The following is a 72,089-nucleotide window of genomic DNA, read 5'->3' as shown; positions in this document are numbered from 1 at the left end:
CCCGGCGACCGCTCCATACTCCCCGCAGTCAGTGCCCGGCGCCCACTCCAAACTCCCCGCAGTCAGTGCCCGTCACCCGCTCCATACTCCCTGCAGTCAGTGCCCGGTGCCCGCTCCATACTCCCCGCATTCAGTGCCCGGTGCCCGCTCCATACTCCCCGCATTCAGTGCCCGGTGCCCGCTCCATACTCCCCGCAGTCAGTGCCCGGCGCCCGCTCCATACTCCCCGCAGTCAGTGCCCGGCGCCCGCTCCATATTCCCCACAGTCAGTACCCGGCGCCCGCTCCATACTCCCCGCAGTCAGTGCCCGGCGCCCGCTCCATACTCCCCACAGTCAGTGCCCAGCGCCGGCTCCATACTCCCCATAGTCAGTGCCCGACGCCCACTCCATACTCCCCGCAGTCAGTGCCCAGCGCCCGCTCCATACTCCCCGCAGTCAGTGCCCGGCACCCGCTCCATACTCCCCAGTCAGTGCCCGGCGCCCGCTCCATACTCCCCTCCAGTCACCGCCCACACAGGGTTAATGCCAGCGGTAACGGACCGCGTTATGCCGAGATTAACTCACTCCGTTACCGCCGCTATTAACCCTGTGTGACCAAGTTTTTACTATTGATGCTGCCTAAGCAGCATCAATAGTAAAAAGATCTAATGTTAAAAATAAAAAAAAATAAAAAAACCTGCTATTCTCACCTTCCGTAGTACGATGATGCGCTCCCGCCTGCCGCCAGCTTCCGGTCCCAGAGATGCATTGCGAAATTACCCAGAAGACTTAGTGGTCTGGCTGCTATATACTACCTGGCCAGTGTTAGAAACTATGTGGGCTGTGTTCTATACTGTGTGGGCTGTGCTATATATTACGTGGTCAGTGTTATATACTGCGTGGGCTGCTTTATATACTACATGGCTGCTATATACTACGTGGGCAGTGTTATATACTACGTGGCTGTGTTCTATACAGCGTGCTACATACTACGCGGCCACTGTTAGATACTATGGGCAGCACGGTGGCGCAGTGGTTAGCACTGCAGCCTTGCAGCGCTGGAGTCCTGGGTTCGAATCCCACCAAGGACAACATCTGCAAAGAGTTTGTATGTTCTCTCCGTGTTTGCGTGGGTTTCCTCCGGGCACTCCGGTTTCCTCCCACATTCCAAAGACATACTGATAGGGAATTTAGATTGTGAGCCCCATTGGGGACATCGATGATAATGTCTGTAAAGCTCTGCGGAATATGTTAGCGCTATATAAAAATAAAGATTATTATATAAAAAATAAATATTACTATGTGGGCTGTTATATGCTGTGTTATATACTACGTGGGCTGTGTTATTTACTGCGTGGCCTATATTAACGCATTGGGTATTCTACAATATGTATGTATGTATATAGCAGCTACATGGTATATACCACAGGCCACATAGTACTCCTATATACTACGTGGCCTGTGCTATATACTATGGGGCTGCTATATACATACATACATATTCTAGAATACCCGATGCGTTAGAATAAGAAGCATCACAGGATAAACAAAAGAGATTATTAGGAAGGAATTCAATAAACGACCTCGTATTCCCTATTGAGGCCATATGGCTCCAGGGTTTGGAGAACATAGATCCAATACGCCTCTCTCTCTTTTAGTTTCTGTATTCTATTACCTCCTCCCCTAGCTAGAGGTATATTCTCAATTACCTGATAGCGTAACTGTGAAATATTATGATTGTGGGAAATAAAATGTGCAGGTACTTGTAGCATCATCATTTTACAACGAATTGTGGACTTGTGTTGTGATATACGGTCCCGGATATGTTGGGTGGTTTCACCAACATATCCGAGACCGCAAGGACACTTAATAAGAAATGTTACATAGGAATAATCACAGCTATAAAAGCCACGAATAGGGAAACGTTTACCCGAACTGGAGTGTGTAAATGTGTCCCCTTTTGTGATATTAGAGCACTGAATACAGTGCAAACAGGGAAATGTTCCTTTACGTTGGGAAGTGAGGAATGTTTGCGTATCCTTGACTCGTGAGCTACCTGTCACGCCGTTCTGTATCTGGTTTTCGGCGTGACAATGCATGTTTGCTTTAACCTTTTACTCTTTTCCCCCTAATTTGAGCTGTGATACTGTTGGCTGTTACCTGAAATGAGCCTTCTCAGTTCCCTGCTCTGCTGCGCAGTCGTACATGGGTTTTTAGGTATTTGCCCTGCTGCATACCTTCCTCATGTGCGGTCCCTGGTTGCTGCTGTGAAGCTGTCCATGGGTTGTGAGGTCATTTGCAGCTGGTGCATGACTTTCCATGTGGCTCACTGCATGCAGTTTCAGTCAGGTGTCCAGAGCCTCAGATCCTGCACTGTGGGTGCTGTAATGGTTTCTGGTTTCTGTTTGTGCTTAGGGCATGCGTGGCCACACCTCTCCTGCTTTTATCAGGGTTAGGGTGTGTACTTGAAATGCTGTCCCCAGCCAATTGCTGAGGGGCAGGTCATATATAAAGTTCCCCTGCCCTATGGGCGGGACCTGAGCTACACTCACAAAGCTCTTGAACTTTGTTATGTGTGTTTGTGTGCCTGCACCTCTCCTGTTTATGTTTTGGTACCAAAGTCCTTGCCTTGATTCCTGTTTTGTCACCTGTCCTGGAGGCGGTATATCCAGGCCTGAATCCTTGATCCTGTACCTGTCCTGTACCTGTCTGAACTGTGCCTGCTGTGATTATGTTCCTGGAATCCCTCTGCATCTGGAGCCTCACTCCCAGTGACTTTGAGTCTCTTGAAACCGGTGTTTCTGCTGAGCATCTACTACTCTGTGCTCCGACTACCATGTGGTGTTAACCCTATCTGGCTCATGTCCAGTACGGTGGTGTTTACACCATCACGCTTGAGTGCCTTCCTAGGTCCCATGCCCGGAGCCTGATGACCGCAGTCTGGAACCTGATGACCGCTGTCTGGAGCTTGGAGCCTGATGACTCTGGTGGTGCCTGTAGGTCGTGTCGGATGTCCGGAACCGAACATCTCCTGTTTGATGTCTGCCGGTGACCCTGGGTCCAGATGTCCTCTCTGTACCCTGATGTCCTGCCTGTGTCTTGATGACCTCATGGACCCTGATGTCCTCCCTGTGTCTCATATCCTGATGTAACTGATGCCCTGGGCTGCCACGTCAGTGTCCCAGCCGACGACCTGGGCTGCCACGTCAGTGTCCCAGATGTCGATCCCGTATTCCTGATGTAACCTGATTACCTGGGCTGCCACACCAGTGTCCCAGCTGATGACCTGGGTTGCCACGCCAGTGTCCCAGATGTCTGTCCAGTATTCCTGTGTCCTGATGCCCTGCCTGTGTCCTGAGGTCTTTCCTGAGTCCAGATGTCCTGTTTGTATCCTGATGTCTTACCTGCACCCTGATGTCTTTGTGTACCCTGATGTCCTGCCTGGGCCCTGATGTCCCGCCTATGTGTGCCTCGGTGATCCGTTGGTGCCTTGGGGTCCACTGGGTGGTGCCCTTCTGAGGTGTGGAATCGGGAGCCTAACATCATCATGTTTTGTTTATGTACTGTGTGACTTTACTTTAGTAAACTTTACTTTCTCTATACCTGAAGTATCGGTGTAATCAAGTCCTACGTGTTTCTTTCTTTGTCCACATGCTCAGCTGCCACAGAACCCCGTTCGCTGCCCTCCCCTAGTTTGGGTAGGCCGGGTCCCCCTCTGTGGTTTAAAGGGTCCGTATTGCGTCCACGGGGGGTGCGCACCCCATGCCCTCTGAGGTTTGTCGGCTTTGGGGCGTCTATGGGCTGGGCCGCATCTGCGGCTGCAGCTGACCGTGACACTACCAATGTCAGCTTGAGCCAAGAGGTTACGTAGACTAGGAGGTTTTTATGACAAATAAGTGGAGGGATCAGAAATTTAGGAATTTCTGGGTAGGAATTACCAAGAAGTAACCAATGCCTATAAATGATTTTATGAAATACCTTCATAAAAGGATGGTAAATATTAACAAAAAACATTTTTCGAGAGTTTGATCTTGGTGTAATCAAAGAGGATGTAACGGAAGAGGATGAAAGATATGAATCGGGATATCCACGATCACGAAATTTAGATGCAATGTCATTAAGACGTAAAGTGCGATTTGATTGGTCTGACACAATATGATTAATCCTATGGTATTATTCCTATTTTTTGCTCCCCTACTTCCCAGAGCCATAACTTTTTTATTCCGTCAATATGGCCATGTGAGGGCTTGTTGTTTGCAGGATGAGTTGTACTTTTGAACGACTCCATTGGTTTTACCATATAGTGTACTGGAAAATAGGAAAAAAAATTCCAAGTGCGATGAAATTGCAAAAAAATTGCAATTAGACAATTGTTTCTTGTTTTCTTTATACCATTAAATGTTAAAACTGACGTGGCATTATGATTCTACAGGTCAGTACGAGTTCGTAGACAAGCAAACATGTATAAGTTGTTTTTCATTTGAGGGGTTACAAAAATCCAAAGTTTGAACAAAAAAAAAATTGCGCCATTTTCCAAGATCCATAGCATCTCTATTTTTCGTGATCTGGAGCTGGGTAAGGGCTTATTTATTCAAACTCCCATGACAGCTCCTCGAGGGGATTTGCCCTTAAGGAACAGAAACCCTACAGATACAAAAGGGCGGCACCTCTCCCACGCATCAGTTGGTTTCCTGTTCCTGAAGGAACTCGGTTCCTACAGTTACCTGCGAGGAGACATCAGATCCTAGGCCCTGCCGGTCAGTTCAGGTAGCAGGGGGATCCCCTGCCTTGGTCGGTACGGGGTTCCAGGAAGCGACACAGTGGTCCTCGATGGATGGCACGGCAGTGAGGGAGCAGTATCTGGAGGTTTACCGTCTCCAAATGGGGCCTGCTCCAAAGGTACGTATGCTCCCGGGATCTCTGCTGCTTCCGGCTGGTGCGACAGGTGCAGGGCTCCCTGTTCTGTGTCCGGCGGCATCTGGGGCGTACCTGGCGATGCTGCCGGGGCCATGGGCATGCAGGAGGCTCATCCTCGAGCGTTCTTGGGTGGCCCTCTGACACGTTCTGGGTCCTCGAGGTCGCCATGGTGATGTCAGGGGGCGGGGCCGAAGAGTACATCCAGGTCACCGGTGCCGGAAGCGCTCAGCTGCGTGCACAGTGCGGCCCCTGATGGCAGCTGGGGTTAGGAGACTCCGAAGTCCTTGGCAGGTTTGGTCCCAGTGTTCTGGGACCACGGCACGAGTGCTGGCGGGATATCCTGGAAGAGGTGGTGCCCGGCCATGACCTGCTGACCCAGATACCGGGGGAGAGCACATATATGGTGGCTCCACAGGGAATCCACACTTCTAAATCATTTGTTCACAATGGAAGCTAGTGAGCAGCAGCAGCTACTGCAGCAGGAAAGTACCGCAGGTCAGCACACTGCTCAGTAACCTCGGGCCCGGCAAAAATCCGTGATTGTATAGGTCGTGGCCAGATGAATGATCAATCAAGCCACAGGAGCTCTTTCAGGTAAGAGTCAATAGCATCGCCTGAGAAATCCCCCCCCCCTCATGATCCGGTATCTATTTTCTGCAGACACTTGTAAGTGATCTTCATGAATGTTCACTCAGTGATGCAGTCTCCTCTTATATTACAATTTCCAGGGGAAGAAGTGCACAGTTAGGGCAAAGCACAGGGAATGCACCCTCTGTGTATGCCCCTTACCGGACTCTTGTCCGAGAAAGTTATGTTCCCCCTGTGTCCATCAGATGGTGAGGTCTTCGGGAAGGGGGGGCTGCACTAGTTTCTAGGATAGACTACATTGCCACTCACTTAAATCCCCCCTCAGGTTGCAGAAGAAACTCCCAACTTCGACGCAAGTTTAACCCCTTCCCGACATGTGCCGTACTAGTACTGCTCTGCGGGAACTGAGTTCCCGCAAACCGCAGTACTAGTATGGCAGCACGATCGCGCGGTCTCACAGTGAGCACCGCGGCGATCGTCTGCGGGTGTCAGCTGTATGTGACAGCTGACACCCCACAGCAATGGCCACGATCGGCGCTAGCGCCGATCATGGGCATTTAACCCCTTTGATGCTGCTGTCAGTAGTGACAGCGACATAGAGGGGCATTGCGCTGGGATGGGGCTCCCTGCGCTCTCCCACCGGAACAATGCAATGCGAACGCGTTGTTGCGGTGTTCTGGAAGGAGTCCCCGGATCCAAAATGGCCACGGGGCTCTTTCCGGGTCCTTCGCTGAGGTAGCTTGCCGGTGCCTGCTGAGAGCACCCTGGGACAATGTTATAATGTTAAAAAAAAAAATCCCCAAATAAAGAAAAATATTTTCCAATAAAGCCATTTATGTAAATAAAAAAAAAACAATAAAAGTACATATATTTGGAATCACCCGTAACGACCCGCTCTATAAAACTATCCCACTAGTTAACCCCATCAGTGAACACCTAAAAAAATAAATAAAAAATGAGGCAAAAACAATGCTTTATCATCATACTGCCAAACAAAAAGTGAAATAAAATGTGATCAAAAAGACAGATATAAATAAACATGGTACTGCTCAAAACGTCATCTTGTCCCGCAAAAAAAAAAAGCCGCCATACAGCATCATGAGCTGGAAAATAAAAAAGTTATAGCTCTCAGAATAAAGATATGCAAAAACAATTATTTTTTATATAAAATAGTTTTTATTGTGTAAAAGCACCAAAACATAAACAAAATGATATTAATGAGGTATCGCTATAATCGTACTAACCCGAAGAATAAAGCTGCTTTATCAATTTTACCAAACGTGGAACGGTATAAACGCCCCTCCTAAAAGAAATTCAGGAATTCATGGTATTTGTTCATTCTGCCTCCCAAAAATCGGAATAAAAAAGCACTTAAAAAATGTCATGTGCCCGAAAATAGTACCAATAAAAATAAAATAAAAAACTCGTCCCGCAAAAAACAAGATCTCACATGACTCTATGGCCAAAATATGGATAAATTATTGCTCTCAAAATGTGGTGATGCAAAAAACTATTGTTTTTAAATAAAAAGCGTCTCTTAGCGTTTGACAGCTGCCAAACAAAAACCCATTATGAAAACCCACTATAAAAACCCGCTATAAATAGTAAATCAAACCCCCCTTTATCACCCCCTTAGTTAGTGAAAAATAAAATAAAAAAAATGTATTTATTTCCATTTTCCCATTAGGGTTAGGGTTGGGGCAAACGTTAGAGTTTTGGCTAAAGTTAGGGTTGGGGATAAAGTTAGGGTTGGGGCTAAAGTTAGTGTTAGGGTTGGGGCTAAAGTTAGGGTTAGGGCTAAAATTAGGGTTTGGATTATGTTTACGGTTTGAGTTAGGTGTGTGTCAGGGTTAGGGGTGTGGTTAGGGTTATGGTTGAGATTAGGGCTGGTATTAGGGTTAGGGGTGTGTTGGGGTTAGGGGTGTGGTCAGCGTTATGGTTATGGTTGGGATTAGGGTTAGGGGTGTGTTTGGGTTAGGGGTGTGGTTAGGGTAATGGTTGGGATTAGGTTTAGGGGTGTGTTGGGTTTAGGGTTGGAGTTAGAATTGGGGGGTTTCCACTGTTTAGGCACATCAGGGGCTCTCCAAATGCGACATGGCATCCGATCTCATTTCCAGCCAATTCTGCGTTGAAAAAGTAAAATGGTGCTCCTTCCCTTCCGAGCTCTGTCGTGCGCCCAAACAGTGGTTCCCCACCACATATGGGGTATCAGCGTACTCAGGACAAATTGGACAACAACTTTTGGAGTCCAATTTCTCCTGTTACCATTGTGAAAATAAAAATTGTGGGGCTAAAATATCATTTTTGTGGAAAAAAATTTTTTTTTATTTTCACAGCTCTGCATTATAAACTTTAGCAAAACACTTGGGGGTTCAAAATTCTGACAACACATCTAGATAAGTTCCTTGGGGGGTCTAGTTTCCAATATGCGGTCACTTGTGGAGGTTTCTACTGTTTAGGTACATCAGGGGCTCTGCAAACGCAAAGTGACGCCCGCAGACCATTCCATCAAAGTCTGCATTCGAAAACAGCGTTCCTTCCCTTCCGAGTTCTGTCATGCGCCCAACCCGTGGTTCCCCCCACGTATGGGGTATCAGTGTACTCAGGACAAATTGGGCAACAACTTTTGCAGTCCTATTTCTCCTGTTACCCTTGTAAAAATAAAAATTTCCAATTTCTCCTGTTACCCTTGTGAAAATAAAAATTTGGGGGCTAAAATATCATTTTCGTGGAAAAAACATATTTTTTATTTTCACGGCTCTGCATTATAAACTTTAGCGAAACACTTGGGGGTTCAAAATTCTCACAACACATCTAGATAAGTTCCTTGGGGGTCTAGTTTCCAATATGGGGTCACTTGTGGGAGTTTTTACTGTTTAGGTACATCAGGGGCTATGCAAATGCAACGTGACACCCGCAGACCATTCCATCAAAGTCTGCATTCCAAAACAGCGCTCCTTCCCTTCCGAGCTCTGCCATGCGCCCAAACGGTGGTTCCCCCCATATGGGGTATCAGCGTACTCAGGACAATTTGGACAACAACTTTTGGGGTCCAATTTCTCCTAATACCCTTGGGAAAATAAAAAATTGCAGGCTAAAAAATCATTTTGTGGAAAAAAAATTCCAGACAATCTTGCATTGAAAAGTCAAAAGGTGCTCCTTCCCTTCCGAGCTCTGCCATGCGCCAAAACAGTGGTTTACCCCCACATACAGGGTATCAGCATACTCAGGACAAATTGCAAAACACCTTTTGGGGTCCAATTTGTCCTGTTACCCTTGGGAAAATAAAAAATTGGGGGCAAAAAGATTATTTTTGTGAAAAAAATGATTTTCTTTTTACGGCTCTACATGATAAACTTCTGTGAAACACTTGGAGGTTCAAAGTGCTCACCACACATCTAGATTAGTTCCTTAGGGGGTCTGCTTTCCAAAATGGTATCACTTGTGGGGGGTTTCCACTGTTTAGGCATATCAGAGGCTCTCCAAACGCGACATGGTGTCCGATCTCAATTCCAGCAAATTTTGCATTGAAAATTCAAATGGCGCTCCTTCTTTTCCGTGCTCTGCCATGTGCCCAAACAGGGGTTTACCCCACATATAGGGTATCGGCGTACTCAGGACAAATTGTACAACGACTTTTGTGGTCCAATTTCTCCTGTTACCCTTGGTAAAATTAAACAAATGGGATCTGAAGTAAACATTTTGTGAAAAAAAGTTAAATGTTCAATGGATCTATCTGTGGCAATACATTTTTGTCTCCCAAATCATAACATTATGGACATGAAATTACTTGTGTTAAAAGGTAGCTTCAAATCTCAGAGAGACAGAAGAGTATGGGAATATAAACTGATGACAACCTTTGACAGTCTTAATGCAGGAATGAATGTGTCGCACGGATTTATGTCTTTTTACATCAACTAAGGAACTTGCCCCTCAGACTATGAGGGGTCATCACAACAGAACCACACCCCAATAAAACAATCCTTATCTAAGAACTGGCCCAATATTTATGGACATAATTGTTTATCACTCATGGTAATTCTGCTTCATGTCACCTGTCTTATCCATGGTTTTTCCTTTTTTTTTTCTCTGTGCTATGTTGTGCATAAATATGTGATTCTTCAGAATTTATTTTAGTCTTTGCCTGATGAAGAGGCCTGTGTAGTCTCGAAAGCTTGCAATTTGTTACCATCTTTTCAGTTAGCCATTAAAAGGTATCAACCACTGAGGACTCTCAATTCTAAATATTTTTCTATCTACTGGTAACGGCACCAAGATATATATCATTCCTGTATCAATTTTTTTTAAACATTCCAAAAATTCCTGTAAAGCACCTGAAGAGTTAATAAACTTCTTGAATGTGGTTTTGAGTACCTTTAGAGGTGCATGCAGCGCCCCAGGGATCTGGTCGTTGCAGTAAGACACTCTGCCGCTAAGGGGAGTGATGGTACGTCTGATGGCACTAAAGGAGTTCTGACCAGGTATCACAAACACACATGACACTTCACACTCCGGCCACCAGGGGGAGTGGTTCTATCTAGTAGTCCACTCTTCACACTCTGGTAAAACTGGGGGTTGGACAGGAAGTTAGACAGAAAGAGCCCGGGAGAGTTCGGGAGAGGACCTGTCAGGGGTGGGATCCTGACAGCGGTCTAGAAAGAGAACAGATCGTTACGGAGCCGCGCCTGCACTACCTTGCGGCGGTATTCTAAGAAAGGACACAAAGCGAAGTTGATTGCGGAGAAGTGAGAAGCGGGATCACAGTGTAAAGGAGATAGAGCCAGTAGGAGTCGTGCCGTAAGACCGAGGCAACATCCTTCTGAGGCGCATAGCGGAGGCCAGAGCACCGAGAAAGTAAGAGACTTTACGCATTACTTCAACACGGCAGGACAGTTAATTATAGGTTGGCTGTCTCACCTAAATCACCTAAGCAGGCAAGGGAGGCAACTGTGGGAGAGGGGCGTCTCTAAGGTCCCAGAATAACTCCAGGCCTACCTGTCATACGGGTGCGTCCTAACCATATCATCTGGGGGACCAAGAGAGAGAGAAAGAACAACGAACACAGACACAACGGTTGTGAGGACTATCCCGTGGTGCTCAGCAGGGAAGGACTACAACACACAGGCGCTAGTGGGTAGGCACTGATTTCCACCTGCAAAGGAAACTCTGGATGTGCCTTCGGACCGGCCGGTCTCAGCCAGCCCTGTTAGCAGTGCTCTGGATTGCGGATCCCAAAGTCTTCAGTAAAGAGGTAAAGAGACTGCAACCCTGTGTCCTTGTTATTCATCGCGCCTCGCACCACGCATCACACCATCACCTTTCATTGGGCGCCCCTTAGCAGGGTCACGGACCGGGTCTAGCCACCGTGACGACCCCAATACAGAGACTGAGGGGCCGGGTATCGAGAACTCGTGGCCCTGTGTCTGGGGGCGCTCCAACTTGGCGTCACGAACAGGATCTACTTAAGCCTGAAAGAATCAGGTCATGTGTGCCTTGGAACTGTGTTGAATTGTACTTGAACTGTGATCCCTTGCAAAGACTGTGTATTGCTAATTGCCACCAAAATCTGCCATTGCCGCGCCGAGTGGGGCGCGAGGGGAGGAGCCATTGTTTCATGGGCGGAGCCGGCCGAAAAGAGTGCGGAACGAAAAGGCGCGGTGAAGTGCCGATTACGGAAGTGGAACTCCGACCCCGGGGGGGGTTAGCAGGGAGGAACGGCCATGTCAGATCCAGGAGAAGCGGCGGCCACAGCCGCGGGGGCACTTCCAGACCCCGTAGTAGATGCAGCCGCGAGCCTGGTACCACCGCCGGAAGCCGTGGGGCCTGCCGCTCCCATCGGCCAGCTGGACACTGCTGTAGCCACAACAGCCATAATGCCCTTCTCCATGCCGTACCTACCAGGAGCCACCTGGCTCCCGCGATACTCCAGAGAAGCCCACACGTTCACTGACTTTAAAGAGGGGATTTGCAGCCTGCTCGAGTTTTATCCCCTGACAGAGCCTCAGAAGGTTCATATGATAACTGGACAGCTCTTTGGCGTGGCTTTGAGAGAAGCGAAGTCCTGGCCCGCCGCGGATAAGAAAACTGCACAGCAGGTCCTTGCAAAGCTAAAAACCACCTTTGACACCCGCACCGCTATGGAAATTAAATTGACATTCTATGGGTGCAAGCAGAGGCCGCAGGATAGCTTACGGGACTATGCCCTCAATATTCAGGAGGCACTGCGGGCCATCAAGCAGAATGACCCCAGCAGCATGCAAGATGAAGATAAACTCCTGAAAGAGCGGTTCATCAAGGGGCTCCTGTGCAGTAACCAAAGAGCTCAGTTATATTTCTTAGCCATGCAGAACCCAGACCTGACCTTTGCGCAATTCAAAGATAAAGCCATCCAAGTGCTCCCAGAGCGACAGCCCAGCCGTGCTGTACTCCCCAGGCGTCAAGCCCTCACATACCACCAGGAGGTGGCGCCAGATACACCCGTCTCTGCTGAGGCCGATGCCCAGACTCTGGATGACGACTCCCCTGCAGGACTACGCCTCCAGATGCAAGAGCTGACCAAGAGCATTGCTGCCCTAGCCCTGACCGTCCAGTCCCTACAGGAGGCCCCCAAGGAGAAGATCCAGCTGGCTTCCAGACCGGAGGATGTCCCCTGGCAGCGACAGAGGAGGATCCCATCGACCAGAGGCCGAGACGACGATCGCTTCCATCGGGATGGACGACCGATTTGCCGCCGCTGCCACCAAGTGGGCCATCTTGCAAGGTATTCTCCTTTAAACGAGCAACCCCTGGGGCAAAGGGCCAACCCCCAGGAATAGGACGATCAGGCCCGCAACATTGGAGAGCCAAATACGTCTGAGGGCGACCAGTTCTCCCCATCGTGATCGACGGTATCCCCATGAACGCTCTGTTGGACACCGGTTCCCAGGTGACGACTATGCCCTACGTCCTCTATAAACGCTATTGGGAGGACACCGACATTACCCGTGGCCCCGATGACGATTTCACCATCATAGCTAGTAATGGTCAGCCACTACCACAAGTGGGGTATAAGGAGGTCACCATCAAAGTGGGACGGGTAGAATTGGAGGCCCAGGGCATTGTTATTGTTGATATTGATCGACGTGAATGTAACCCCATGATGACTATCGGTACTAATGTTATAGAAAATTGTCTTGCAGAAGTTATGGTCTTGTTGCAGCAGGTAGCCGAAACAGCTGGTTACAGCGAACAGCGTGCCTTGCAGAAAGAGATCAGAGCTGTGATGCAGAGACAGCAGGTGGAGTTGACTGGTGGTGAAATTGGCTGGGTCACAGTGAGTGATTCAAACCCCATTGCGATACCCCCCAGGAGTGAAATGTTAATATGGTGTCGGGCAGCCATAGGCCTTAGGGGTAAAAATTATCAGGCCCTGGTAGAGCCGATGTATTCAGATAACAGGCCTACTCTCCTGACAGCTAGAGGGGTGGTCGACGTCCCTCAAGGGAGGGTGCCAGTACGCGTCCTTAAGTGTGGGGAGGAAGAAGTCCACTTGACCAAATACGCCACACTTGCCAAGCTGTTCACTGTTAGTAATAATGTAATACAGGCACCTGGGCCCTTGGTTCCGTCCGAACCGGCGGAGGACAATGGCTCTGCAGGACAGTCAAAAGATTGGTGCCGGGAATTGCACGTGGGCATTAACTCTACCCCGTCTCACCAGAAACAGGGGGCCTACAGGGTGGTTCATGAGTATGAGCGGGTATTCAGCAAGCACCCTCTAGATTTCGGGCAGGTAAAAGGGATTCAACATCACATCCCCACAGGAGATCACCCGCCCATAAAAGAGAGGTACCGTCCTGTGCCCCCAGCTCATTATCAGTGCGCCAAGAACATGTTGCGAGAGATGAAAGAGGCTGGGGAAGTGAGGGACAGCTGTAGCCCCTGGGCAGCCCCATTAGTTCTCGTTAAGAAGATGGCACCATGAGGATGTGTGTGGATTATAGGCAACTAAACCGCATTACACATAAGGATGCAAATCCCCTACCCAGGATAGAGGAGTCCTTGGCTGCCTTAAAGTCCGCTAACTACTTTTCTACCTTAGATCTTACCAGTGGGTACTGGCAGGTTCCCGTGGCGGAGGCAGACAAGGAAAAGACGGCCTTCACGACACCGATGGGCGTCTGCGAGTTCAACTACATGCCTTTCGGATTGTGTAATGCTCCGGGAACGTTCCAGAGGATGATGGAGTGCTGTCTGGGGCATAAGAACTTTGAAACCATGTTGCTATATCTGGACGATGTCATTGTCTTCTCCAAGACCTATGAAGACCACTTGAAGCACCTGGCCGAGGTGTTTGAAGCTCTGTCCAATTCTGGCTTAAAGGTGAAACCGTCCAAATGCCATCTGCTAAAACCCAAAGTGCAGTACCTGGGCCATGTGGTGAGTGCCGAAGGAGTGGCCCCAGACCCTGACAAAGTCACGGTGATCAAGGACTGGCCGCAGCCCGGTAACCTCCATGAAGTCCGGCAATTCCTCGGGTTGATGGGTTACTACTGGAGGTTTATCAAGGACTTCACCAAGAAGGCTGCGCCATTGCAAGACCTGTTGGTGGGCCAGTCGAAAAAACCCAAAAATGCCCCATTCGACTGGAACGACGAACTGGAAGGATAGTTCACCTGCTTAAAGTCGGCGCTGATGGGAGAAGAGGTGCTGGCTTACCCTGAGTACGACCAGCCATTTGTATTGTATACGGATGCCAGCAATGTGGGACTGGAAGCCGTGCTATCCCAAGTCCAGAAGGGTAAGGAGAGAATAATTGCTTATGCCAGCAGGAAACTTCGCCCCACTGAAAGGAACCCTGACAACTACAGTTCCTTTAAGCTGGAGTTCCTCGCCGTCGTTTGGGCTGTGACAGAGAGGTCCAAGCACTACCTGGCCTCCGCGAAATTCACTGTCTTCACGGATAATAACCCATTAACGCACTTGGACACAGCAAAACTCGGTGCCCTGGAGCAGCGGTGGATGGCCCGGTTGTCCAACTACGACTTCACCATCAAATACCGGGTAGGGCACAAGAATGCGAATGCCGATGCATTGTCAAGCATGCCTCACTTGCCCGAAATGGAGGAAGACCCAGAAGCATTTGAAGAGGTGGAACTGCCCGCTTTCCATCGCCCCAAGGCGACTTAGTGTTCTCATCAGGTGGAGAATAGGCGCAAGAGAAAACAGGACGCCCCCTTGAACCTTTGCCCCATCATGGGTGGGCAGAGAACCAGGATGGTGACCCTGCGGTCCATCGGGTGAAAGAGCTCCTGACGCAGGCAGGATTGCATCCCGGCCCGGATGATCCACCGGAGACATTACAGCTGTGGAAGGAGAGGAGCAAGCTGTTTATTCACAATGGAAAGCTGTGCCGGAGGAACATCGACCCACGCACTCATGAATTGGTGTGGCAGATCGTGGTCCCAAGACAAGATGTGCCCATGGTCCTGGGGGCATACCACGATGGGACGGGGCACTTCGGATGGAAGAAGCTGGAGAGGCTAATCCGTGGGAGGTTCTACTGGATTGGCATGAAGAAAGCCATTGAGAAGTGGTGTCGAGAGTGTGGCCCCTGTAGCCTATGCAGGAAGGATCATGACAGCCAACGGGCGCCCTTTCAACCCATCATCACCAAACGACCGCTCGAGTTGGTTACGTTAGACCACGTGAAATTAACGCCCAGCCGGTCAGGCTATACCTACGCTCTCACCATCGTGGACCACTACTCCAGATTCCTGGTAGTCATGCCGGTCAAGGATCTAACGGCTAGGACAGCTGCCAAAACCTTCCAGCAGTACTTCTGTAGACCCCATGGGTACCCGAAGAAGGTACTAACCGATCAGGGGCCAGCATTTGAGGCGGAGGTGTTCCAGGAGTTCTGTGATCTATACGGGTGTAAGAAGATCAGAACCACGCCGTACCATCCACAAACCAACGGGATGTGTGAGAAGATGAACCAGATAGTGATCGACTTGCTGAAGACCTTACCTGTGGAGGAACGGAACTTGTGGCCCACAAAGTTGCCAGACCTGGTGGATATGTACAACCACATCCCAGTGAATTCCACCAATTGCACCCCAGCATACCTGATGCAAGGGAGGTCTAGTAAGTTACCTGTGGACCTGGACATGGGGGTCCTGACCTCCGAAGATATCTCTCCTGATGCGGATTGGGATACGGTACAGGAATGTGTGGAAAGAAGCCTTGCCCAAGCCAGACAGAAACAAGAAAGGGACTACAACCAGCATGCCCCTGCGGCTCCCTTGTCCCCTGGAGAGCAAGTACTCAAACGGAAGAGGAGGCTACACAAGCTGGATGACCAATGGGAAGCGAAACCATATACCATTCTGCCATCTGATTTCGACAATACAAAGGTCTGTCTCATCAGCAAAGATGGAGGGGAAACCTCAACGGCAATATCCAGGGACCACCTTAAGATATGCCCTGATAAACTGAGAGATGGGGAAGCCAACCCTGGGACGACTCCGGCCGCGGAAGGAGAAAAGATGATACACACTGTTCTTGGTGACTTTCCCCAGTCTTGGACGCAAATAAATCAGGCCATCGTGGTACCTGTCCTGACGTTTCGCCAACTGACCCCGCCAGAACTAGATGTGGAGCCAGGTCATCCCAATCTGCCATCACAACAGACCTCACCAGAAGATGCCATGCCAACTACTGAACCGGCAAGTCTTCCCTCCGCTAATGGTGAATCTGCCATGCCCATCGGTAGTATTAGCGGTTTTGAGAACTCCAACGTGCCAGTACTGCCCAGACTCACTAGGAGTGTAGCTAGAAGACAGTGCACTACACCAGCGATAGCAAACTTAGCGGGCCCTGTTAGGCCCATAACAGCCCCTGCACTGCGGAGGTCCACACGTAGCACCCAGAATCAGACTCCCCTTCGCTACAAAGCTTGGAGATACTAATGATAAGTGCTATTGTTTGTGTAAATATCTTTGTTACAAGGTTAAAAATGGACAACGGAGTAATGGACAGTGAATTGCTCCAAAAACTTCACAGGGGCCCCTTTGTTTACCCGGGGTCCCTGCTGCTTTAAAGTGGCACCCAACTGAACTGAGAGTCATAAACTGTGTGTGGCCAAACTTTTGCAACGTTCAAGCGTCTTCACCTCCCATAAAAGGAAGTACTGTTATGTTAATTTGTTCATAATGTTTCACAAATTTTATATGTTTTATGTTAACATGTATTGTTGTTCTTCTTCTTCCCAGTCCAGGAGTACTGGATTTAACCGGGGGGGAGTGCAGCGCCCCAGGGATCTGGTCGTTGCAGTATGACACTCTGCCGCTAAGGGGAGTGATGGTACGTCTGATGGCACTAAAGGAGTTCTGACCAGGTATCACAAACACACATGACACTTCACACTCCGGCCACCCGGGGGAGTGGTTCTATCTAGTAGGCCACTCTTCACACTCTGGTAAAACTGGGGGTTGGACAGGAAGTTAGACAGAAAGAGCCCGGAAGAGGACCTGTCAGGGGTGGGATCCTGACAGCGGTCTAGAAAGAGAACAGATCGTTACGGAGCCGCGCCTGCACTACCTTGCGGCGGTATTCTAAGAAAGGACACGAAGCGAAGTTGATTGTGGAGAAGTGAGAAGCGGGATTACAGTGTAAAGGAGATAAACCAGTAGGAGTCGTGCCGTAAGACCGAGGGAACATCCTTCTGAGGCGCATAGCGAAGGCTGGAGCACCGAGAAAATAAGAGACTTTACGCATTACTTCAACACGGCAGGACAGTTAATTATAGGTTGGCTGTCTCACCTAAATCACCTAAGCAGACAAGGGAGGCAACTGTGGGAGAGGGGCGTCTCTAGGTTCCCAGAATAACTCCAGGCCTACCCGTCATACGGGTGCGTCCTAACCATATCATCTGGGGGACCAAGAGAGAGAGAAAGAACAACGAACACAGACACAACAGTTGTGAGGACTATCCCGTGGTGCTCAGCAGGGAAGGACTACAACACACAGGCGCTAGTTGGTAGGCACTGATTTCCACCTGCAAAGGAAACTCTGGATGTGCCTTCGGACCGGCTGGTCTCAGCCAGCCCTGTTAGCAGTGCTCTGGATTGCGGATCCCAAAGTCTTCAGTAAAGAGGTAAAGAGACTGCAACCCAATACAGAGACTGAGGGGCCCGGTATCGAGAACTCGTGGCCCTGTGTCTGGGGGCGCTCCATGCAGTTTTTAGAATGGTGTAACTTTTGGGCATTTCCTGTAATATAGGCCCCTCAAAGTCACTTCAAGTGTGAGGTGGTCCCTAAAAAAAATGGTTTTGCAAATTTTGTTGTAAAAATGAGAAATCGCTGGTCAACTTTTAACCCTTATATGTTCCTAACAAAAAGACATAGGCTGGATATCAGGACACAGGCTGGACATCAGGACATCTGGGACACAGGCGTGGCACAGGACCAGGCAGCGATCATCAGGTTCCTAGCTACAGCCGTAAGGCTCTGGGCACGGATCTAGGAAGGAACTCAAGCGGGATGGTGCAAGAACCGCCGGATTGGACCTGGGCCGGATGGAGTTAGCTTCGCATGGCAGGCTGAGCACAGCATAGTAAACGCTCAGCAAAACTCCGGACTCCATCTTTAAAAGATGAACCCAGGGAATTCACACTCACTGGGTATGGGGTGCCAGACACAAAACTTCAGGAACATAAATCAGAGGACATAGTTCAGACAAAGTAAAGGAAAACAACACTTAGCTCACTGCTGGAAAGCACAGCACAAATGAAACACCAGACTCAGCTGACGAACAACTGCTCACAGCAAGCTTCTTTTCACAGCTCGGTTGCTGCAGAATGAACTCTAACATCAACAGTCAGCTAATGCATCAGGTTACCTCTTGAAGGATGGTGGGAGTGGTCACCACCCACATCAGCTGATCCAGCAGCAATGCAATTACCCCAGCAGGCCACCGGGGAAATTGCATTAACCCCCCATGACATGAAAGGAAAAAAAGTTTTAATCTGATGGATCGTGACAAAACCATTTTGGTTCAGATACGATCTTTTGATTGCCTATTATTGCATTTTACTGCAATGTTGCGGCAACCAAAAAAACCTAATTATGGCGTTTTGACTTTTTCTCCTCACTACGTTGTTTACTGATTGGATTATTTTTATATCTTGATAGATCAGGTGATTTTGAACATGGTGATACCAAATATGTGTATTTCTTAATTGTTTTATTTTGAATGGGGCAAATGGGGGGGTGATTTGAACGTTTATATTTTTTTATTTTTAAAAACATTTTTTTTTTACTTTTCACTTGCTTCAATAGTCTCCATGGCAGACTAGAAGCTGTGATCATCCGATCACTTGTGCTACATAGAGCAGGGTTTCAGCACCCTTCCTTTAGCAAGTGTCATTCAGGATCGATCTGTGAGTAAAGGTACCGTCACACTCAGCAACTTTGCAACGAGAATGACAACGATCCGTGACGTTGCAGCGTCCTGGATAGCGATCTCGTTGTGTTTGACACAACAACACTTAGTTGAGCGGGCACCATCCGATAAATGATGAAAAGAAGGGGATCACCATATGCATACCCAACATAGGTAACAATGGATAAGTTCAGTTCGTCCAGTCACCATGGGAACCACAAGCGCTACCCCTAATCGCGGCGTTTGAGGGTAACTTTTCAGCACCTACCAGGTGCATAGAAGCCTGGCAGCGCCGGTACATCATTCTGGCAGGGTGGTAGCCTGACTATACAGGCGTGGGGGAGTTTTACATAGCCTTAATCGTGGCAAACCGCTCATGCGCCCGATACCAATACAGCTCCCCCCGTTCCTAAGGGACATTCAAGCTCCGCCCATAGTTACGGCATTTAACCCAGTTTGTTCCAACTGCCACACGCATCGGCAGCAGGAGGGATGTGATATCCAAACAAGAACAGGCAATCATATGCAAACATCCATCAACAACCCCTGGCCAGGGTACATACACTTCAACCTACACGTTTATGCTGTTGAAATATATTTGATGCAACGGTACATTAAATCCCCTTACCACCACCGACTACTATGTGAACATGGGGTTGGGGCATAGGTATCCCCACAGGGATGTCCTACCATAAAGCAGTAGTGTAATTCAAAAGCCCCCCGCCCACAACTGAAAGTATAACACATCCCCCCACAAAAAATATAAGGGTGACACAAGATATCTACCCAATGTATGACTAAAACAGCCAGGCAAACCCTAATCCTGGCAATATCTAGGGCAACATTATAACAAACCCTAAAGAAGGGGAAAATATATACAATGTGTCTATTCGACAAAAGTCCTTAGGGATAAATATTTTGGCAAGTATGGTTTCAAGATATGTTGAAAATACCAATATCCCGGATAGTCCCAGATAATCATAGTGACACTTAAGTGTCACATATGATTGCCTGTTCTTGTTTGGATATCACATCCCTCCTGCTGCCGATGCGTGTGGCAGTTGGAACAAACTGGGTTAAGTGCCGTAACTACGGGCGGAGCTTGAGTGTCCCTTAGAAACCGGGGGAGCTGTATTGGTATCGGGCGCATGCGCGGTTTGCCGCGATTAAGGCTATGTAAAACTCCCCCACGCCTGTATAGTCAGGCTACCACCACGCCGGAATGATGTACCGGCGCTGCCAGGCTTCTATGCACCTGGTAGGTGCTGAAAAGTTACCCTCAAACGCCGCGATTAGGGGTAGCGGTTGTGGTTCCCATGGTGACTGGACGAACTGCACTGACGCTCGGCGCATGCGCGGACTACCGCGATCAGTTGCATGTAAAACTTTCCAGCGCCTGCGCAGTTAACCCACCACCACGCCGAGACGAGACACCGGCGCTGCCATGCTCCTACACACCTGGTAGGCGCTTTGATATTATCTGCTACTACAAATATCTGGGAGCAATATGATTAGTATCACATTGACCTTGAGAAAGACGCCATGAGCGTCAATACGCGTGGGTCTTGGCACCCACACAGCTCCACTGATCTGATGAGCCTGTCAGCTTAGGACCTTTGAATAGGCTTTGTGCGCTAGGTTGGGTAAGAGTGGCCCTAGGATTTAGGGGGGTTAATCAGTGTTATCTATGAGTTATGGTTGTTTATTTTGCTATGCCCCCCCCTGGGGATTATCTGTATGTGAGACCACGGAATTTAGCGGTTCACATGCACCAACCAGACTGCCCGGTTTTTGAGCAGTAATCTTTACAGCGCGTCTACATGTACACTGTGGGTCATCATGATCTGTCTCTGTTTATGTCAAATTATGTCTTACTATTGGAATTAGCTGTGTGATGTGCATATTTTTGCCGGTATTTACCTGATATTGTTGTGGACCCATTACCCTAATTCATGTTATGGGTTTTTAGTTGTTTTTAATGTTTTTTTGTATGTTGTTCCCAAATAAAGACTTTTGATATTTTTGATATAATCATTGTGGTGATCCCAATTTCTATGCATACGCTTTTTCTTGTCCATTGTTACTCGTTGTGTTTGACATACAGCAGCAATCTGGATCCCGCTATTATATCGCTGGTCGGAGCTAGAAGTCCAGAACTTTATTTGGTCGCTAGATCGGCGTGTATCGTCATATTTGACATCAAAAGCAACGACGCCAGCAACGTTTTTACATGGAGTGAGAATGATAAGTGAGTCGCCGTTACGTCACTGGATCGCTCCTGCATCATTCTGGAGTTGATGTGTTTGACGTCTCTACAACGACCTAAACAGCAACGCTCCAGCGATCTAGTTTAGGTCGGATCGTTGTCTATATCGCTGCAGCGTCGCTGAGTGTGACGGTACCTTAACTGTATGCATTTTCCATTTAAATCAACATGGGTCATGTTTGCCTAGTGTACAGTGTGCCCTGACAATCTCCAGCTCCTTATCAATAGGATCAACAAGGATATTATTGAATAATGTCTGCTGTGTTGGCATAATCGCTAGTGTATTGAAACTTTCAGGTATACCCCTTATATGGATAATTTTGTAATTTTCTTGGTCATCAACTATATTAAGCACAATGTTTATTTGCTGGCTGTGAAGATCCAGTGTTTGTTTATTAGCAATGTAATGGCCCACATATTGTATGGCATCATCCCCTAATCTCTGTACCTTGTCAGTAAAGGTACCTTCACACATAACGATATCGTTAACGATATCATTGCAACGTCACACTTTTTGTGACGTAGCAACGATCTCGCTAACGATCTCCTTTATGTGTGACAGCGACCAACGATCAGGCCCCTGACGTCACCGCTGTGCTCTGCTTTACGGCCGGCGCCGCTGACACAGTCAGTGCGGGAAGCTGACGGTGGGGGACGTGACAGACATTGGAATGTAAGTATGTACTGGTTTTTTTTTTTTTTAACTTTTACAATGGTAACCAGAATAAATATCGGGTTACTAAGCACGGCACTGCACTTAGTAACCCGATGTTTACCCTGGTTACCTGGGGACTTCGGCATAGTTGAAGACAGGTTCAACGATGCCGAAGTCTTTCCCCTGATTGTTGGTCACTGGAGAGAGCTGTCTGTGTGACAGCTCCCCAGCGATCACACAACGACTTACCAACGATCACGGCCAGGTCGTATCGCTGGTCGTGATCGTTGGTAAGTCGATTAGTGTAAGGGAACCTTAAGCTGTGACACAGAATGCGAGTCCCGACATCGCTGGAGCAGAGCCATAATGGAACGCGAGAACAAGTGTTTTTATTTTAACGAGTCCAAACATGAGGAATGACAAAGGGTTGTTCTAGTAGTGGATAATCCCTTACAATACAATACAATTTTCCGATAAAACATTTCCAACATTCTGAACATGAAAAAGGCTTCCTGTGTGTGACCTTTTGGACGTTTATTAAGAATTGATTTCCGTGTAAAACATTTCCCCCATTAAGAATATGAATAAGCCTTTTCCCCTTTGTAAACTCTTTAGTGACTACGAAGAGATGATTTCTTAACGAAACATTTCTCACATTATGAACAATAAAAAGGCTTCTACACTGTGTGGGGTCTCTCGTGCCTATCAAGGTCCGCTTTTCGGTTAAAACATTTCCACATTGTGAACATTAAAAAGGCTTCTCCCCTGTGTGAGTTCGCAGGTGGCTATCAAGATGCTCTTTGCGGTTAAAACATTTCCCACATTCTGAACATGAAAAGGGCCTCTCCCCTGTGTGAATTTTCTGGTGCTTATCAATATCTGATTTCTGGTTAAAACGTTTCCCACATTCTGAACATGAAAAAGGCTTCTTCCCTGTGTGAGTTATTTGGTGAATAACAAGACCCTGTTTATGGTTAAAACATTTCCCACATTCTGAACAGCAAAAAGGCTTCTCCCCTGTGTGAGTCCTCTGATGTATAACAACATTTGATTTCCGTTTAAAACATTTCCCACATTCTGAACATGAAAAAGGCTTCTCCCCTGTGTGAATTCTTTGGTGTATAACACATTCTGATTTCTGCTTAAAACATTTGCCACATTCTGAACATGAAAAAGGCTTCTCCCCTGTGTGAGTTCTCCAGTGCCTATCAAAATGCGCTTTCCTGTTAAAACATTTCCCACATTCTGAACATGAGAAAGGTTTCTCCTCTGTGTGAGTTCTCTGGTGGCTATCAAGATGCGCTTTACTGTTAAAACATTTCCCACATTCAGAACATAAAAAAGGTTTCTCCCCTGTGTGAGTTCTTTGATGTCTAACAAGAATCCATTTCCGGTTAAAAGATTTTCTACATTCTGAACATGAAAAAGGCTTCTCCCCTGTGTGAGTTCTTTGATGAGAAAAAAGAGTTGATTTATCTCGAAAACATTTTAAACATTCTGAACATGAAAAGAGCTTCTCCTCTGTGTGAGTTCTCTGGTGTTTAAGAAGAGTTGATTTAGTCAAAAAACCTTTCCCACATTCTGAACATGAAAAAGACTTCTCCTCTGTGTGAGTTCTCCGGTGGCTATCAAGATGCGCTTTCTGGTTAAAACATTTCCCACACTTGGAACAAAACAACTTATTCTTCCCTGTGTGAATTTTTTGATGTTTAGGAAAAGACTTTTCAAGGGGAAAATTATTTCCATATTCTGAACGTGAGATTGACTTCTTTGCTTTATTTGCTTTAGAAGCAATGCATTTTTTAATGCTTATTTTATGACTTTGATTTTCCTTAGTAGTTGGTAATGAATCAGAAGACAGGACTTGTTTCAAAGGATTAGATGACAGATCTTTGTTGCGAAGGGACGATGGTATATCTGGAGTAATGACATTCACTTCAATTGTATCCTGTGGTATCTCAAGATCATCTGACTTAAAAACTAAAGATTTCAGCTGTCCCTCTGATTTCCTGGTACAGTCATCTGCCAAGAATAAAGCCAATATTTATTTTTGAATAAAATATCTTTAAAATTATATATTTTTTAACATTTCTTCTTAAACTGTCAGTAAAAATAGCAAGTTATGTAAAAATCTTAAATTATTCACCAAGACAATGACAGTTCTCAGTCTAATAGAAAACCTCATAGGATGAACCAGTGGAGTGTGAGGAGAAATCCAACACTAAAACGTAGTTGCGCTCATTTATGGTGGACCATTGGAGCTACTGTGAGTCCTGTCCAGAAAAGTGGAGAAATTATTAGCGCCCCTCATTTCAGGAGACATTGCGCAGTAATCTTAATTTTTTAGGATTGAAAACAATGGAATTTATGACGTGGAGTGAATCTATGAAACCAGGGCTCAAGCGATACCAACACATCTCCTGCAGGTGTGAATAAATGTATATTACATCCATCAGCCACGCACAGCTTAGAGATATATCAATATATATGTAATTTACCACAGTACTCCTTGAAGTTAGTTGCTTTTAAAAGAAATTGGAAAGTCGGGATAAAGGGAAACTCTGTTGTTATTGTACAGAAATTCACACTTGGCCTCACTGCACCTTCAATGTTGTCAGTCATAAAAGTGAAGTTTGTCCAGAAAGACTGGACCTGGTCTTGTAGGGACCATATGAGAACATTCAGCAGCACAGAAGGGAGAGAAGGTAGATTCATCCAATAAGATATCAGGGTTCTAGGAAGCCAACAGCATCATTACCCTCCACTTTCTCTTAGAGGCCCATCATTATATTTTTCTTCAAGTGATTTTCTAACTTGTCAGCACATTCTATGTACGCTGTCATTTGGCTTTGTAGTTTACAGATCTGGGCAGGTAACAGCGTCTCCTAATCCCAGAGGGTAGGTGGATCCTCCAAGTTGTAAGTTCTATAGAAAAGGGCTTTCAATGTCAAAAGTAATTTGTGCAGTTTGGGGTGAAGGAGAATATTGTGGTCTAGAGGCAAAATGGTGATCACACGATTGTGATACGGCCGGACTACACCACATTTAAAGCAGCCACAGCCGGTGACTGAGAAGAATCTGTGACTTCCCTGCATTTAGTGGTTACTACTCACCTGGGTAGTCATATGTAGGAATCTCCTCTTTACACCGCTCTTCACCCCTCACATATGTCTCTGTAGTATTAATATGGGTCAGATCTTCACCCTGAAACAAATATTGTAAAAGTCACAGACAGATGGAGAAGTCACATCTATGATCAGCTCTAATCCTGCCATCTCCACCGATCTCATTACACAAGTATAAAACATATAATACTGGTGGATAAAACAAGACTGAGCACAAGACCTTCACAGCTATCTACACATCATAGGGAAGATCTCATGACACCTTCTCTCCATCTACCTGATGATCTTGAGAAACAATGGGTTCTTCTTGTTTACAGTCCTGTGGAAGAAGAGGACGGGGACATCCCTCTGGTATTGTCCTCGTACTGGATAGAACTGGAAGAAACACATACATGGACTAAATTCATTATTTACATACAGATAATTATAGGCCGTGTGTATTTAGTCCTATCTATTACCTGGTGATGTGAGGGGCTGGGGAACCTCCATCATGACGTCCTTGTACAGATCTTTGTGTCCTTCTAAAAACTCCCACTCCTCCATGGAGAAATAGACAGCGATTTCCTGACATCTTATAGGAACCTGACACATACAATGATACCGTCATCCCCCTGATCCCTTCATGGCATTACTGTATAATGTCCCAGCATTCCCAGCAGTGTCACCTCTCCAGTCAACAGCTCAATCATCTTGTAGGTGAGTTCTAGGATCTTCTGGTCATTAATGTTCTCATGTATCAGGGGGTAAGGTGGAGGTCCAGTGATTGAGCTCAGGGGTCTTCCCCATCCCTCATACACAGAGTCCTGATCATGCTCACTAGAGGTCTTCTTCACTACTGTGTAATTCTGGTAATGGAGAGACACAATAATAAATCTCACTACAGACATTTCCAGACTCCTCACCTCTCCAGTTCTGTCCGTTATTCCCATAAATAAGAATGATGTAATATGACATCATAAGAATCTCTCACCTCTCCAGTAAGACAGAAGACGATCTCTAGGGTGAGGTGTAATATCCTATCCGCCATCTTGTCTCTGTCCATAGCCATCTTTGATGGGTAAATCAGGAAAAATCTCTTATATAGAAGATCTTCACTGAAAAGATCTGATATCGTAGAGACCTGACTGAGAAGAAGATGAGCAGATGTAACATCATAAAAATCCTGTGTAATAATACAATTACTGGAAATAATAAGGGAAACATATAAGGAAATAGAACGTGTAGATGTTGTAGTCTCTAGTCTTGTATGGATTGGAACATAAGTTGAATTACTGACTAACACATTTTCTCCATGCTCCCAGTCACTGGCTATGTTACTCACTGCTTCGAGAGCTGATTAGCTGTAGGAATTACAAGTTCATTAGGACTGACTAGGAAATGCAAAGACTGGCGGGGACCCAAGCAGCAATGGTATTTTTATTGCTTTGCAACATTCAGCTATGCCATAAGTTGCCATGGCGACGATGATGTCAGAATGGTTGCCATGGCGAAGATTATGTCATAATGGCACGGAACTATGGGATGGAGGATATGTATGATGGGTATATGGGCAAGGGACTATGGGATGGAGGATGTGTATGATGGGTATATGGGCACGGGACTATGGGATGGAGGATGTGTATGATGGGTATAGGGGCACAGGACTATGGGATGAGGATATGTATGATAGGTATATGGGCACGGGACTATGGGATGGAGGATAATGATTATTATTTGTTATAACTAACCACAGTTAGTTACTATGCCCGGGCAACGCCAGGCTCTTCAGCTAGTCTACTAATAAAACCTATATATTTAGGACACAGACAACAAGCAGCTTCTTCCTCAGAGTTGGCAGCTGAATACGTTTCTCATAGACTCATCTTCCATAACGCTAATTCTCATCTCATTTACAGACACTGGAATCGGAATTAGCAATACTGCAGGAGATATTCATTACACATGACATGAGAAATACCTACTTCATGATGAGGACAACATCATCTTCCACTACGGCTCTAGAAACATATTTGTCCAAAGTCCGTCACTAAGGCTACTTTCACACTGGGGTTTTTTGCCAGACGTTGCAATGCGTCGTTTATGGCAAAAAACGCATCCTGCAAAGTTGTTTGCAGGATGCGTTTTTGCCCCATAGATTAACATTGGCGACGCATTGCGACGCTTTGCCACACTTCGCAACCGTCGTGCGACGGTTGCGCCGTATTGTGGCGGACCACCCGGAGCAAAAAACGTTAAATGTAACGTTTTTTGCTCCTGACGGACCGTGGTCGGAACTCCGCCCCCACCTCCCCGCACCTCACAATGAGGCAGCGGATGCGCCGGAGAAATGCATCCGCTGCACCCGTTGTGCAGTGCGTCAAACGCTAGCGTCGGAATCTCTGCCCGACGCATTGCGACGGGGAGATTCCGACGCTAGTGTGAAAGTAGCCTAATTATCACCACCGGCCGTCTACATGAATGTTTCCCGTCTTCCCCACACTATAATCTTCGATCACGTTAGATCTCATGTCTGACTCACACACAGAAGTTTGAGGCTTTTATAAAAGCTTTTTTGTAAGAACAACAAGACAGGAGTTAATTGATGCCAATGTCTCCATCTAGGCTTCCATATATTACATGAAAAACACCCAAAAAAAAACAGGTGTGAATATATTACAAAAATAGTTATAGTGAAGTGTTGAGGCACCAAACAGAAAGTTTTTACCCAGTATATGGACACCTTGAACCAATGTTACAACCTCCACTATAATAAATCTTCAGGGTATTGCATAGACATGAGACTATTTATAATCAAGACAACAGAATGATGAAAGTCAGCACTCACCCCTTTTAGAAAATACTTCAGTCTTTTTTAATTTTCATTTGATTCAGGCACTTACAGAAAGTGCAAAAGTGCTAGCAGTGTGGCAGCAGGTGCAGTGATTTCCCAAATAAACTGTAGAGAAAGAATCATTTCTAATTCTTCTTGTGGGAATTGGCTGCAATTTCCCCCTGTGCAATATATTTCTAGTATTAATAAGTAACAATCTTGTCACTCTATGGACATGCAGTGGTTGTTTGTTTCTTTCCTTTTTTCCTTGTTGTTTCTTGTGTCATTTATTATCTTTGTGTCACATATATGTTGTGACAGAGTCACTGGTTAAGTGATGGAGGGGAGATACTTGTCACTGCACATGATGGCGTCAGTGATGTAAAACCATAATAGTTTCCTCCAGCACACTTGTGGGGTTGAACACTTGTCATCATACAGGGGGCCCATGACAGGGCATCCGCATTTCCCTGCGATTTCCCCGCCCGATGTTAAACGGTGAAATTAAAATTTTGCAGAGAAAGAAACCATCTGGTGACCCGAGTGTTCCTCTCCTTGGCATTCCTCATCCATACCAAGGGTGAATGATCTGTCACCAAGCGAAACAGTGGACTGAGCAAATAATGGCAAGGTCCACATAAAGGTGAGGCACTCTTTCTCCACTATGCTATTTTCCTCGGCCGGGGTGAGTTTCCTACCTAGGTAAGTAACCGGATGCTCCTCTCCGTTAACCTCCTGCGACCGCTCCAAGGCCCTTGTTAGAGGCATCCGTCTGTATGGTGAAGTGTTTGTGGAAGTTTGGGCTAATGAGGACAGGCTGTCCACACAGCACCACCTTCCTGGATTGGCATGCTTCCTCCACCTGGGGGTTCCACCGAACCATGACAGACTTTTTTTTCTTTGAGAAGATCAGTTAAGGATGTTGTTCTCCCTGAAAAATTAGGTATGAACCTCCGGTAATACCCGATAATTACGAGAAACGCTCTCACCTGTTTGGTGGTAACAGGTTGGGACCAGTTCTGAATTGCCTCGATTTCATTTATTTGTGGCTTGATAACCCCATGGCCGATCACGTATCCCAAGTACTGGGCTTCCTTGAACCCTACCACACATTTCTTCGGATTCGCCGTCAAACCCGCGGCTCTGAGCGAATCTACTACTGCTTGTGCAGCGCCCCAGAGATCTGGTCGTTGCAGTAACGTCGCTCTGCCACTAAGGGGAGTGATGGTACGTCTGACTGCACTAACGGAGTTCTACTGACCAGGTATCACCAAGCACACACTACACTTCACACTCCAGCCACTAGGGGGAGTAAAAGGCTTTATTTATTGGGCCACTCCTCACATTGGTAAAACTAGGGGTTGGACAGGAAGTTAGGCAGAACGAAGCCTGGGAGAGCTCCAGGGAGGACCTGTCAGAACTGGGAAATCTGGCAGGTACCTAGCGAAAGGACAGATTGTTATGGAACCGCGCCTGCACTACCTTGCGGCGGTATCCTAAGAAAGAGACACGAAGCGAAGGATATTGTGGAACAGTGAGAAACGAGATCAGCACAAAGGAGATCCAGTAGGAGTCGTGCCCCGAGAACGGCAACATCCTACTGAGGCGCATAGCCGGTGGCTGTTATGATAGGCAATTCAGTACCACAATGGACATAGCGGTCAGAGCACATACAGTGATCTGACAAAAACCCAAAATCATAGAATGAGCTCTGAGACGTGGGAACTCTGCAGACCGCAATCCCTAATCCTCTCCAAACAACACTAGAGGCAGCCGTGGATTGCGCCTAACTCTGCCTATGCAACTCGGCACAGCCTGAGAAACTAACTAGCCTGAAGATAGAAAATAAGCCTACCTTGCCTCAGAGAAATACCCCAAAGGAAAAGGCAGCCCCCCACATATAATGACTGTGAGTTAAGATGAAAAGACAAACGTAGAGATGAAATAGATTCAGCAAAGTGAGGCCCGACTTTCTTAACAGAGCGAGGATAGAAAAGGTAACTTTGCGGTCTACACAAAACCCTAAAGAAAACCACGCAAAGGGGGCAAAAAGACCCTCCGTACCGAACTAAAGGCACGGAGGTACACCCTTTGCGTCCCAGAGCTTCCAGCAACAAAATAGACAAGCTGGACAGAAAAAATAGCAAACAAATAGCAATGAAGAACTTAGCTATGCAGAGCAGCAGGCCACAGGAATGATCCAGGGAAAAGCAAGTCCAACTCTGGAACATTGACAGGAAGCCAGGATCAAAGCATTAGGTGGAGTTAAGTAGAGAAGCACCTAACGACCTCACCAGATCACCTGAGGGAGGAAACTCAGAAGCCGCAGTACCACTTCCCTCCACCAACAGAAGCTCACAGAGAGAATCAGCCGAAGTACCACTTGTGACCACAGGAGGGAGCTCTGCCACAGAATTCACAACAGTACCCCCCCCTTGAGGAGGGGTCACCGAACCCTCACCAGAGCCCCCAGGCCGACCAGGATGAGCCACATGAAAGGCACGAACAAGATCTGGAGCATGGACAGCAGAGGCAAAAACCCAGAAATTATCTTCCTGAGCATAACCCTTCCATTTAACCAGATACTGGAGTTTCCGTCTAGAAACACGAGAATCCAAAATCTTCTCCACAATATACTCCAATTCCCCCTCCACCAAAACGGGGCAGGAGGATCAACAGAAGGAACCATAGGTGCCACGTATCTCCGCAACAATGACCTATGGAATACGTTATGTATGGAAAAAGAATCTGGAAGGGTCAGACGAAAAGACACAGGATTAAGAACCTCAGAAATCCTATACGGACCAATGAAACGAGGTTTAAACTTAGGAGAGGAAACCTTCATAGGAATATGACGAGAAGATAACCAAACCAGATCCCCAACACGAAGTCGGGGACCCACACGGCGTCTGCGATTAGCGAAACGTTGAGCCTTCTCCTGGGACAAGGTCAAATTGTCCACTACATGAGTCCAAATCTGCTGCAACCCGTCCACCACAGTATCCACACCAGGACAGTCCGAAGACTCAACCTGTCCTGAAGAGAAACGAGGATGGAACCCAGAATTGCAGAAAAATGGCGAAACCAAGGTAGCCGAGCTGGCCCGATTATTAAGGGCGAACTCAGCCAAAGGCAAAAAGGATACCCAGTCATCCTGATCGGCAGAAACAAAGCATCTCAGATATGTTTCCAAGGTCTGATTGGTTCGTTCGGTCTGGCCATTAGTCTGAGGATGGAAAGCCGAGGAAAAAGACAAGTCAATGCCCATCCTACCACAAAAGGCTCGCCAAAACCTTGAAACAAACTGGGAACCTCTGTCAGAAACGATATTCTCTGGAATGCCATGTAAACGAACCACATGCTGGAAGAACAATGGCACCAAATCAGAGGAGGAAGGCAATTTAGACAAGGGTACCAGATGGACCATCTTAGAAAAGCGATCACAGACCACCCAAATGACTGACATCTTTTGAGAAACGGGAAGATCAGAAATAAAATCCATAGAGATGTGTGTCCAAGGCCTCTTCGGGACCGGCAAGGGCAAAAGCAACCCACTGGCACGAGAACAGCAGGGCTTAGCCCGAGCACAAATCCCACAGGACTGCACAAAAGCACGCACATCCCGCGACAGAGACGGCCACCAAAAGGATCTAGCCACTAACTCTCTGGTACCAAAGATTCCAGGATGACCAGCCAACACCGAACAATGAACCTCAGAGATAACTTTATTGGTCCACCTATCAGGGACAAACAGTCTCTCCGCTGGACAACGATCAGGTTTATTAGCCTGAAATTTTTGCAGCACCCGCCGCAAATCAGGGGAGATGGCAGACACAATTACTCCTTCCTTGAGGATACCCGCTGGCTCAGACAAACCCGGAGAGTCGGGCACAAAACTCCTAGACAGAGCATCCGCCTTCACATTTTTAGAGCCCGGAAGGTACGAAATCACAAAGTCAAAACGGGCAAAAAACAGCGACCAACGAGCCTGTCTAGGATTCAACCGTTTAGCAGATTCAAGATAAGCCAAGTTCTTATGATCAGTCAATACCACCACGCGATGCTTAGCTCCTTCAAGCCAATGACGCCACTCCTCAAATGCCCACTTCATGGCCAGCAACTCTCGGTTGCCCACATCAGTTTCGCTCAGCAGGCGAAAACTTCCTGGAAAAAGAAGCGCATGGTTTCATCACTGAGCAATCAGAACCTCTCTGCGACAAAACAGCCCCTGCTCCAATCTCAGAAGCATCAACCTCGACCTGGAACGGAAGAGAAACATCTGGTTGACACAACACAGGGGCAGAAGAAAAACGACGCTTCAACTCTTGAAAAGCTTCCACAGCAGCAGAAGACCAATTGACCAAATCAGCACCCTTCTTGGTCAAATCGGTCAATGGTTTGGCAATACTAGAAAAATTGCAGATGAAGCGACGATAAAAATTAGCAAAGCCCAGGAACTTTTGCAGACTTTTCAGAGATGTCGGCTGAGTCCAATCATGGATGGCTTGGACCTTAACAGGATCCATCTCGATAGTAGAAGGGGAAAAGATGAACCCCAAAAATGAAACCTTCTGCACACCAAAGAGACACTTTGATCCCTTCACAAACAAAGAATTAGCACGCAGGACCTGAAAAACTGTTCTGACCTGCTTCACATGAGACTCCCAATCATCCGAGAAGATCAAAATGTCATCCAAGTACACAATCAGGAATTTATCCAGGTACTCTCGGAAGATGTCATGCATAAAGGACTGAAACACTGATGGAGCATTGGCAAGTCCGAATGGCATCACTAGATACTCAAAATGACCCTCGGGCGTATTAAATGCAGTTTTCCATTCATCTCCTCGCCTGATTCGCACCAGATTATACGCACCACGAAGATCTATCTTGGTGAACCAACTAGCCCCCTTAATCCGAGCAAACAAATCAGATAACAATGGCAAGGGGTACTGAAATTTAACCGTGATCTTATTTAGAAGGCGGTAATCTATACAAGGTCTCAGCGAACCATCCTTCTTGGCTACAAAAAAGAACCCTGCTCCTAATGGTGACGATGACGGGCGAATATGCCCCTTCTCCAGGGATTCCTTCACATAACTGCGCATAGCGGCGTGCTCAGGCACGGATAAATTAAACAGTCGACCTTTTGGGAATTTACTACCAGGAATCAAATTGATAGCACAATCACAATCCCTATGCGGAGGTAGGGCATCGGACTTGGGCTCATCAAATACATCCCGGTAATCAGACAAGAACTCTGGAACCTCAGAAGGGGTGGATGACGAAATTGACAGAAATGGAACATCACCATGTACCCCCTGACAACCCCAGCTGGACACCGACATGGATTTCCAATCTAATACTGGATTATGGGCTTGTAGCCATGGCAACCCCAACACGACCACATCATGCAGATTATGCAACACCAGAAAGCGAATAACCTCCTGATGTGCAGGAGCCATGCACATGGTCAGCTGGGTCCAGTATTGAGGCTTATTTCTTGGCCAAAGGCGTGGCATCAATTCCTCTCAATGGAATAGGACACTGCAAGGGCTCTAAGAGAAACCCACAACGCTTAGCATACTCCAAGTCCATCAAATTCAGGGCAGCGCCTGAATCCACAAATGCCATGACAGAATACGATGACAAAGAGCAGATCAAGGTAACGGACAGAAGAAATTTTGACTGTACCGTACCAATCAATGGTGGCAGACCTAGTGAACCGCTTAGTGCGCTTAGGACAATCAGAGATAGCATGAGTGGAATCACCACAGTAGAAACACAGCCCATTCAGACGTCTGTGTTCTTGCCGTTCAACTCTGGTCAAAGTCCTATCGCACTGCATAGGCTCAGGTTTAAGCTCAGGTAATACCGCCAAATGGTGCACAGATTTACGCTCACGCAAGCGTCGACCGATCTGAATGGCCAAAGACATAGACTCATTCAAACCAGCAGGCATTGGAAATCCCACCATGACATCCTTAAGGGCTTCAGAGAGACCCTTTCTGAACATAGCTGCCAGCGCAGATTCATTCCATTGAGTGAGCACGGACCACTTTCTAAATTTCTGACAATATACCTCTATCTCATCCTGACCCTGACAAAGAGCCAGCAAATTTTTCTCTGCCTGATCCACTGAATTAGGTTCATCGTACAGCAATCCGAGTGCCAGGAAAAACGCATCGATATTACTCAATGCAGGATCTCCTGGCGCAAGAGAAAATGCCCAGTCCTGAGGGTCGCCGCGCAAAAAAGAAATAACAATCAAAACCTGTTGAACTGGATCACCAGAGGAGCGAGGTTTCAAGGCCAGAAATAATTTACAATTATTTTTGAAACTCAGAAACTTAGTTCTATCTCCAAAAAACAAATCAGGAATAGGAATTCTTGGTTCTAACATAGCTTTCTGATCAATAGTGTCTTGAATCTTTTGTACTCTTGCCGAGAGCTGATCCACAAATGAAGACAGACTTCTAATGTCCATCGCTACACCTGTGTACTGAACCACCCAAATGTCTAGGGGAAAAAAAAGGCAAAACACAGTGCAAAGAAAAAAAAATGGTCTCAGAACTTCTTTTTTCCCTCTATTGAGAATCATTAGTACTTTTGGCTTCCTGTACTGTTATGATAGGCAATTCAGTACCACAATGGACATAGCGGTCAGAGCACATACAGTGATCTGACAAAAACCCAAAATCATAGAACGAGCTCTGAGACGTGGGAACTCTGCAGACCGCAATCCCTAATCCTCTCCAAACAACACTAGAGGCAGCCGTGGATTGTGCCTAACTCTGCCTATGCAACTCGGCACAGCCTGAGAAACTAACTAGCCTGAAGATAGAAAATAAGCCTACCTTGCCTCAGAGAAATACCCCAAAGGAAAAGGCAGCCCCCCACATATAATGACTGTGAGTTAAGATGAAAAGACAAACGTAGAGATGAAATAGATTCAGCAAAGTGAGGCCCGACTTTCTTAACAGAGCGAGGATAGAAAAGGTAACTTTGCGGTCTACACAAAACCCTAAAGAAAACCACGCAAAGGGGGCAAAAAGACCCTCCGTACCGAACTAACGGCACGGAGGTACACCCTTTGCGTCCCAGAGCTTCCAGCAACAAAATAGACAAGCTGGACAGAAAAAATAGCAAACAAATAGCAATGAAGAACTTAGCTATGCAGAGCAGCAGGCCACAGGAATGATCCAGGGAAAAGCAAGTCCAACACTGGAACATTGACAGGAAGCCAGGATCAAAGCATTAGGTGGAGTTAAGTAGAGAAGCACCTAACGACCTCACCAGATCACCTGAGGGAGGAAACTCAGAAGCCGCAGTACCACTTCCCTCCACCAACAGAAGCTCACAGAGAGAATCAGCCGAAGTACCACTTGTGACCACAGGAGGGAGCTCTGCCACAGAATTCACAACAGGTGGCCGGAGCACCGAGAAAGTAACAGTCTCCATGCATTACTTCAAACAGCGGCAGGACAGTTCATTACAGGTTGGCTGTCTACCATACAACACCTAAGAAGGACATAGGAGGCAATCGTAGGAGAGGGGCGACACTAGGGTTCCAGAATAACTCCAGGCCTACCTGTCATAAAGGTGCATCCTAGCCATAACATACCTGGGGGACGGAGAAGAGAAAGATCTAGAATGAACGAGAACAGAAGTTGTGAGGACTATCCTGAATGCTCAGCAGGGAAGCACTACAACACACCCGCGCTAGTGGGTAGACACTGATTTCCACCTGCAAAGGGAACTCTGGATGTGCCTTGGGACCGGCCGGTCTCAAGCAGCCCTGTTTACAGTGCCCTGGATTGAGGATCCTGAAACTTTCAGTAAAAGGTAAAGAAACTGAACCCTGTGTCCTCGTTATTCCTCGCACTACGCACCATCACCCTTTATTGGACGCCCCTTACCAGGGTCACGGACCGGGTCCAGCCGTGACATCCCCAGAACTGAGCCAGCAGAGGACCGGTACCGAGTAACCCGTGGCCCTGCGTCTGGGGGCGATCCACATGCACCTGGGAAAGGTGGGCATGCCAGTCAGTAATAAAGATGATAATGTCATCCAAGTAAGCTGACGCATACTTCCGATGGGGTTCCAGCACTATGTCCATTAACCTCTGGAACATGGCTGGGGCCCCATGTAGTCCAAAGGGCAGGATGACATAGTGGTACAGACCCTCCGGTGTTACGAAGGTGGTCTTTTCCTTTGCCGACTCTGTAAGAGGCACCTGCCAATAACTTTGGTCAGATCGAGCGTGGTAAAGTAATGGGCCTGACCCAGGTGCTCAGCTCGTCCACCCGGGGCATTGGGAAAATGTCAAACTTTGACACCTTTTTTAACTTACAGAAGTCATTACAGAACAGTAATGGCCCATCCGGCTTCGGGATTAGCACAATCGGGCTAGCCCAGTCACTTCGGGATTCCTCAATTACTCCCAGCTGAAGCATTTGTTTCACCTCACTAGCAATGGATTGTCTCTGGGCCTCGGGCACATGGGTATGGTTTCATTCGTACCTTCATGTGAGGCTCAGTGACAATGTCATGCTGGATGACAGAGGTACAACTGGATAAACCCAAGAATACATCAGTATTCCCTTGTACCAATTTCCATACCTCTCGCCGCTGCTGTTGAGAGGGTGTCTCTATCTTTACCTTTCCCTCAGCCTCTGTCCGGGCCGATATCGGAGGTTCCCCAGATGATATTTCGGGAGTCACCTCCATAAGCATACACTCCTGGTTCTTCCACACTTCCAACAGATTAACGTGATACAACTGTTTGGGTTTTCTTTTCAGTTGGTAAACTTGGTAGTATACTTCGCCCACTTTTTCCAGAACTTCATACGGCCCTTGCCGCTTATCCATAAGCTTGCTTTTGGTGTTGGGCACCAAAACCAACACCCGATCGCCAACATTAAAGGAGCGGACCGTGGCCGTTTTGTTATATACGCGGCTTGTTATATAAGCTGCCTGAGCATCCACCAAATGCTCCTTTACTATATGCATGACTGCTGCAATTCGGTCCCGCATGTTGGCCACGTGCTCAATGACACTCTTAGTGTAGGTTCCTGCTCCCAAGTCTCTTTGGCTATGTCCAGCAGACCCCAAGGATGCCTGCCATACAGCAGCTCAAAATGTGAAAATCCCATGGAAGCCTGCGGTACCTCCCGAATGGCAAACATCAAGTAGGGCAACAACATGTCAAAATCCCTTCCATCCTCAAAGACTACTTTCTTCAACATGGATTTGAGAGTTTTGTTGAGGCACTCGACTAACCCGTCAGTAATGGCCACTGTGGACGGGATCCTGGAGAGCCTGAGGGCTGCAGCAGCAGCGCACCCTCCGGGCTGGCTTGAGCAGCAGGTGGCTGGGATCATCGGGAGTGGTGGGACGGCAGCGGCGGCGGAGGTGTCTCCGGTGAGGCGTGCACGTCGGACCAGGCCTCCAGATCGCCTGTCGCCCGATTCAGCTCCCCGGGCCGCCTGTCGGCGCAGGAGCCCCTCTAGGGACCCTCCAGGCCGGGCGCCTTTAAGTCGCGGTGCCAGCAGGCCTCGGCCTGGGAGGAATCCTACTGCCAGGCGGGGTCCGTCGGCGGCTGCAAGGCCTTCACCTCGCAGCAATGTGGGGGCGGAGCCAGTGCGAGCCGGGCAGCGCTTGAGGCCTAACATGTCGGGGGGCCGCGGCGGTGATGCTCCTGCCGCGCGGCCTGCCTCTGCCTCACCTACATCCGGACGGGGGAGCAGTATGGTTGCGGGTGGCCCTGCAGGTCCGAGAGCGGGGCTGGCCCCTGTTGCTACAGCGGGGTCTACCCCTGCAGCTGGGCGGGTGGACACAGCGGCGGCCTCACTCCGCGTGGACGGGGGTTCGGCCGTTTGGGCAGCAGCAGCAGCAGATCAGCGGCAGCCATCAGGGACACAGCAGGCGGCGTTTCCCTCTCCTCGGGCTTCGTCATCACAGCAGGACGCAGCTCAGACCCCCCCTTTGGCAGTCGGCTTCGGATGGGATGGACCTTCACGGACAGGTCTGGATCCTGGGACTCCGGCTGGGGGGATCACAGCTCCTTCGCAGCCTGGTGAGTGTGTGTCCATGTCTTTAATACCTTTACAGCGTTTGCCCTCTCCTGCGCATGTGGGGTCTCAGGGGGGTTCTGTGATGGGTTTTGGGGTTGGGTGTATGGATGGGTCTGACGTGGGGGGTGTCGGGGCGGTGTTAGCGAACGTGAGGGATTTGTTGGTGCGGTTGGAGAGGGGAATGAGTGATCAACGGCACTTAGTGGCGTGGATGGGGTCGCAGAGGGTCACGGGTGTAAGCGAGGTGTCGTCGGGCCCCTGGGCGCCTGTTTCGGTTCAAACGTAGAAAGAGAAGGAGTGTCGTATTCATTTAGATGATAGGGCTCATGGGGAGGTTTATGTATGTTTTGAGGGCCCTTTGGGGGTGCATCTTAAGAAGGAGGTAAAGGAAAAAATCCTAAAGGATGAGTATGTGGAAATTTTTTCGCTGCTCTCGTTAGAGAAATTTAACTTGGACAAGGGGAAGAAAGAGGACAGCAAAAAGGAGGAGGAGGAGGATAAACGGAGGTGGCGGTTGATTCCTCAGACTTTCATAAATTGGCTGCAGGCGTTTGCTATTTTGGTGAGCGTGATTGGGGAGAAGGCGCCGGAGAATTGTTCGGGCCTGTTTTGCTACATGGACTCTATTGGGGAGGCACATAGGGTTTATGGCGGGCAGACGTGGTTGAGATACGACGAGCAATTCCGGCAGCGGAAGGCTATACGTCCAACTCTTCGCTGGGACCAGAAGGATATCGGGCTTTGGCTGTGCGTGATGGCGCAGTATAAGTTTGGTCACTCCTTTCAAGGAGGGGCCGGTAGTTCCGGTCAGAGTAGTCAGTCCAGTTCGGCGGGGGCGTCAGGAAAGCCCGGTCAGGCGGGGGGTCACAAAGCGGGTTTGTGTTGGCAATTCAACGACGGGCAGTGCAAGTTCGGGGTTAATTGCAAATTCAAGCACCTGTGTTCACACTGCAGTGGCTCTTCCCATGGGGCCTCAAAATGCTTCAAGAAAGCTAAGTCCAAGTCAGGGGTTGGGAATTCTCATGGGGGTGACGCCAGTGAGGCTGGAAAGGATGGTCCCCTTTCTAAATAGGTACCCTCAGAAGGAAGCGGCGGTTTTGTTACATCAGGGTTTTCGGGATGGTTTCGTTATTCCGGCCCCTCCGTTTGTGGTTCCTTGGACGCTTAAAAATTTGCGGTCGGCAGTGTTACACGGGGAGGTGGTGTCAGAGAAGTTGGGGAAGGAGGTCGCGTTGGGTCGGATGGCTGGCCCCTTTTTGTCCCCTCCGTTTGAGGATCTTGTGGTTTCCCTGCTAGGTGTGGTTCCCAAGAAGGAAGCGGGTAAATTCCACATGGGTTGTCGGTTAACGACGGTATTGCGCCTGAGCTTTGCTCGGTGGTTTACGCGTCATTTGATGAGGCTGTTGATTGGGTTTGTAAGTTCGGATGTGGGGCCCTGTTGGCCAAAATGGATATTGAGGTGGCGTTCTGGTTGCTACTGGTCCATCCTGATAGTGTTAAGCTTTTAGGTTGTTTTTGGGATGGGGGGTTTTACGTGGATAAGTGTTTACCTATGGGTTGTTCCCTATCATGCGCTTTGTTAGAGACGTTCAGTTCTTTTTTGGAGTGGGCGGTTAAGAATGTTTCAGATTGTGATTCGGTTATACACTATCTGGACGATTTCCTGTGTGTAGGCCCGGCTGGGTCAGATCGTTGTTATCGGCTCTTGCGGGCTGTCGAATGGGTGTGTGAACGTTTTGGGGTTCCCCTGGCCCCTGGTAAGACTGAAGGGCCGTGTACGTGTTTGAGTTTCTTGGGTATTGTCATCGATACGGTCGGATGGGAGTTTAGGCTTCCCGTGGACAAGATTGAGGGGTTGCGGGATGATTTGGCCCGGGCGCAGCGTTTGAAGAAATTGACTTGAGAATTGCAATCGTTGCTTGGGAAACTTAACTTCGCTTGCCGGGTGATGCCGATGGGGAGAGTGTTTTCCAGGAGGTTGGCGAGTGCTACGGCCGGAGTTCGTGCACCACATCACTTTATTCGTTTGTCAGCTGAGCTGAAAGAAGATTTGGCGGTTTGGAGTTCTTTTTTGGGATCCTACAATTGTCGTTCCTTGTTTATGGAGGAGGCGGTCGACAATGACTCTTTGGATTTGTTTACGGACGCGGCGGGTGGCAGTGGTTTTGGGGCACACTTCAGGGGGCAATGGTGTGCGGCACCCTAGCCTGCGGAGTGGATTTCATCAGGGCTGGTCCGTAATATTGCGTTATTGGAAATTTTTCCTATCCTGGTGGCGGTTCATTTGTGGAAGCAGCAATTTCGCAACAGGCGCATTCGCTTCAACTGTGATAACATGGGGGTGGTGTGTGCAGTGAATGGACTTACGGCTTCATCACCGCCTGTGGTTCGGGTTCTCAGGCGATTGGTCCTATCTTGTCTGGAGTTGAATTCTCAGGTCACGGCGACGCATGTGCCTGGGGCGAGGAATTCAATAGCTGACTCTCTTTCTCGTTTCCAGTTCGAGCGTTTCCGGTCCTTGGCTCTGGAGGCAGAGACCATCAGTTTGGATTGCCCTGCGGACCTTTGGCTCGTGGCATCCGGGACGCTGAAGATCTGATAAGGTCGTCGTTGGCTCCCAAAACATGGGTGGCTTATCAGGCGGTTTGGTCATCTTGGGAAGGGGTGTTGGCATCTTGCCCGGGTGGAGGCAGTGCCGATGATCAGGTGGGGATTTTGTTGTCTTGGATTAGCCGTGGTTTTTCAGAGGGTTGGTCATGGGCGAAGGTATCACGCTTGCTGGCTGCTTTGGCATTTGGCTTTAAATTGAGGGGGCAGTGTGATTTGTCTAAAGCGTTTTTGGTGAGGCAGGCGGTAAAAGGTTTCCGTAGACAATATGGTAGGTTGGATTCACGGCGTCCCGTGTCTTTCGTGATGTTGGAGCGCTTGGGTGAGGTTTTGGGGGAGTGTTGTGGGTCATTGTTTGAACAACGTCTTTTCAGTTTGGCTTTTTCGTTTGCATTTTTTGGTGCAATGAGAATCGGTGAACTGGTGTCCCCTAATAAGAATGCAACGGGGGGAATTTTGGCGCGGGATGTTCTCTTGTCTGAAGGGCGTGTGGAGTTTTGGTTGCGTCGCTCGAAGACTGACCAGGTGGGGCGTGTTAGGAAGGTTGAGCTGGGTGCGGTCGCCGGTTCACTGATGTGCCCAGTTGGTTGTTTGAAAGGTTTTTGGGGGCTAGGGCCTCGCAGGGAGGGATCGTTACTTTGTCATGAAGATGGTTCTTCGTTGTCAAGGTATCAGTTTCACACGATTTTTAAGAGAGCGCTTGATGTGGTGGGGTTGGATGATTCGCGTTTTACTCCTCATTTATTTCGGATTGGGGCGGCAACGGATGCGGCTGCTGGAGGTTTGGATTCGGAGGCTATCAAGCGTATTGGTAGATGGAAGTCGAATAGATATCGCAGTTATGTTAGGTGTTAAACGGGGGTGAGCGGGTCAGTCTTGAAGAAGTTCGTTTTAATACCTTGCGGTTTTTAGCTGCTGGATTTGACCATTTGTGTTTGTATTTTTTCAGGTTCCTTACCGTTTTTGGTGTGGATTTTCGGCCATTCCTATGTGCATTGGGGAGCCCAGCGTGCTGACGTACGGTCGGATGGTAGACAACTTGGTTTCGATCGGTCAGTAGCAGTGGTCCGGTGGATTGGTTTTAGGGGTTTGGCCTGGAACAGGGTGTTGAAAGAAATCAATGCTGCGGAAGTTTTGGATAGGTCACCGGATATTTTGGTGCTACACGTGGGAGGTAATGAATTGGGGATGCGCTCATTCAGAGAACTGTTGTGAATTCTGTGGCCAAGCTCCCTCCTGTGGTCGTGAGTGGTACTTCGGCTGGTTCTGTCTATGAGCTTCCTTTGGTGGATGAGAGTGGTACTGCGGCTTCTGAGTTTCCTTCCTCAGGTGATGTGGTGAAGTCGTTAGGTGCTGCTCTATTTAACTCCACCTAGTGCTTTGATCCTGGCCTCCAGTCAATGTTCTAGTATTGGTCTTGCTTTCTCCTGGATCGTTCCTGTGGCCTGGCTATCCTGCATAAGCTAAGTTTTGCTTGTGTTATTTTTGTTTGCTATTTTTTCTGTCCAGCTTGCTATATTGGTTTTTCTTGCTTGCTGGAAGCTCTGGGACGCAGAGGGAGCACCTCCGTACCGTTAGTCGGTGCGGAGGGTCTTTTTGCCCCCTCTGCGTGGTTGTTTGTAGGGTTTTGTGTTGACCGCAAAGCAATCTTTCCTATCTTCGGTCTGTTCAGTAAGTTGGGCCTCACTTTGCTAAATCTATTTCATCTCTGCGTTTGTATTTTCATCTCAACTCACAGTCATTATATGTGGGGGGCTTCCTTTTCCTTTGGGGTATTTCTCTGAGGCAAGGTAGGCTTATTTTTCTTTCTTAGGGCTAGCTAGTTTCTCAGGCTGTGCTCGAGGCGCATAGGACTGGTCAGGAGCGCTCCACGGCTACCTTTAGTGTGGTTGGATAGGATTAGGGATTGCGGTCAGAGTTCCCACGTCTCAGAGCTCGTCCTATGTTTTTGGTAATTGTCAGGTCACTTTGTGTGCTCTGAACTTCAAGGTCCATTGTGGTTCTGAATTACCTGTTCATAACAGAGAACTATTTAAGGACATCGAGCAGGACTTGTTGCGGTTGTGGCATCTATATCCTGGGTTATCGGTGGTTTGGTCGGAGATTGTACCGTGAAAATGGTGGAGGAATATGCGGTCCTTGGACAAAATCAATAAGGCCAGGATCAAGGTCAACAGAGCCGTGTCTGCGTTCGTGGCCAGGAATGGTGGCGTAGCCGGGAGGCATTTTGAGCTGGAAAAAGGTGACGGGGCGTTCTGGCTGGCAGACGGGGTGCATCTGAATGCTGTTGGGATTGATTTTTGGGCGCTTGGGCTGCAGGAAGGTGTGGAGAAGGCCATAGCGTTTCGTTGTGGTGGGGTCTCGGGTCTTTGAGGTATTCAAAGTCCCTCGTTGTGGTGGCTGGGGGGAGTCCTTGGAGTTGATGGAAATTGGGTTGGGGGGATTCATTGGCGTATGGCTCCCCGGTATTTAGTGTTAAAACTTGTTTTGGATCTGGTGACTTGGGGGGTTCCGGCAGGGGTGGTCGGTTCCCCGGGAATTTTAGCGTGAACAGGGAACCCGCTGGGGTTTTTGGTGCTCCTGAGCCAGGAAGTAACAGCTGGGAGTAATTTGGTTTTTGGTAATGTTCACGCTATGCTGTGTTTTTGATCACCAGATTCATGGGAGCTCCAAGGACCCCTCCTAGTTTAAAGTTATTGGATGTTTATAATTCATTTATGTCTGTATTTAAATAAAAAGGCTGCAGTGGCCGATATTATTCCAAAAGAATATGTAGTCGTAGTCTTTATTTGGGGTAAAAGGGCATGGGGCATGGGGGTGTCATCGATGGGTGAGGGGTGGTTACGTTTCCTTACCCCAACTGCTCGACATTACCAGGGTCAACTAATGGCCGGAGCAGAAGCCGCCCCTCCCCCCGCGGCATAAGGGTAGGCCCATCATGACCATGGGATGGAGGGAGGGGTTAAAGTTAAGAGGTGGGGGTTAAGGGGATTTTGAGCTTAAACTGGGAGTGGGGGTTGTGGCCTGGTCAGTTCCCGCTCTCTGGGCAACAAGTGTCCCGCCCTCCCGCCCTAATTGTTTAGTTTTTAAGAAGGTGGTGTTTCTTTTAGTCTTCGGGGTGTTTTTTAGGTAACATGGGTCATTGTGGCCGTGGTGGCTGGGGGGAGTCCTTGGAGTTGATGGAAATTGGGTTGGGGGGATTCATTGGCGTATGGCTCCCCGGTATTTAGTGTTAAAACTTGTTTTGGATCTGGTGACTTGGGGGGTTCCGGCAGGGGTGGTCGATTCCCCGGGAATTTTAGCGTGAACAGGGAACCCGCTGGGGTTTTTGGTGCTCCTGAGCCAGGTGGTAACGGCTGGGAGTAATTTGGTTTTTGGTAACGTTCACGCTATGCTGTGTTTTTGATCACCAGATTCATGGGAGCTCCAAGGACCCCTCCTAGTTTAAAGTTATTGGATGTTTATAATTCATTTATGTCTGTTTGTATTTAAATAAAAAGGCTGCTGTGGCCGATATTATTTCAAAAGAATATGTAGTCGTAGTCTTTATTTGGGGTAAAAGGGGGTGGGGCATGGGGGGTGTCATCGATGGGTGAGGGGTGGTTACGTTTCCTTACCCCAACTGCTCGACATTACCAGGGTCATGGGAGTGATACACCGACATGCTCAACTGTTTTATTTTTAGAAGGTTGCACAGTTTTTTTTGTTAGCCTGGACATATGATCACCCTCCCTGCCTCACTATATATACTGTATATATCTATATATATATATCTATATATATATAATTGCCTAAGGGTTTTTCCGTCTGTCTGTCTGTCTTTCTGTCTGTCTGTCCTGGAAATCCCGCGTCTCTGATTGCCTGGCGGCCTCGACCAATCAGCGACGGGCACAGTATCGACGTAGAAATCCCGCGTCTCTGATTGGTCGAGGCCGCCATGATGATGTCATAAAGGTTGCCTTGACCAATCAGCGGCGGGCACAGTCTGCTGCGAATTCTGGAATCATCATTGTCCATATACTACGGGGACATGTATATTCTAGAATACCCGATGCGTTAGAATCGGGCCACAATCTAGTATATATATATATATATATATACAGTGGGGCAAAAAAGTATTTAGTCAGTCAGCAATAGTGCAAGTTCCACCACTTAAAAAGATGAGAGGCGTCTGTAATTTACATCATAGGTAGACCTCAACTATGGGAGACAAACTGAGAAAAAAAAATCCAGAAAATCACATTGTCTGTTTTTTTAACATTTTATTTGCATATTATGGTGGAAAATAAGTATTTGGTCAGAAACAAACAATCAAGATTTCTGGCTCTCACAGACCTGTAACTTCTTCTTTAAGAGTCTCCTCTTTCCTCCACTCATTACCTGTAGTAATGGCACCTGTTTAAACTTGTTATCAGTATAAAAAGACACCTGTGTACACCCTCAAACAGTCTGACTCCAAACTCCACTATGGTGAAGACCAAAGAGCTGTCAAAGGACACCAGAAACAAAATTGTAGCCCTGCACCAGGCTGGGAAGACTGAATCTGCAATAGCCAACCAGCTTGGAGTGAAGAAATCAACAGTGGGAGCAATAATTAGAAAATGGAAGACATACAAGACCACTGGTAATCTCCCTCGATCTGGGGCTCCACGCAAAATCCCACCCCGTGGGGTCAGAATGATCACAAGAACGGTGAGCAAAAATCCCAGAACCACGCGGGGGGACCTAGTGAATGAACTGCAGAGAGCTGGGACCAATGTAACAAGGCCTACCATAAGTAACACACTACGCCACCATGGACTCAGATACTGCAGTGCCAGACGTGTCCCACTGCTTAAGCCAGTACATGTCCGGGCCCGTCTGAAGTTTGCTGGAGAGCATTTGGATGATCCAGAGGAGTTTTGGGAGAATGTCCTATGGTCTGATGAATCCAAACTGGAACTGTTTGGTAGAAACACAACTTGTCGTGTTTGGAGGAAAAAGAATACTGAGTTGCATGCATCAAACACCATACCTACTGTAAAGCATGGTGGTGGAAACATCATGCTTTGGGGCTGTTTCTCTGCAAAGGGGCTAGGACGACTGATCCAGGTACATGATAGAATGAATGGGGCCATGTATCGTGAGATTTTGAGTGCAAACCTCCTTCCATCAGCAAGGGCATTGAAGATGGAACGTGGCTGGGTCTTTCAACATGACAATGATCCAAAGCACACCGCCAGGGCAACGAAGGAGTGGCTTCGTAAGAAGCATTTCAAGGTCCTGGAGTGGCCTAGCCAGTCTCCAGATCTCAACCCTATAGAAAACCTTTGGAGGGAGTTGAAAGTCCGTGTTGCCAAGCGAAAAGCCAAAAACATCACTGCTCTAGAGGAGATCTGCATGGAGGAATGGGCCAACATACCAACAACAGTGTGTGGCAACCTTGTGAAGACTTACAGAAAACGTTTTACCTCTGTCATTGCCAACAAAGGATATATTACAAAGTATTGAGATGAAATTTTGTTTCTGACCAAATACTTATTTTCCACCATAATATGCAAATAAAATGTTAAAAAAACAGACAATGTGATTTTCTGGATTTTTTTTTCTCAGTTTGTCTCCCATAGTTGAGGTCTACCTATGATGTAAATTACAGATGCCTCTCATCTTTTTAAGTGGTGGAACTTGCACTATTGCTGACTGACTAAATACTTTTTTGCCCCACTGTATATATATATATACACACACACACGCACACATTTATACAGCTCTGGCAAAAATTAAGAGACCACGTCAAAACAATGTCATTGGCAGCCCAGTCTCCAGACCTGAACCCCATTGAAAGCCTATGTAATGTAATCTAGAGGAAGACAGATAATCACAAGCCATCAAACAAATAAGAACTGCTTAAATTTTTGTACCAGTAGTGGCATAAGGTCACCCAAAAGCAGTGTGAAAGACTGGTGGAAAGCATGCCAAGACGCATGAAAGCTGTGATTAAAAATCATGGTTATTCCACAAAATATTGATTTCTGAACTCTTCCTGAGTTAAAAAAAAATTAGTATAGTTGTTTCTAAATGATTATGAACTTGTTTTCTTTGCATTATTTGAGGTCTGAAAGCACTGTTTTTTTATTTTGAACATTTCTACTTTTCAGGAAAGAAAAATACAAAATTTATTGCTTGGAAATTTGGAGACATGTTGTCAGAAGTTTATAGAAGAAATTTCATTTTACCAAAAAATATACCGTATATACTCGAGTATATGCCGACCCGAGTATAAGCCGAGTATATGGGAAAACTTATTGACTCGAGTATAAGCCTAGGGTGGGAAATGCAGCAGCTACCGGTGAATTTCAAAAATAAAAATAGATGCTCCATACCATTCATTATTGCCCCATAGATGCTCCATATAAAGCTGTGTCACATATAATGCTCTGCACCGTTCATTATGGCTCCATAGATGCTCCATATAAAGCTGTGCCATATATAATGCTCTGCACCGTTCATTATGGCCCCATAGATGCTCCGTATAATGCTGTGCCACATATAATGCTCTATACCGTTCATTATTGCCCAATAGATGCTCCATATAAAACTGTGCCACATATAATGCTCTGCACCGTTCATTATGGCCCCATAGATGCTCCGTATAATGCTGTGCCACATATAATGCTCTATACCGTTCATTATTGCCCAATAGATGCTCCATATAAAACTGTGCCACATATAATGCTCTGCACCGTTCATTATGGCCCCATAGATGCTCCATATAAAGCTGTGCCATATAGAATGCTCTGCACCGTTCATTATTGCCCCATAGATGTGCCATATAAAGCTGTGCCATATAGAATGCTCTGCACCGTTCATTATTGCCCCATAGATGTGCCATATAGTGCTCTGCACCGTTCATTATTGCCCCATAGATGTGCCATAGAAAGCTGTGCCATATAGTGCTCTGCACCGTTCATTATTGCCCCATAGATGTGCCATAGAAAGCTGTGCCATATAGTGCTCTGCACCGTTCATTATTGCCCCATAGATGTGCCATATAAAGCTGTGCCATATAGTGCTCTGCACCGTTCATTATTGCCCCATAGATGTGCCATATAAAGCTGTGCCATATAGTGCTCTGCACCGTTCATTATTGCCCCATAGATGTGCCATAGAAAGCTCTGCCATATAGTGCTCTGCACCGTTCATTATTGCCCCACAGATGTGCCATATAAAGCTGTGCTATATAGTGCTCTGCACCGTTCATCATTGCCCCATAGATGTGCCAAATAAAGCTGTGCCATATAGTGCTCTGCACCGTTCATTATTGCCCCATAGTTGTGCCATAGAAAGCTGTGCCATATAGTGCTCTGCCATATAGAATGCTCTGCACCGTTGATTATTGCCCCATAGATGTGCCATATAAAACTATGCCATATATAATGCTGCTGCTGCAATAAAGAAAAACAACGACATACTCACCTCTCTTGCTTGCAGCTCCTCAGCGTCCCATCTCGGCGTCTCTCTGCACTGACTGATCAGGCAGAGGGCGGCGCACACTATACGTCATCGCGCCCTCTGACCTGAACAGTCACCGCAAGAGGACACGGAAGACGGAGCGGCGCCCGGCGTGTGGAACGCGGACCGGTAACTATGAGATACTTACCTGCTCCCGGCGTCCCTGGCTCCTTCTCCCGGACAGCTGGTCTCCGGGTGCCGCAGCCTCTTCCTCTGTCAGCGGTCACTGGCACCGCTCATTAGAGAAATGAATATGCGGCTCCACCCCTATGGGAGTGGAGTCCATATTCATAACTTTAATGAGCGGTCCCATTTGGGCTGAAAATCTCGGCTTATACTCGAGTATATACGGTACCTATGAAGAGAAAAATGAGACAAACTGAAATTTTGCAATGGTCTCTTAATTTTTGCCAGAGCTGTATAAACCGTATATTCTCGAGTATAAACTGAGATTTTCAGCCCATTTTTTTGGGCTGAAAGTCCCCCTCTCGGCTTATACTCAAGTCATACCCGGGGGTCGGCAGGGGAGGGGGAGCGGGGTCTGTCTGCTCCCGGCGCGGTCCCTGCTTCTTCCAGTGCTGCATCTTCTTCCTGTATTGAACCGTCACATGGTACCGCTCATTACAGTCATGAATATGCGGCTCCACCTCCCATAGAGGCACAGCTTTATGTGGAGCATCTATGGGGCCATAATGAACGGTGCAGAGCATTCTATATGGCACAGCGTCATTATGGCCCCATAGATGCTCCATATAAACGGTGCAGAGCATTCTATATGGCACAGTTTTATATGGAGCATCTATGGGGCCATAATGAATGGTGCAGAGCTGTTATGAAAGGTAATTCAGTACCACAATGGACATAGAGGTCAGCGCACATACAGTGACCTGGCAATAACCCAAAAAACAAGAACGAGCTCTGAGACGTGGGAACTCTGTTGACCGCAATCCCTAATCCTCTCCAACCACACTAAAGGCAGCCGTGGATTGCGCCTAACGCTGCCTATGCAACTCGGCACGGCCTGAGAAACTAGCTAGCCTGAAGATAGAAAATAAGCCTACCTTGCCTCAGAGAAATACCCCAAAGGAAAAGGCAGCCCCCACATATAATGACTGTGAGTTAAGATGAAAAGACAAACGTAGAGATGAAATAGATTTAGCAAAGTGAGGCCCAACTTTCTGAACAGAGCGAGGATAGGAAAGGTAACTTTGCGGTCAACACAAAACCCTACAAAAACCACGCAAAGGGGGCAAAAAGACCCTCTGTACCGAACTAACGGCACGGAGGTACACCCTCTGCATCCCAGAGCTTCCAGCAAGCAGAAAAAAACAAATTGACAAGCTGGACAGAAAAAAACAGCAAACAAATAGCAAAGAGGAACTTAGCTATGCAGAGCAGCAGGCCACAGGAATGATCCAGGAGGAAACAGGTCCAATACTAGAACATTGACTGGAAGCCAGGATCAAAGCACTAGGTGGAGTTAAATAGAGAAGCACCTAACGACTTCACCACATCACCTGAGGAAGGAAACTCAGAAGCCGCAGTACCACTTTCCTCCACCAACGGAAGCTCACAGAGAGAACCAGCCGAAGTACCACTTGTGACCACAAGAGGGAGCTCTGCCACAGAATTCACAACACAGAGCATTATATGTGGCACAGCTTTATATGGAGCATCTATGGGGCAATAATGAACAGTGCAGAGCATTCTATATGGCACAGCTTTCTATGGAACATCTATGGGGCCATAATGAGCGGTGCAGAGCATTCTATATGGCACAGCTTTATGTGGAGCATCTATGGGGCCATAATGAACGGTGCAGAGCACTCTATATGGCACAGCTTCATTATGGCCCCATAGATGCTCCATATAAACGGTGAAGAGCATTCTATATGGCACAGTTTTATATGGAGCATCTACGGGGCCATAATGAATGGTGCAGAGCATTATATGTGGCACAGCTTTATATGGAGCATCTATGGGGCAATAATGAACTATGCAGAGCATTCTATATGGCACAGCTTTCTATGGAACATCTATGGGGACATAATGAACGCTGCAGAGCATTATATGTGGCACAGCTTTATATGGAGCATCTATGGGGCAATAATGAACGGTATGGAGCATCTATTTTTATTTTTGAAATTCACCGGTAGCTGCTGCATTTCCTACCCTAGGCTTATACTCGAGTCAATAAGTTTTCCCAGTTTTTTGTGGCAAAATTAGGGGGGTCGGCTTATACTCGGGTCGGTTTGTACTCGAGTATATACGGTATATTTATATTTGGTGGAGTCATATCTCCTGACTATGCAGATCGCATGCTACTGTCGTACTTGGCAGGCCCGGCCCAGATGGTATGAAGATGAATGAGGGATAATAAAAGTTTAAAAATAAACTTTCCTTTACTTAACAAGAACTTGATGAGAAGTATATACATCAGATAGCAGGCACGTCACTCTATAAAATCCTTTTTCTGCATTTAGGCTTCTTTTACACTTGCCGTGTTTTTGCGGCCCCAATAGATTTCTATGGGGCTGCAAAAACGGGCCACATAAATTTGTCTGAGCGCCGTACACCGTATGGCCATGAGGGCCATATTTATGGCAGTGAAAAAATATCGGGCCTGCTCGATATTTTTCACGGCTTATGGAAGCTTGTTTTTGCGGTGCACCGTCAAGAGCGTATTTGTGGATCGCCGTTTTTTTCCCTACTTTTTCCCTTCTATTCTAAACCAGAAAACCGGCGATCCGCAAGATTTTTGAGGCCCTTTTTGCAGCAGACCATGACAATGACATCAATATGGTCTGCAAAAACTGGCCGCAAAAATCACGGCAAGTGTGAAAGAAGCCTTACATGTGGCAGTACATAACTTTTGTCATAATCCAAATAGTCCAGCAAACCTGAGCTAAGAACCTCGCCCTACTTTTTGTTTCTGCTATTCTTTCTGCCTGCAATCCAGATTCTCACTGCCATTATATATTTGCTTTCCTTCAGAACGTACTATCTGATGTCTCCCTCCTGGCACACAACATCATATCAATTCAAGTCTGCAATCAGATAGACCAAAGGTCTGTATTTCTCACTTATTTATCCCTATCTCATCAAAAGGAATTTGTTCTCCTGTGTGCCAATGTAGCTCAGAATGTGTGTCTACCACACAGTATGATGGCCTCCACAGACCCCACACAGTATGACGGCCCCCACAGCACCGCACACAGTGTTATGGCTGCCACAACCGGCTACAGAAAATAAGGACCCCCAGTTAGTATGGAGGCATTTACAGTCCACCACAACCCCTTACTCAGTATAATGGCCCCTACCAGCCATATTCACCGTCATGGGAATGTGAATATCTCTGAAATTGTTATGATGGAAAGGAGAGGGTGACTAATACCAAACCCCACGAGCCCTGTCAATTGATGAGCATCATAGTGACCGAGTGGGCTGCTGCTGTGGATGATATGAGCCTGCCTATCCGACTATCATATGGTAAATATCGCATAGATCCTGGGTTCATTAGTATCTGCATGAAGAATGAGGCTAAATTAGTATTTCTTCATTGGCTCTGAGGTTATCCGTGGGGTGGGTGGTACCATATTGTGCATGTAGGGGGCAGTACTGTGTGAACATTAGAAAGTGGGGGGAAGGAAGTACTGTCAGAACATTATACTGTGTGTGAGGGGGATGTCAATCCAATCGAAACATTATCCTGTGTGTATGGGAACCCGCTATTGTGGGAACATTATACTATGTAGGGGGATGGTGGTACTGTGGGAACATTACACTGTGCATGGTGGGATGATGGTGCTATGGAAATATTATACTGTGTGGACAGAATGGCGGTACTGCGAGATTATACTGTGGGGTGGGATGGTGGTACTGTGAGAAGATTATACTGCGTGAGGAGGGAACTTCGGTACTGTGAGAAGATTATACTATGTGTGGGGGTTTGGCGGTAGTGTGGAAATATCTTTTGTGTGAGAGATGCCAGTGCTGTGGAAACTTTATACTATGTGAGGGGCATCATATATACTGCATAAGGGGTGTAAAAAGGTGAGTCATAAGAACGAATCCTCAGAGCTGTGCGGCATTTGTACAAAAAGACTGTCATATGCCGTCCAGATGGGACCCTACAGAATCAATGGAAAGAGGGAAAGTTTCAGGAAGAAAGAGTCTAGATGGTACAGCAGGTCAGGTGACCTTGATGACGCAGTTTACTGTTATTATACCGCAGTTATTCCATGGCACAGAACTAACATCCATCTTCTCTCTTCACACAGGTATTAACTCCCTCTGCTTGCTGTCTCCTACTTTGCAATCAAATGGTGCAACTTCCTACCTCTGATAGCTGTCCCATCTGCTGCAATAGACTCTAATGGTATTAACTCCCTCTGCTTGCTGTCTCCTACTTTGCAATCAAATGGTGCAACTTCCTACCTCTGATAGCTGTCCCATCTGCTGCAATAGACTCTAATGGTATTAACTCCCTCTGCTTGCTGTCTCCTACTTTGCAATCAAATGGTGCAACTTCCTACCTCTGATAGCTGTCCCATCTGCTGCAACAGACTCTAATGGTATTAACTCCCTCTGCTTGCTGTCTCCTACTTTGCAATCAAATAGTGCAACTTCCTACCTCTGATAGCTGTCCCATCTGCTGCAATAGACTCTAATGGTATTAACTCCCTCCTCTGCTTGCGGTCTGTCATCTGCTGCTTTACCATCTAGAAACATAATTTAATGTGTTTGCTAATTCATTGGTATAATTCATTTGTTGCATTGCACTTAAAACTTACTGTCCACTTACTATCCATGACTGGGATCAGTGTAGATCTTATCTGGTGGAAGGTGTGAAAGTAGATTTTACCAGGCTGAGTGTCTTTGATCATCTTTTAAAAGGAAAAAAAAAAAGCCCCTGGTGTGCAAGCCAGCTGCCAAATTATCCTCAACCAGTTCCCACAATCCATCTCTTCTGGGCTATAAATTTAGAACCTTCCTTAGGGGTGCACGCTAGCGTCCCATAAGCAAAGCGTCACAGAAGATAAGCGTCGTGATACCGCAGTTATTCCATGGCAGTTAGTCAGGGCAGGAGTCAGGTAACCCACACTCTGCTCTCCCTTCTATCCATGTGCTTTATTCCTATCCTCTTATGTTCCCTTGTAATCCACATTCACCGCCCAATCCCCCCTCCATCACGACTCATATACATCAGCTCCTCTCTCCTTCCCTCTCCCATGTACAGCTCCCATGCACTTCTCACCTTCCTGAAAAACCTCAGTCCATCTTACCCAAAAAGACTGCATAAAAAAACTTCATACAACCCCAAAAGCTACTTGCTTTTTATCTTCCTACTCCTGCTGATATCAGGAGACATCTCCCCAAACCCCAGTCCACCATCCACCAACCTCAACCCCTACCCTACCTCACATCGAAACCTTAATAATCTTACTAATATTATTTGCACTCCTTCATCTCCTTCTTTTAATTGTGCCCTTTGGAATCCACGGTCTGTATGTAACAAGCTTCTTTTCCTGCACAATTACTTTCTGAAAAACTCTCTGAATCTGCTGGCCCTCACGGAAACCTGGATTCAGGATTCTGACACTGTCTCTCCTGCTGCCATTACCCATGGTGGCTTACAATTCTCCCATTCCCCAAGACCAACAAACAGACCTGGTGGTGGAGTTGGCATACTCCTGTCCCCACAATGCACTTTCCAGGTCATCCCCTCAGTTCCATCACTCTCATTCCCTTCTTTTGAGGTCCACACAATCAGGCTCTTTCGTCCCCTCTCCCTCAGAGTAGCGGTCATATACCGGCCCCCAGGCTCACCCACCCGCTTCCTGGACCATTTCTCTGCCTGGCTGCCGCACTTCATGTCCTCAGAACTACCAACCCTTATCCTGGGAGACTTCAACATCCCCATTAACAGCCCCACTTCCACATCTGCATCCCAGCTTCTGTCACTAACCACTTCTCTCGGCCTCTCCCAGCTCTCAACCTCTGAAACACACAAAGACGGTAACACCCTGGACCTGGTTTTTGCCCGGCTCTGCTCAACGTCCTACCTAGATAACTCACCGCTTCCCCTCTCTGACCACAACATTCTCTCCTTCACACTCACATATCCTCGCTCACCCCAGCACCCTCCTACACACCATTCAGTCAGAAATCTACAAGCCATTAACCCTCTTACACTTTCAGACTCCCTACGCTCATCATTGTCCTCAATCTCTTCCTTTTCCTGTCCTGATCTGGCTGTACATCACTTCAATGACACTCTTAGAAGCACCCTTGACCAAGTAGCTCCCCTCACCCTCAGAACCTCCAAACACAGAATAAAACAGCCCTGGCTTACATCGCAAACCCGATTTCTCCAGCGATGCTCTAGGTGTGCTGAACGCTTATGGAGGAAAACACGCACACCAGATGACTTCATACACTTCAAATTTATGTTAAGGACCTATAACTTTGCCCTTCACTTCGCTAAACAGACCTACTTTACCACTCTGATCTCCTCACTATCCAACAACCCCAAGAAACTTTTTGACACCTTTCACTCCCTCCTCAGGCCAAAAGCACAAGCCCCTATCACAGATATTTGTGCTGGTGACCTGGCCTCCCACTTTATAGAGAAAATAGACAATATCCGTCAGGAAATCCGCTCCCAACAACTAAGTTCAGTGACTCCCATCCCTCCCCTCATTGCCCCTGGCTCACTCTCCACATTCGATCCCATCACAGAAGAAGAAGTCTCCAAGCTCCTCTCCTCTTCTCGTCCGACTACATGCACTACCGACCCACATCTCCTCCAGTCTCTCTCTCCAGTTGTCACAAGTCACCTAACTACAATCTTTAATCTCTCCCTCTCCTCTGGCATTTTCCCCTCCTCCTTCAAACACTCTATCATTACTCCATTACTAAAGAAACCCACCCTCGACCCATCCTGCACAAACAACTACAGACAGGTCTCCAATCTCCCCTTCATCTCTAAACTCTTGGAGCGCCTGATATACTCCCGCCTTACCCGTTACCTCTCCACTCACTCTCTCCTAGACCCTTCACAGTCCGGTTTCCGCCCCCTACATTCGACAGAAACTGCACTCATCAAAGTGACCAATGACCTTCTGACAGCAAAACGTAATGGTGACCACTCTCTGCTCATTCTTCTCAACCTTTCTGCAGCTTTTGACACTGTTGACCACCCTCTCCTTCTCTCTAGGCTCCAGTCACTAGGCATTAAGGACACTGCTCTCTCCTGGTTCTCCTCCTATCTTTCTGACCGCTCCTTCAGTGTTCTGTTCTCTGGCTCCACTTCATCTCCTCTTCCTCTCACTGTTGGGGTACCTCAGGGCTCAGTCCTTGGCCCCCTTCTGTTCTCTCTCTACACGGCCCCAATTGGACAGACCATCAGCAGATTTGGCTTTCAGTACCATCTTTATGCCGACGACACACAACTATATACGTCATCCCCTGACCTTACCCCCGCTGTACTACAGAACGCCACTGACTGTCTGTCCGCAGTCTCCAACATCATGTCCGCTCTCTATCTGAAACTCAACCTCTCCAAAACTGAACTTCTTCTGCTCCCACCATCTACTAACCTCCCTAAATCTGACATTTCCCTTTCTGTGGGTGGCACCATAATAACACCCCGGCAGCAGGCGCGCTGTCTGGGTGTTATGTTTGACTCCGATCTCTCCTTCACTTTCCATATACAATCTCTTGCCCGCTCGTGCCGCTTATACCTAAAGAACATCTCTAGAATCCGCCCTTTTACTCGGACTCCCATGACAGCACGACGAGAGAGGGGATCCGCCCATTAGGAACAGGAAACCTACAGATACAAAAGGGCGGTACCTCTCCCTTGCCTCAGTTGGTTTCCTGTTCCTGAGGGGACGGGTGCCTACAGACAGAAGCCCGGCCGGCCTATTACGATCGCGGGGGGGTCTCCTACCTCGGCCGGTGGGGAGATCCCTGGAGACGCCACGGTGGTCCTTGCTGGATTGCACGTCTGTGGCGTTCGCAGCAGGAAGCGGAGTCCGGAGGATTTCCTGCATCCAACAGCGTCAGCGCAGGTAAGTATTCCCATTGGTGGCGCAGCAGTGCGGCATGGCTGCGGGTGCCGGGCTCAGGTGCGTGGAGTGAGCTCCGGAGCGCTGCCGATCCGTTCCCGGCGTCCTGCACGGCTCTCAGCGTGTGCTGGAGCGTTTCCGGGTGCGGTGACGTGGGGGGGCGGAGTTTGGTAGCCGCTTCCGGGTCGCCGGACGTCTGCGCATGCGCGGACGATCCAAGATGGCGGCGCCCATCGCATCTAGACGCCGGTTCTCCCGACAGCCCTCCTGCCCTCCTGCGGTGTCCGGAACCAATAGGGATAGCGCCGGCCCATCTGCTGACCGGATCCAAGGGGGATATAAGCAGGTTACAATGTCAGAACCCTGCTTTTGGTCGCAATTCGTCATGGAGAGTGGTGGTGAGCAGCAGCAGCAGCAGCAGCTGTCAGACGAGATGCGTCAGAAGCCCAAAAAGGATAGAGGCGACCAGACCAGTCGAAAAAGCTCATCCGAGCAGGGATCTAGAGCTTCGACTAGGAAAGAACCCCCTCGGATTCCGGTACTTGACTTGGGCGCACGGGTAAGTGATCTACGTGGAAGTTCACTCTGTGACGCAGGCCCCTTATACTTTATCTTTCCAGGGGAAGAAAAGTACGGACAAATCTAAACATAAGGAATGTGCCCTCTGTGGAGTCCCCTTGCCCGACTCTTGTACTAAAAAGTTATGTGCCCCCTGTATACAACAGACGGTGAGGTCTACAGGAGTGGTTGGGGGGTAGTGACCTTAGGTCAGGTAGTGGTTATCACCTATATTGTCCTCCCCCAGGTAGCGGAAGAGTCCGTGAGTACGGCAAACATAAAAGAAATGATCCAGCTGGAAGTAAGGGAGTCATTACAATCCCTATCCCAAGCGGAAGGCTCGAAGCATAGAGCCCCTCTGGACTCTAATTCATCAGAAGATGAAGGAGAAGAAAATGCCTATCTCTCTAGTCCTTTCTCCTCTTCATCAGACGAGGAGTCTGGACGATTTTGTCTACCCTTGGATAAGATTGACAGGGTGGTCAAATCAGTTAGAGGCACGATGGGTATAGAGGAACCCAAATCACAGCCCTCAAAACAGGAGTTAATGTTTAGTGGTTTAGATCGTAAAAAACAGAGATCTTTTCCGGTAAATGAGAAGATCCAAGAATTGATCCTCCGAGAATGGAAAAAACCAGAAAAAAAGGGGGCCTTACCGCCAGCTTTAAAACGCAGGTATCCCTTTGATGATCCGGTGGTGGATACATGGGATAAAGCTCCTAAGTTAGACACGGCAGTAGCAAAGGCGTCAAAGAAAGCCTCATTACCCTTTGAGGATATGGGGTCCCTCAAAGATCCCTTAGACAGGAAGGCGGATATCTTTCTAAAAGGTACCTGGGAGATGGCAGCAGGATCCCTCAGACCAGCGGTTGCCGCAACATGCACAGCCAGGTCTTTAATGGTCTGGCTAGATCAATTAGAGTCTCAGCTGAAGGATGGAGCATCCAGAGATTCTATTCTGAAAGCGCTACCAACAATTCAGAATGCTGCAGCCTTCCTGTCGGATGCTTCTGTGGACTCCGTCAGAATGGCAGCTAGAGCGGCAGGACTATCTAACGCGGCTCGCAGGGCCCTATGGTTAAAGTGCTGGTCAGGGGACATTCAATCCAGAACTAAGCTCTGCGCCATTCCATGCGAGGGACAGTATCTCTTTGGCCCAACACTGGATGAGTTGCTGGAAAAGGCAGGCGATGACAAAAAGAAGTTTCCAAGCCTGTACTCAGCATCCTACCGCCGACCCTTCAATCGAAGAAGATTTGGTCGCGGAAAGAAACGCGGATCCTCTCCCACTAGAGAAAGTTTCAGATGGGAAGACAGACGCGGTAGAGGTACGGGATATATGTTTCGCCGTTCCTCAAAGGATCAGAAAAAACCAGACCAATGACTAGCAATCCCTGTGGGGGGTAGACTGTCAGCCTTCTCCTCAGCGTGGCTTGACATAACGAACAGTAGATGGGTCAGAGGCATTGTTACTAAAGGTCTAAGGCTGGACTTCAATCATTGGCCTCGAGATAAATTCAAATTAACCCCTTTTCGTTCCTCCCCCCTGGAGCAAGCTGCTCTAGAGGCTGAAGTCATGAACTTATGCGCCAAGAAAGTATTGGTGGAAATTCCAGATTCAGAAAGAGGAAGGGGATTTTATTCTCCTCTTTTTCTGATCAAAAAGCCAGATGGATCTTTTAGAACGATCATTAATCTAAAATGTCTTAATGAGTTCCTGGTTAATGAATCCTTCAAAATGGAAACAATTAATTCAGCAATAAAGATGTTGTTTAATCACTGTTTCATGGTAGTTGTAGATCTTAAAGACGCATACTATCATGTTCCAATACATGAAGATTTCCAGAGGTTCCTGAGGGTAGCTGTGTCAATAGGGGGTAACATTCACCATTTCCAGTTCAGAGCGCTCCCCTTTGGTTTATCAGCGGCTCCTAGGGTGTTCACTAAACTAGTAGCCGAGGTCATGGCACACTTGCGAGAGTCCGACATCCTGATCATTCCCTACCTGGATGACTTTCTTATAGTAGGGAACTCAGCAGACCATTGCCTGTCCCAGCTAGAAACAGCCGCATCCAGACTGGAGTGTCTAGGGTGGATCATTAACTATGAGAAATCTCGTTTACAGCCTCAAAAAATACAAAGATTCTTAGGACTGTCATTAAACTCAGAATCCCAACAGTGTTGTCTTCCACCCGACAAATCCTTACATATCCAGCATCAGGTGTCTAAGGCAATTGTCAAACCTTCCATGACCCTTAGACAGGCTATGTCACTATTGGGTTCCTTAACCTCTTGCATTCCCGCCGTCCGTTGGGCCCAATTCCACACCAGACCATTACAATCTGAGGTGCTGGTTAATGACAAAATCTTACAGGGGTCCCTGCAGAGTCAGATTACCTTAGGTCCAAAAGCACTCACATCTCTTAAAGGGAACCTGTCACCCCGTTTTTTGAGATTGAGATATAAATACTGTTAAATAGGGCCTGTGCTGTGCGTTACTATGGTGTATGTAGTGTACCCTGATTCCCCATGTATGCCGAGAAATACATTACCAAAGTCGGCGTTTTCGCCTGTCAATCAGGCTGGTCTGGTCAGGTGGGCGTGTTCACAGCGCTCTTTTCTTCCCCAGGTTTCCGTTGGTGGCGTAGTGGTGTGCGCATGTCCAAGGTCCGGATTCCCTGTGCCCACGTGAAGACACAGCGCGCGATCTGCGCTGTCATTCCTTTCATCGGTGCGGGCGGCCATCTTCCTGTGGCCGCGCGTGCGCAGATGTAGTGCTCTGCTGCACGGGGCTTCAGGAAAATGGCCGCGGGATGCCGCGCGTGCGCAGAAGAGATCGCGGCGGCCATTTTCCCAAAGCCGAGTTTGCATCTCGGCTTTGGGAAAATGGCCGCCGCGATCTCTTCTGCGCACGCGCGGCATCCCGCGGCCATTTTCCTGAAGCCCCGTGCAGCAGAGCACTACATCTGCGCACGCGCGGCCCCAGGAAGATGGCCGCCCGCACCGATGAAAGGAATGACAGCGCAGATCGCGCGCTGTGTCTTCACGTGGGCACAGGGAATCCGGACCTTGGACATGCGCACACCACTACGCCACCAACGGAAACCTGGGGAAGAAAAGAGCGCTGTGAACACGCCCACCTGACCAGACCAGCCTGATTGACAGGCGAAAACGCCGACTTTGGTAATGTATTTCTCGGCATACATGGGGAATCAGGGTACACTACATACACCATAGTAACGCACAGCACAGGCCCTATTTAACAGTATTTATATCTCAATCTCAAAAAACGGGGGTGACAGGTTCCCTTTAAGTGGTGGCTAGTTAGTGAGAACTTATCGGCGGGAGTTCCCTGGGTATCACAGGTAACACGGGTGGTAACAATAGATGCTAGCCCTTCGGGTTGGGGAGCACACATGGATGACATGATGGTTCAGGGTCTATGGCCCCCCTCCCTAACATCAGCCTCCTCCAACCAGAAGGAGTTAATGGCAGTAGAGCTTTGAGTGAAAAAATTCCTCTCATATCTGCAGGGTCATCATGTCAAGATCCTATCAGACAACCAGGTGGCGGTCGCATACATAAATCATCAGGGTGGAACTCATTCCGAGTCACTGATGAGGGTGGCGGATCGTCTGTTCCAGACAGCAGAGAATCACTTCTTATCCCTAACTGCTCTACACATAAGAGGAAAGGAAAACGTCAAAGCAGACTTTCTAAGCCGCAACACCTTGAGGTAAGGGGAGTGGTCCCTAAACAATCACGTGTTCGATCAGATCGTCCACAAATGGGGACATCCAGAAATAGATTTATTTGCTACCAGAGACAACCGGAAGACAACAAAATTCTGTTCCCTAAATCCCAGGGAGAATCCTCTGGCAGTAGATGCCCTTCTAATCAATTGGGATTTTCAGCTGGCGTATGCATTTCCTCCACTAGGCCTGTTACCCCTAGTAGTCAGAAAAATAAGAGAAGATCAAGCCAGAATTATACTGATTGCCCCATTCTGGCCCAGAAGAGCCTGGTTCACTTGGCTCAGGATCATGTCAGTGGAGGATCCCTGGGTGCTTCCGGAGATTCCGGATTTGCTCTATCAGGGCCCAGTCAGTCATCCGCAAATAAAGAACCTTCATTTAACGGCATGGATTTTGAAAGGGCGTTACTGAAAAACAAAGGGTTCTCCCCGAGTTTAATTGAAACCCTTATGAAAAGTAGGAAGCAAATAACCACAACAATCTATGCTAGGACCTGGCGAAAGTTTCTAGCCTCTTCTGATTTCGATTTAGAAGAGGGAATACCTGTAAAACAAATTTTAGAATTCTTGCAAAAAGGCTTAGAGTTAGGTCTATCCACTAGTACTCTAAGGGTACAGGTCTCGGCCCTAGGGGCTCTATTCTCCTGTAACATCGCCAATAATTACTGGATCTCAAGGTTCATTAAGGCATCTAGTAGGTCTAGACCCATTCATAAAGATAGATCTATGCCTTGGGATCTCAACTTAGTCCTATCAGCATTGACTAAAGAGCCGTTTGAACCTCTGCAATCAGCTTCAATTAAAGCCTTATCCCTTAAGACAGCATTTCTGGTAGCAATTACATCTGCCCGTAGAGTAGGAGACATACAAGCTCTCTCCAGGGTTTCCCCTTATACAGAGTTTCTACCAGACAGAGTAATCCTCAGACCGGACCCAGCCTATTTACCAAAAGTATCATCACGGTTTCACAGGTCACAAGAGATAATTTTACCATCCTTCCTCCCTAATCCTGCTAACCCTAAGGAAGAGCTACTCCATACTTTAGACGTTAGGAGATGCCTGCTAGAATACATCTCAGTTACTGACACTTGGAAGAAAGATGATGCATTATTTTTATCTTTCCAAAATCCTAGAAAGGGTCTCAGGGTATCCAAGTACACACTAGCAAAGTGGATTAGGGAGGCGATCTCTCTGGCTTATACTGCAGGTGGGGGTCCGGCTCCGCAGAATCTGAGGGCGCATTCCACCAGGGCCATGGCTACATCCTGGGCGGAAAAGTCTGGAGTATCAATCGACCAGATATGTAAGGCGGCCACATGGTCATCCCCGTCCACCTTCTTTAAGCACTATAGGTTGGATTTGGGGGCTTCCTCTGATCTCACATTCGGGTTAAGGGTGCTACAGGCCATAGTCCCTCCCTAAGGAAGCTTACATCTCTGTAATTCTCCCGTCGTGCTGTCATGGGAGTCCGAGTAAAGCATCAAGCTACTTACTGGTAGCGGCATTTCTCGGAGGCCCATGACAGCACCCTTAGTTCCCTCCCTATTCACGTGGGGGTTGCACTCCATATAAATGTATATATTTCACAATATGATACCAGTCCCAATAGATATCTGCTATTTTTGTATATAATCTGTATATAGTGTATATTTTTGTGTACCACTAACCGCGGTAGTCCTCTCAAGACTCTGAAATACAACTGAGGCAAGGGAGAGGTACCGCCCTTTTGTATCTGTAGGTTTCCTGTTCCTAATGGGCGGATCCCCTCTCTCGTCGTGCTGTCATGGGCCTCCGAGAAATGCCGCTACCAGTAAGTAGCTTAATGCTTTCTCAGCATGGAGACAGCTAAAACCCTCACTGTCGCCCTGATCCACTCCCGCCTGGACTACTGTAACGCTCTATTAATTGGCCTCCCCCTCACTCGACTTTCCCCTCTCCAGTCCATCCTTAATGCAGCAGCCAGGGTCGTCCATCTGGCTAATCGTTACTCGGACGCGTCCGCTCTTCGCCAGTCGTTACACTGGCTACCCATTCATTACAGGATACAATTCAAAGTACTTGTTCTCACCCACAAAGCTCTCCACAGTGTGACACCCCCTTACATCTCCTCCCTCATTTCTGTCTATCAGCCTAACAGACCACTGCGCTCTGCAAATGACTTTCGATTAACCTCTGCACTAATCCGTACTTCCCACTCCCGACTCCAAGACTTCTCCCGTGCTGCGCCAATCCTCTGGAATGCTCTACCCCAAGATATTAGGACCATCCATAATTTGCATAGTTTTAGGCGCTCGCTCAAAACACATTTGTTCAGAGCGGCCTATCACGTTCACTAATCAAAGTTATGTTATGTTTGTGTGTGTGTAGCCCATTCACTATCCCCATCTATTCCCCAACCCCTAAAGATGGCTGGACCATGATTGTAAATACATCATTGTAAATACACACCTGTACTTTGTATCTCCCCCACCTCATTGTAGATTGTAAGCTCTCACGAGCAGGGTCGTCTTATTTTGCTTTAACTATTGTATTGTTAATGTTGTTACTTATGACTTTTGTGTTTGAAACTGTTAAACTGTAAAGCGCTGTGGAATATGTTGGCGCTATATAAATAAAGATTATTATTATTATTATTATTATTATTATAAAGGCCATAGCTCCAAAGCCAGAACAGATTTGGCGCCAAGCAAAAAAAACAGGGTGCCAGTGAAGAATCTGAGGGACCAGGCCATGGTAAAGTGTCTGAGGCAGCTGGTTGTGGCAGAACCCAAGGCGGTACCAGATGAGTCCCAGAGTCCAGACTACACCATCCAAGGCCTGAGAACTAGACCTGTGCTGGTCAAGACACGGAGTCCAGAATATGCCTGCCAAGACCTGAGAACCTGACCTGTAACCGGTCAAGAATCAGAGTCCAAACTACGCCAGGCAAGAGCAGAGTCCCAGCTCTTATTACTTCTGGTACAAGAGACGGATGTGCCAATGATCTGTGAGGAGATTCTGCTCAGTAGTATACGCCAGCAGTGTAGAGCAGGAGGCGCAAGTGAGCAGGGTCATTGCTTCCAGCAGTAACGTCAGTACAGGTGTTGGTCCAGAGTAGTACAAGAGACAAGGTGAAAGCTGGAAGTGAAGGGGCCCAGCGAGCCTTGATAGACTTTGTTAGGAGGACTTATGGTCTAATGGGAAAAGGTGGAGACCCCGCTATGGCCTGTGTTCACAGAGTAGAGTGTTGTCGACCATATGTGTCAGGAAAATCACCCTTGTCAGTAGCTAAAGTAACATGTGGTTAGAGGCTGCTATTACAGTGTGAGTGAGCCGGAGAATTCATTGTGTATCTGATATTGTATAATTCACCTCATAATCACCCTGTTTTGCATTATTCATTGTTGCCATAATGATCACAATTCTCATTATCAGGAAATAAATAATTATATTGGTTACTTCCGCCTTGTATTTGTTTGTGTGTTGTATCCGGTCACCTGCTTACAGGGGCATTATACTGTGTGGGGGGCATCATATATACTGCATAAGGGGCATAACAGGGGCATTACACTGTGTGGGGCAAAGAAAGGGGCCCTGTACTAGGAGAACAAGGTACTAGGAGGCCCGCTATTCCCCGGCCTCTCCTCTCTGTCAATCCCTTCACTGGCTCCCCATTGCCCAGAGACTCCAGTATAAAAGCCTAACCATGACGTACAAAGCCATCCACAACCTGTCTCCTCCATACATCTGTGACCTCGTCTCCCGGTACTTACCTACACGCAACCTCCGATCCTCACAAGATCTCCTACTCTACTCCCCTCTTATCTCCTCTTCCCACAATCGTATACAAGATTTTTCTCACGTATCACCCCTACTCTGGAACCCTCTACCACAACACATCAGACTCTCGCCTACCATCGAAACCTTCAAAAAGAGCCTGAAGACCCACATCTTCTGACAAGCCTACAACCTGCAGTAACCACCGATCAACCAAACCGCTGCATGACCAGCTCTATCCTCACCTACTGTATCCTCACCCATCCCTTGTAGATTGTGAGCCTTCGCGGGCAGGGTCATCTCTCCTCCTGTACCAGTTATGACTTCAATGTATTGTTTAAGATTATTGAACTTGTTTTTATTATGTATACCCCTCCTCACATGTAAAGCGCCATGGAATAAATGGCACTATAACAATAAATAATAATAATAACAATCCGTTCCCTCACTTCCTGTCCTCCATAGTTGGGTCGTATGTATCTATTACAGGAAACGGAACAAAAACGTTATGATTCTTATAAAGTGGCAACAAAAATACCAAGAGTCTTAGTGCGGAAGGGGTTAATATCCCCCAGTGCTCAGTAATGGGGAATCTCCACATACCTCCACCTGCAGAGCCGCACTCCACATATATGGCTATAATGGCTGTTCTGTGCACACAGGACCTGTGATGAGGTCACAGGGGGGAGGAGTCAGGGGTCACATGATCAGGGGCCTCAGGGAATGATATCCGCAGTGTAGACACTGCATGGAAACTTCTTCTCAGTCAGTGACATTCCCGCCATTATTCCCCCTCACTACTGGCACAATTACCCCGCGCCGCCTTTTCTGCACAGTGTTATGTGTGGAATGTAACGTGTGATTTCTCTGGAGACAAATAGACCCCACACATGAGGGAATTATCACCAGTTACCGGACGTCTACTATATGGCGGCATATGATTGTGCTATCGACTCCATACCAGGAGCTAAAATGCTGAAATCTCACTTATTTAACCCCTTCCAGGGAGGGAAGTCTTCACAGACTATACTGTAGTTTGAAGAGTCCAGCTAAGGCTCATATACGACCATCCACCTCTCCGGTCACCGTGATTTTTTGTGTGAAAAGGATGGAGGGCTGCGTCTGTGCTTGGATTTTAGAAAGATTAATAGAAGCACGGTTCACAATATCTATCCTTCACCCCTTATACCTGACCTGTTTAACCAATTATCTGCAGATAAATGATTTTACAAACTCAACGTGAGAGGGGCATATAACGCCATGGTGAAGAATGGAAGACCGCATTCAATACAGCTAAGGGTCATATTGAAAATTTGGTGATGCCATTCGGATTGAGCAATGCTTCGGCAGTCTTTGAAAATTTCATAAATTATATCCAACTAGAACAGGAAGCTTGAGCCATAGAATAAAATCTATAAATTTTATTGAAACAAATACATAAAATCCATAATAGTAAAAAAGGAGCACATGTCCAATATTATTGATAACACCATATATCCCATTTGTAATCATCCGGTGTAACCCATCTACAACCTAGAATGCATGTAATGATGTTGCCACAGGAGATCTATAAAGATACAAGGCAAGTCCCTAAAAATGTATCCAATTGGTGTATATGCAATAAATAGGGAAAAATCTCCCTAAAGTAATCTTAAATCTGGTTTAATGCATATATCTACTATAGTGTATCATAGGGCTATAAAGGCTCCAAAACATATTAACTATTTAAGAATCCCATATCCCATAGCAACAATGGATACAACACCTCAATTGAGGCAACCACACATATGGCAATTTAGCAAATATGACAGTAGTACCTTATCCAGGCAGTGTTGGTCCCCCGACGCGCGTTTCACGTTTAGCTTCTTCCCAGGGGATTAACATGTGTTTGTATAGCGTGGGGGCCTTTTATATCAGTGCATACCAGTGTTCCCGCTCATAAGCCAGCGTGTGATGTAGCTGGGTGTCGGTGCCATCTGCCGCCTACCCACACCTCCATCCAGGACGGGGAAGCAGCATCAGCAGCAGCATGACACACAGCCACAGCGAAGGGCCGGATATTTAAGAGCGCTTTTTCTTTGCTTGATACATCAAAGAGAGATAGTGTCATCTATGGCGTGGATATATACCCACAACCGAGGCCCTTAGAAATATCATCTGTCAATGTCATAAACACAGATCTACTACTTCCATACGTGAAACATGTGTATATATAAATATACAAGTAGAAAATACATAATCACATATAAAAATACATTATCCACACCCATCGTTTAAGACATATCATTGCAAAGACTTTCAATATATAAAGACAATCCCCCCCAAAATTAAAATACATATCTATACAACAAATCCTTTATAGATGCAAAGTTCTTTGTGGAATTAAATTCACACGTGACGAGTGCACACATGGGCTCTATTGCACATAAAAAATGATTGATTGTGAACATATATACACGAAAACAAACAAGTTCCTCTCATATTCGGACAAACTCACCTTTAATGTATGGGAGCATACATTCTATAAAAAGGCATACAATTACACCGTTATTAAGTGGCTTCTGTGAACGGAGTGTAAATATCTTATTAATAATATCACCAGTGTACTAAAAAAAGAGATCATAAAGTATTCATCAGAGGTGAATGACTATCCGTGCCATATTGTACAGCCATTATAATGTGGTGCCATCGTAAAAATATAGTGCCTAATCCTTATAAAAGGATGGTGGTTAAGAATACAAAGTGCAGATATTGTACAGACTATAAATATATATAAGCCCCACTATGTGTATATATCATGCCAGTACCCATAGTGATTGATCAATAATAAACGTGATTATAAAATTGCACATGATATAGTGTCATCATCTAGTTTACAGAGTCAGTGCTTCTATACCACTGATACATATTTTTATTTCTTAATTCTGGATTATCAGTACATATCTTATATTTTAAATAGTTGGTTGGCTAGCGATTAAGGTCACTGAAGTCTAACATAAAGCAAATACCATCAGCAAGCCAACATCAGTTGCATTCATACATATCAATATTCATTAAGTACTCATATATCAGTCCCAGATATTATCTATGTTGTCACGCGATCGGCCATGGTCTCTGTGAATTCACCCTTATTTCTACAGGTGAAATTTTCCCTATCAAAAGTCCCTTGTCATATTCCACCAGTTATGTTATATATGTGATTATATGCTAATGTAAGAATATATATGTGGGAAGGACAACCCAACCCCTCCATAAAAGGCTGAACTCACACCCTGCTAATATTCAATAGGGTTTTCTCAATCATGGGCTTTCACGCCACTGCACCACTAAACACAATAAAGATTACACACAACTGAAAATATTCCCCACAGAGGAGATTCCCCCACAGGTTCAGAATCGCACTGGACAACTACATCGGAAAGAAATCTTTTGGATTTATAAACTAAACACCTTACTGCAAATGGACTCAGTGATATCACAGATGTATTTTTGTGACCATCTTTTAGACTTCATAAATTGTATTATTTGTTATAACATTTTATTGCCATATCCATCATACATTTTATTGGTCTATTGGGGATCTTAATTATTTTAATATTTTTAACACACTTCTAATACATTCATAAATTTCATTGTCATATTTGTCACTCTTATTTATAATACAGTTTTCATACATTTGTACTATAATAACACATAGTTTGTTAATACGAGATTGGGTAATTATTCTTTTCATATCCCGATATATACTATATTAAATTCTACACAGCTGCCAACAATTCCTGTCTGTGCAGTTCATTCCCCCAGTTTTTCGTTGTCTCCGTCATCCAGAGCGCTCCTCCAATGGATCCTCCATTCTGTAGCCTGAGTGATCATCCGACGCTCTTTGTATACATTATTCATCTCATCTACAACACCTCCCTCATTTTCCCTTACTCCCATTCACTACACATTCTATCAGCTTCCACCATCGTAGCTTGACCCCGATACATGCTCACTAGGTTTATGTCTCCTGTTACCAGAACAGCCGCGATCAGGAACAACATGCGCTCTTCGAATAGACAGCCGTCACATACAAGATTCAATCACATTCTTGTTTTGTCAGCACTTCCATTTCTCACTATGTAACACCCCAGGCTGACATTCAATCTTATTACTTATTAACCATTGGGTTAAGTATTCGTCTTCTGGTTTTATGGATTCTTTTCCAATAATCCAATTTTTTCAGTCCAATGCTTATCCATCGAGTTCACTAGTGGTTCCCAGCTTTACACCACTATACCTGTGACTTCAGAAACTTACTGATCACCACAATATTGTCTCATGGTCTGTTTTATTTATTTATTTTAACCCCTTTGAGACGAAGCCTGTTTTCACCTAAATGACCAGGACAATTTTTACATTTCTGACCACTGTCACTTTATGAGGTTATAACTCTGGAATTTTTCAACGGATCCCAGTGATTATGACATTATTTTCTCATGACATATTTTACTTTATGTTAGTAGTAAAATTTCTTCGATAAGACTTGTGTTAATTTATGAAAAAAAAACAAACGAAATTTGGCGAAAATGTAGAAAATTTTACAATTTTCAAACTTTTAGTTTTTATGCCCTGAAAATAGAGAGTCATATCACACAAAATAGTTAATAAATAATATTTCCCACATGTCTGATTAACATCAGCACAATTTTGGAAACATAGATTTTTTTTTTGTTAGGACGTTTTAAGGGTTAAAAGTTGACCAGTGATTTCTCATTTTTCCAACAAAATTTTCAAAACCATTTATTTAGGGACAACCTCACAATTGAAGTGACTTTGAGGGGCCTATATGACAAACAAATGCCCTAAAGTGACACCATTCTAAAAACTGCACCCCTCAGGGTTCTCAAAACCACATTTAAGAAGTTTATTAACCCTTCAGGTGCTTCACAGGTGTTTTTGGAATATTTCAAAAAAATGAACATTTAACTTTTTTACACAAAAAAATTAATTCAGAGCCAATTTGTTTTATTTTACTAAGGGTAACAGGAGAAATTGGACCGCAAAAGTTGTTGTACAATTTGTCCTGAGTACGCTGATACCCCACATATGCAGGTAAACCACTGTTTGGGCGCAAGGCACAGCTCGGAAGGGAAGGAGCGCCATTTGACTTTTCAATGCAAAATTGTCTAGAATTGAAATTGGACACGATGTTGCGTTTGGAGAGCCACTGATGTGCCTAAACAGTGGAAACCCCCACAAGTGTCACCATTTTGGAAAGTAGACCCCGTAAGGAACTTATCTAGATGTGAGGTGAGCACTTTGAATCCCCAAGTGCTTTATAGAAGTTTTATAATGTAGAGCAGTAAAAATAAAAAATCAAATTTTTTTCACAAAAATAATCTTTTTGCCCCCAATTTTTTATTTTCCCAAGGGTAACAGGAGAAATTGCACCACAAAAGTTGTTGTGCAATTTGTCCTGAGTATGCTGATACCCCATATGTGAGGGTAAACCACTGTTTGGGTGCATGGCAAAGCTCGGAAGGGAAGGAGCGCCGTTTGACTTTTCAATATAAAATTGACTGGAATTGAGATCGGACGCCATGTCGCCTTAGGAGAGCCCCTGATGTGCCTAAACAGTGGAAACCCCCAATTTTAACTCCAACCCTAACCCCAACACACCCCTAACCCTAATTCCAACTCTAACCATAACCCTAATCCCAACCCTAACCTGAATCTCAACCATAACCCTAATTCCAACCTAATCCCTCCTTCCAAATATTCTCTGCATCTGAATCTGCACCCTACTATTCATCTGTCTCCACACCCTCCATGCACATGATAACTGCACTTGATACTTGACTATTGCACTTAAACACACGGGCTGATGACCGGAACATGCAGCTTTATATGAAAATCCCTATTTATTATAATTGCCAGACCTGAAATAACAAGCACTTTTCACCTATTGTGTCCCCCCATTTCCTTGTAGATTGTAAGCTTGTGAGCAGGGACCTCACCCCTAATGTCACTGTTTAAATTGTCTTAACTTGTACTGAATTTATTGTCTGTACATGTCCCCGCTTATTGTAAAGTGCTGCGGAATATGTTGGGGCTAAATAAATAAAAAATTATTGTTATTATTATTATTATCCCAACCCTAACCCTAACTTTAGCCCCAAACCTAACCCTTATTGGAAAATTTAAATAAATACTTTTTTTTAATCATTTTTACCTAACTAAGGGGGTGATAAAGAGGGGTTCGATATACTATTAACCCCTTTCTGCCATCAGACGTACTATTCCGTCCATGTGGGGTGGGCTTTACTTCCCACGGACGGAATAGTACGTCATAGGCGATCGGCCGCGCTCACAGGGGGAGCGCCGCCGATCGCGGCCGGGTGTCAGCTGCTTATCGCAGCTGACATCCGGCACTATGTGCCAGGAGCAGTCACGGACCGCCCCCGGCACATTAACCCCCGGCACACCGCGATCAAACATGATCGTGATGTGCCGGCGGTGCAGGGAAGCTTCCCGCAGGGAGGGGGCTCCCTGCGGGCTTCCCTGAGACCCCCGCAGCAACGCGATGTGATCGCGTTGCTCCGGGGGTCTCTCACCTCCTCCCGGCAGCAAGTCCCGGATCCAAGATGGCCGCGGATCCGGGTCCTGCAGGGAGGGAGGTGGCTTACCAAGTGCCTGCTCAGAGCAGGCACTTGGTAACGCTGCACTGCTCTCAGACAGATCGGTGATCTGTCAGAGTGCTGTGCAAACTGGCAGATCACCGATCTGTATTGTCCCCCCCTGGGACAAAGTAAAAAAGTAAAAAAAAAATTTTACAAGTGTGTAAAAAAAAAAAAAAATCCTAAATAATGAAAAAAAAAAATATTATTCCCATAAATACATTTCTTTATCTAAATAAAAAAAAAAAAAAACAATAAAAGTACACATATTTAGTATCGCCGCGTCCGTAACGACCCAACCTATAAAACTGGCCCACTAGTTAACCCCTTCAGTAAACACCGTAAGAAAAAAAAAAACGAGGCAAAAAACAACGCTTTATTATCATACCGCCGAACAAAAAGTGGAATAACACGCGATCAAAAAGACAGATATATATAGCCATGGTACCGCTGAAAGCGTCATCTTGTCCCGCAAAAAATGAGCCGCCATACAGCATCATCAGCAAAAAAATAAAAAAGTTATAGTCCTCAGAATAAAGCGATGCAAAAATAATTATTTTTTCTATAAAATAGTTTTTATCGTATAAAAGCGCCAAAACATAAAAAAAATGATATAAATGAGGTGTCACTGTAATCGTACTCGTGAAGAGAAAACACCGTGTGCACTGCTACAAATAGGTGCTAAGACTTAGGTTCCCAAACCATCAATATATATAGTACAAGAAGTCTAGCACTCAACTTCAGTAACCGTAGAAACGATTTATTGGTAGCACAAGAAACGTTTCAGTCCCTTGGGACTTTCATCAGTCACGTGCTTATGAGGGCCGATATGGCCAAAAATCTAGAGTTGAACACAACGTAAATGAAAATGGCGCATATATAAAACGCCCCAAATAGCCGAAATGGGGGCGGAAATAAGAGCTGGAGCACAGAGGCGAAATGGTGGACAATGACCACCTACTGGAAAATACACCCGTAGCTGTGAAGACTGAAGGGAGAGGGGAGGAGAGCCGCCTCCAGACACGGCGTCCACCGCAAGTCTCAGAGACAGCTACGGGTGTATTTTCCTGTAGGTGGTCATTGTCCACCATTTCGCCTCTGTGCTCCAGCTCTTATTTCTTGTGCTACCAATAAATCGTTTCTACGGTTACTGAAGTTGAGTGCTAGACTTCTTGTACTATATATGCTGTAATCGTACTGACCCGAAGAATAAAACTGCTTTATCAATTTTACCAAACGCGGAACGGTATAAACGCCTCCCCCAAAAGAAATTCATGAATAGCTGGTTTTTGCTAATTCTGCCTCACAAAAATCGGAATAAAAAGCGATCAAAAAATGTCACGTGCCCGAAA

The 72,089-nt window shown here is 46.8% G+C and overlaps 1 protein-coding gene across 1 annotated transcript; it reads right to left on the bottom strand.

Annotated features, from left to right (window-relative positions):
* Nucleotides 1-22,198: 22,198 nt before the first annotated feature.
* On the bottom strand, nt 22,199-64,754 carry LOC138663560 (oocyte zinc finger protein XlCOF22-like). Its single transcript, XM_069749805.1, has 7 exons — nt 64,682-64,754; nt 25,925-26,074; nt 25,620-25,799; nt 25,413-25,536; nt 25,232-25,329; nt 24,943-25,033; nt 22,199-23,851 (listed from the first exon to the last, which is right to left on the bottom strand). Exons 1-7 carry the CDS (start codon nt 64,706-64,708, stop codon nt 22,578-22,580), a joined length of 1,944 nt encoding a protein of 647 aa, XP_069605906.1. The 5' UTR covers nt 64,709-64,754; the 3' UTR covers nt 22,199-22,577.
* Between the last annotated feature and the right edge of the window lie 7,335 nt (nt 64,755-72,089).

This window comes from Ranitomeya imitator, chromosome 2 (assembly GCF_032444005.1).
Source record: "Ranitomeya imitator isolate aRanImi1 chromosome 2, aRanImi1.pri, whole genome shotgun sequence".
Taxonomy (NCBI): Eukaryota; Metazoa; Chordata; class Amphibia; order Anura; family Dendrobatidae; genus Ranitomeya; species Ranitomeya imitator.
This window is presented reverse-complemented; position numbering and strand designations above follow the sequence as displayed.

Coding starts and splice junctions, on each gene's coding strand:
- LOC138663560 (XM_069749805.1), bottom strand. CDS start 64,708: ATGTGGAGTGCGGCTCTGCAGGTGGAG. Junction 25,537..25,619: donor TTGAGCTGTTGACTGGAGAG/GTGACACTGCTG, acceptor TGTATGTGTCAG/GTTCCTATAAGATGTCAGGA. Junction 25,034..25,231: donor TTGTTTCTCAAGATCATCAG/GTAGATGGAGAG, acceptor TATTTGTTTCAG/GGTGAAGATCTGACCCATAT.